This window comes from Medicago truncatula, chromosome 7 (assembly GCF_003473485.1).
Source record: "Medicago truncatula cultivar Jemalong A17 chromosome 7, MtrunA17r5.0-ANR, whole genome shotgun sequence".
In the NCBI taxonomy this organism is placed as follows: Eukaryota; Viridiplantae; Streptophyta; class Magnoliopsida; order Fabales; family Fabaceae; genus Medicago; species Medicago truncatula.
In genome coordinates, this window is record NC_053048.1 from 3,613,436 (window position 1) to 3,675,892 (window position 62,457).

Sequence of the window (62,457 nt, forward strand, 5' to 3'; positions counted from 1 at the left end):
CTCCAATTGAGGCGTCAGCGCTGCGACTGGTACAAAAGGCCATGTTGGGTCTTAGGAATGCATCAAAATCATCCAAAAACCACTTAATTTGATCCACATTGAACTCAAAGTGATTAAAAATACTTTTCAAGGTCAATAAACTTCAATTAAGCACTTATAACACATCCAAACATCAATTTATACATCAACTTTTATGGTTTCTACTCATTTAAACATAAAACTCAAAAATACAACTTCAACACAATTAAATCATGAACTTAACATATCAATACCATGGATTTACAAATAATAACATACACAAATTCACAATGACAAACTAGACCACGAATTCATCATCAATTCATAATAAGAACATGAAATTAAGAAGAAATTGCACAACATTTTTACTACCCATTTCTCATATAACCCATATGTGAATAGAAACTCCCACCTTACCTCAACAATCCACAAATCAAGCCTCTCAAATGAATGGGTCTCACTTCAATCTTCACTTCTAGCCTCCTAAGGTTCTTCTCTCCTAGCTCCCCTCTCGCATCTTCTCCCAAAATGTTCTTATGAGTTATGAGTTCTAACCCTAATTCTCATGAGACTACAATCTATTTATATTCTCTTGTTTGAACTTGGTTTTCTCACATAACTTAATGAAAATTGTAGTTCACACACATAAAAAGGCTGAAACACACATATAAAAGACATAAATACCCCCGGAAGTTAACTACCGATATTAAGTTAACCGACGACAACTAACCAACGATGGAACAAGTGGTAGTTATGTTCCTTGGATTTCATCGGCAGTTAAGTGCCGAGGGTCTCTTATAAGAACATAACAGACCTATGAGTTTCCAAAACTTCATTGTTGCAGATTGAAGTTCAAGAAGTGAAAATTATCCCAATCGTTGCAGATTCAACGCCAATTACGCTCACAAAATCAAGTAAGGTGTTATCATCCTATTGCATTGTTGTTTTGTGATTGAATTGTTAGTTTTTTTTTTTTGGATAAATTGTCTCATAATTAGATTTTGTTGATTTTATGATTTGATGTTAGATTAGAGTTGAATATAATATTGTTGTAGAATTGTTAGAAAATTGTGGTAGAATTTTTAGGATTAGTTTAGGTTTTGATGAATTGTTGTAGAATTGTTAGGATTAGTTTAGGTTTTTTATGAACTGTTGTTGTTATGAATTTGTGATTGAATGGTTAGGATTAGTTTAGGTTTTGATCACCGATTTCTTTATGTAGATATGTCTCAGACTCAGAATTAGGGTGATGTTCAGTTGAACAAAAAAGAGGGTGATGAGAAGAAGCAAGCAAAATCACTTGTGACATGGCACAAAATCGAATGTAATGGTTCCATAAAAAAAAAAATTGAAGGTGCCGATGTATAATTAGTCCAGACTGAGGAGGAGCGGGAGGACATGCTATTTTGGTCCTCAACCAAAAGCAGGTGCCACAAGGACTGTCGAGCACAACCTTTATTGAGATAAGCGACGAGGCAGATCATTAAATAATGTAATGACTTGTAATAATCTTGAATATGCCGCACATTTTGGAACATTTTGTTATTGAATAATCTTGAATAAGCTTGCGTATTGATTAAATTCGAAGCGAAATTGCGTATTTATTCAAATTTAAAATCATCTACGTTACATTACATTCTCCCTAAAGTGTCTTATAAGAATGAAGAGAACACAACACATGTATTCTACAAAATAAACTATATATGTTATCACATCGAATTCCCTCATATAAGACGAGTCATCACATAAAGCATGAGGTGCATTCCGTGACATAACTTATATAGTTGATTCTGCATAATACATGTTGTGTACTCTTAATCTTTTGACTTTTCAAACCAACAAGAATTTAATTTAAATTCCAACAAAATAAAGACACTACCTAATTTTTTGAAAGGAACAATAAAACTTCCGGGTAAATGCTTGAGAGTTGTTGTTTAATAGGTTTGACCTTATCCAATTTCAGAGGTAAGACAATTGTTGTCGTTGGAAGGTGCATTCCCTACCTAATCACGATCTTCTGGCAGAATCAAATTGTTGAGAATATCTTCAGTTGATCTCTACAATGTGATAAACATATCGATAAACGAAACCATGTTGTGTTGCCAAAAAATTGAGAACATGTTCCTCACGTCGTCGTCGTTCTTTAATTCTAGCCGACAGAACGTTATTCTCCCGTCGTCCAACGTTGGACGTTCATACCAAATGTATTTCACTCTCCTTGTGTCTCCGGGGTTGAGTCCTTGTTGATTTCATCCAGTTGATCCTTGAGACCTTTTAACGTCACATTAATGCACCGAACCTTGAACATCTGAGGATTTCCACCATTGAAGCGTATGCAAACACTGAACAAATCAGTCATTGTTTCAAACCTACACCAAAAAAAATTAAACAATCAATGAAAAACTCATTCAAACATTTCATCAAACACTTAGAGTGAAAATTATACATAAACCCTAAAATCATAACTATAACATAAAAATGAAAAAAAAAAAAATTAACAAAATTAATCAACTTATATCTACTTTTAAAATGAATCATATACTCTTACTTGTAATTCTACTCAAACATCAAAATTTAAAATAACCCTAAAAATCATAACTATAACATAAACATCACGCAAACATTTTAATAAAATTAATCAACTTACATCTACTCTAAAAATGAATTATAACATGTAAATCTACTCAAAAACTAAAATAAAATAAATCTACTGAAAAACTCAAAAACTAAAAAAGAAAAATATTTATAACAACTAAAATGTAAGTTAATAGCACTATGATTACTTACTTGTGATTTTGTTGAATAAATTTGATTGGGATTTTTAGAGATATTTTAAGAGAGATTTTGAAATTTTTTGAGATTTGAGAAATTTTGTATTAGGATCGCATAAGCAGTTAACTACCGATGGATCTCGCGGCAGTTAATTGCCGCCGGTTCCATCGACAGTTAACAACTGTCAGTTCTTTACCCATCGGTTATTAATTGCTGCAGGGGTATTTCAATCTTTTTGTGGTGTTTTCAGCCTTAACACATGTGTCATCAACAAATTTCTAACTTAATGAGCTTGGTTCCTATCACGTTTATTCTCTACAAATAAAACACTACTCATTTACTCACTTAAACCTCATATATACTCATACACCTTTATTTCCTTAATTTATCATAAACTCTTATTTTCTAATAATTAACCAAACCATCATTTACTCACTTAGCCTCCTAACTTTTCTAAAGTTGCGATTTTAGTCCCATAAGAAAAAAACTACAAAACCGCCCCCTAAGTTTTGCATATGTGGCAGTTTTGGCCCCAAGGTTAATTTTGACTCGGTGTACGCTGATGTGACACCTCACTTAGGAAGCCAAAACTGCTACAGTTGCAAAACTTAGGAGGCAAATTTGTAGTTTTTTTCTTAAGGGACCAAAATCACAACTTCGTAAAAGTTAGGGGGCAAAAACTGATGTTAAGCCTTTCATTTATTATGATAAAACTATTAGGGTGTTGTAAATGTCAATTCTATCATGTCATGTCTTTGCACTCCAATTTCTACCTTAAAAAAGTACCATATAATAGATAATTTTAAGTTTCTTTAAATCAAGGTGGAACTTAGAACAGCGATGGTCTTAGGGTGATCAGTGTTTTCAAATGCATTACCGATCGAAACGTAATCTATTAGTAGTTTAAATAAATGTTGTATTCGACAATCAAATTTGGAAAAGTCCACATGTCGAATTATTTACATCATCTTCTGGAAAAAAAATTAGTTACATCATATTAAATTTATATCATGTTTGTCGTTGAAAAAACTAGACATTGAAAATGATGGTCATATGAAAAATCATCACAGAGAATAGCAATAGTACATGTACGTCATATTCACATTATCAACGAGGGAAACAATATTATTTTATCTCATCATTTCTTGATCACCATCAAATAAGTGGTGCTTTTATCTCGGTTATATTTTTATATCATTTGATTTAGATTAAATTGAATATTTGGTCCTTAAATTGCTTGCATATTAACTTCATACTCTTTTTTTAGAGGACTCTATGTTATTAGTAATTTTTTTTAATGCCTATGTTATTAAATTAACTTGAGTGTGTTTTTAGGAGTTACTAGTTACAAACACATGCTTCGCACGTGTTAAATTACGTGTTCGGCAGAAAAAAAATGTTCCAAAGGAAACATGCACAAATTAAGGGAGTAGTTGCATTTTTATAATAGGTTGTTATTTGTGTCTTTGTAAAATATTTATCAAACCATTTAAAAAATATATATTTTGTTTATGAGATCATGAATTCAACATAATACTTAAGATTAAAATAATTGGAACAAATGAAGGAACCAATAATAAAGTGTTTATTTCCTTGGATTCATCATAAAACAACAATTAGTCTAAGAGCAGAACATGCCAACTACCTAGTGAATATTGCAGTTATAACATTACATGGAACTTTTAAAATGAATTGATTCTAAATTTGGCAATCTAGGTTATGTCTATCATTGATTTAGTTCAAAATGCATCATAATTTTATCTCAATTCAAAAGAGCTTTTTCTATAATATATATCTAGAGAAAACATCTTTTAAAATGAGTCAGCAAGCTAGTGCTATAAGAGTCCACAAACAACATTGCAACCGCAATTGCGACTACATTTTCCCCCATTTTCTCGGACCATAGTTGGGGATAAATGAGAAGAAAATATATAAGAAATTATATAAAGTCCAATTTCAATTTTGAAATAGCCAGGGCCAAATCATTTGGACAACATAAATAAAACCAAAAATAAGATAAAGAGCATAAATGAATACTCAAAAAATCATTGTACCATTGCACAACTAAAAATTCATTAAAAAATAGAGGATTTTTAAAAAAAAAATAGAGGACATTATTTTAAATAATGTGGATATATATTTATCCATATATATGGATAAATATTATGAGAATAATGTGAAAATTATAAATGAAAGTGAGATATTTATAGAGTTGATTTTGTAAAGTGTCCGTTATTGTTACCGTTGATTCTACCGTTGTTTAATGATTATGAAATATTTATAAAAAAATAAATAAATAAATTTTTTTACTATTCATTAGCATTGGTTAACTCGTAATAGATTAATTCTACTGTTCGTTAGAGTTGATTATACTTTTATTGTTTATTATCCTTGAATAATGAGGAAAATATCTCCAAAAAAAAAAAAAAACTGCCTCTTATTTCATTGGGTGTTTTTCACCACATAATATCAAATAAATATTAAATACAGGGTTAATTATAGTACACTACATATATTTTTGGTCACAATTTCTATGGTTAATTATATACATAACATATTATGACAAAACACAAATGTCTCCACAGTTCAAAAAAAAATAAAAAAAATAGTAACTCTCAAAACTTTATCATACAAAATACATCAACTTCTCACTACTTTGACCATTTAAACCAACCCCAAAACTTGTACTAAACATATATATACTTCGATTTGGCTATTGTCTTCATCCCCTCAATGTCATTATCATTCTCAAGCACCCATTATAGCTTTTGGATCTAAGGAATGAAAGTTCTCATCATACACTTTGAATCTACCTAGTATTTTAAAACAATAAAACAAAAGTTCATTACATAGTCCTCTAGGATAAACTGATTGGCACATAAATTAAAAGAAGAGTCCATCATTCATTACTTGTCTATTGGTTTTAGCAAGATAAATACAGAAAAATCTATATAAAGTTTAAAAAAATCATTTTAAGCTTTAGCAAGACATGAGGCCAGCCCTACCACTGTTTGTGGTTGTCTTTGAAAACAATCATTCACATGCACCATTCATAAGAATCAGTCATGCACCATTCATAAGCAGCAAAACATTGGCCAGGCTTTAACACTATAAATCTCTTTGTAGCATCCATACTATGCATAATACAAAAAAAAAACAGTGTTAGATAAATGTTTAGTTATGCCAAGATTTTAAATAGTGGATGCAATTGCACCACAATATTTAATATTGCGGTCAAGTGTGAAGTCCTAATTCAGGCTGTAGAGACATCAAAAACCTGGACCACCAAGAATCACAGTCTTGATCCAAAATAATTGACAATACATGGGTGCATGTGTAGATAGAAACCTATAGTATGGAAAAAAGAAGTAGGGATGTGAAACTAAATAGAGTTAGAAATATTTCACATACAGCATCTGGTGCATGGCAGGTGGCTTCAATAGCATACACTGCATCAAAACTATTGTCTTCGAATGGCATCTTCATGAAATCAGCCTGAAGAATGCATCTGTCAGGTCATCACTATAAATAACATCAGCAGCCAGGAGCGAGGAAGCATTTTCTGCATCTTCAATTTCTCTAGAAGTCCAAGAATACCTGGATGACACCAAAAAGTGATTGATTCCCACAGTCTGCCATCAAATAAGCATCACGAAAAATAAGAAATCAAACAGAGCTCCATGAAACCATAAATCAAGATACAATAGATCATCTAGAAAACTTGTAATAAACACAAAGAAAAAAGCTTCTTATCATATCGATATTCGACATGCTATAAGCCATTCTTAACAATTTATTAACAAACATATCGACATAAACACAAAACATATTTACCTTCATATATTTAAAGTTAAAATCCCCAGTCATTAAATGACTTCTCCTATACAGTATGAAGTGACAAAAAAGAGTGAAAGTGTATAATAACTGATCCTAACATTTTATTATTATTAGAGATTAAAGTGAAAGCAAAAGTAAGAAAGGAATAAGAAAAATAATGGACCTAAAAGAACTGTTATATACAGTTTATTAATATTCGATCAAAGACTTACTCTCATACTTGTAGGCTCTGTAACACTCCGTTTTCCCAACATAAAAATTTCATAAAAATAATCAGAGTATTCACATAAACGGAATGTCACATTCTTTTCTTAAAATCCTAGACTGAATAAATAACTATTTATCCTTTAAAATTCAATAACAAAATCTTTAATACTTCGCAGCGGAATTTATTCAAAAACAGTCTTTGGCACGAAGGCCTCTTCATAAATGTCTCATAAAAATCCAATCTAAAAATATAGTCATAAATCTTCAAAAACAATACGTAAGGAATAGAAAAGCAATAACAAAGTTCTCATCCCGTTACGTATCAGAGCACCTAAGACACACGAGAGAGCTAATCCACTCACGACAGCAATCTAACAGCAACTTAAACTCGATCACCTGCAAATTACTCATATGAAGAGCAACATTTTCAAGCAGAAGGGGTGAGATTTCACAAAACAATAATAGTAAGCATATAATTCAACAATTATATTTAATCAACATCCAATCATCTTAACATTCATTATAGATAATAATATATCATTAAACACTTCAATCATAGTTTGTACACTTCACAATTTATCAACATAAACATCATTGACTCGACAATACGACTCTAACTCGACTATGCAACTTAGACCTCTTATATACATGTGATACTAATACGGAGCATCAAGCCCCTATCGCTATTTAAGTATTAATATACTCCAGAGCATCAAGCCCCTATCGCTATTTAAGTATTAATATACTCCAGAGCATCAAGCCCCCAACAAAGAATGCTAATGCATGAACTCGACTTCTTAAACATCTTAAATCGACAACTCTTGTATAATCCAATAATTTGGAACTTCATCATCTTAATCAACTTAGACCGACTCATGCAGCTTAGTTAAATAACAACAGCAACACAATAGTATACAAAAACAGCATGACATGATAATATCAAATGCAAGTCAACAACGTCTCAATTATTCACATATAATTCAAGTAATACATATACAATTATATCACAATATAACATCATCAAAACACATCATCAAATAACACATCTTTAGATAACACATCTTTATATGACACATCTTTATATAGCACATCTCTATATCAACAAATCTTTAAAGCACACTTCTTCAAATAGCACATTAATACACATCACTAAATCATATGAGATTAAAATCAGGAAAATAAATATATTAAACTAATACACATGAAACATAATAGATACAAAATAGCAATTTGAAGGGATTGACACGACATAGTGTTAAATTTCTAGAATGGAAATTCAATCAAAATTGCAGTTTAATTATACTAATCAATTAGCAATAAGAATTCAATCATATAATGGTCAATGTACAAATATAACCACAGCAGAAAGTTTTGTTCTTTGCAAAGCCAAAATAAACTAACTAAATTCAACATAAAGTTTAAGTATCACGTATAACATACTAAAACAAAATATAAATTAATATAATTGATAAACACTATGATTTCTCAATTTTTATCATACTTTATTTTGATATGGCTTATCAATTGAATCGAAAAGTAGTAACCAATGAAACAAGGCATATGCACGGCACAAAATCATATTCCAGTACATGATGCAATAATTAATCAATACGAGTCGATTGACAATAAAACAAATCAAAATTTGAAGCACAAAACAGCACACATGAATATAACCTCAATCAACTACCAATTTAGCACGCAAAAATAGTGAATTTAGAGACAAGAATATACCTAAAATCACAACTGTAAACTATAGCATGAATTTAACATTAATTTATTAAAAGAATAAGGAAATAATCAAATTTAACAACCCTTCACTACCCACATGAGTACACAACCCTTATGATGAATAAATAGTGAATTTAGAGACAAGAATATACCTACTCTTTCAACATCAATCTAACAATTTTTCATCAATTCCTCACTCTAACCCTAATTCTCAAATCCTCCAAAACTAATCCCACCCTTGTTAAATTTAATCATCAGAATTACGGACTTAATAAGATTGAATGTTAGTCTCACCCTTACCTTATAAGATGAAATCGCAGCCCCTCTAGCTCTTCTTCCTTCTCTTGGCTTTTCTCCCTTTTCTCCAAATGATTGTACATTATGTTTTTCTAAACTAGGCCTTTCCTATTTATATCTCCACCATCCATCTTATCTTATTTCTCTTTCTCCCCCAAACTCTCTAAAATCTCATAACAACCCCTAAACCCAATATTATTTTATTTTCAAATCTTATTCTATTAAATAATATAATAAGCCACTTAATAAATTACATAATCATATAAATATATTCTAAACTCTTCTTAATAAATTCTAGACTCAATTAAATAATTAAATAAAACAAATAATTCAAAGAGGGCGTTACAGGCTCCATATTGTCATATTAAAACATCATCATCTAAATCTAAGATTCCTTCATTCTCTTAGTCCTTAATTCTTAAACCAGATATCCAGATCATGGTCTACTTGCATTTCATGCATCTGCATTACCATTGAGTCTTGTGTCTTTGTCAAAAGAAGAAAAAAAACATTGAGTTTGTGTTTATTTTTATCTTACATTTTGGAGCGGATACTATTCTAAATGAAAAACACATGGTTTATAATGATTCCTTGATGATGATTGTATATTTTTATTTGATGTCTTAAATTATTATTGATTTTATTGCATGGGTGTTGAAGACTAACCCTTACAACCAACATTTTAGGTACCAAAGAAGTTATGATATGTGCTTGTATTTTGTTTGAAGCGCGTTTGCGGGGAAATAAATTTGGGTTTTTCTGAGTTGTAATTTAAAATATTTTTTGAAGTTTATTAGTGTCATAGTTAACTCGACTTAAAATGTTAGGTTTGTAATTAAATCATTGTTTACTATTTTTGTTAAGTTCTAGTTTGGAATTTAATATGCTTGACTATTGTTAAAAAAAAAGTCCTATTTTTCTAAAAATAAAGAATTAGACGTAATGTCTTGCATGAAAAATCCAGAGCGTTACGGTTTATATTATGGTATTTATTTTTAATACCCGGTAATGAATTAAAATGTTGATTATTTTTTAAATTCGTGCAAATCTTTTCCCACATTTTAACTTACGTTATTCATGATATATAAGATCGAGTCTCCAACATATTTTACTATCTTTTATTCATTCATAGCCATTCAGTTTATTTTCTCCACTTTTGCAGGTTAGCTTCTTTTTGACCTTATCCGAAAGAGTCATTAAACCGATCAAACTGCTCTTGGAATTTTAGCTAAATTCAGTTATGATGTCCGTAAATAAATGACTCAACTTCATAAATCACAATAAAGAGTATTCCTGAGTTATCAATAACTTTTTCTCACTTCTCCTCTTTCTACTCAATGAATTTCCAACTCATTGATCTCCTTTTACTATGTTGCTTTTGGATTATAAATGTTCTTAAGACTATAGTCGTCCCTTCAAAAATCTTAAAAATCAAGGAGAATGTGAGTAACAAAAATCTTAAAGAAAAGTGCACGCCATATTTCCAATAACAATCAATTGAAGAAATCAACTCTTTTTAATCAACATGATATATTGAAACGATCCCCGACACAAGAAGTGCTAAACGGGAATTAAAGCGATTTATTTCAGTAAAACTCCATCACAATATAATAAAATGTAACAAAAATCTTGAAACCTAGAAAGTTTAAAATACATGGCAACATTTATATGACATATTACAATCGATGTGTGACTTATTTATTTGTAAAGTTCCATCACTCCAAGGATGGAGAAAGCACGACAAACAACTTGGAATTTAGAAAATCCAGAATGTTTACCCAAACTTTCAAATTCTTTTGAAGTTCTTTCCTTACCACCAGCTGTGATAAACATCATGTTATCAACAATTGAAATCATCTTAGATGCATTTGTTGATTCTAGATCTTCTGGAGATATGAAATCCACAATAATGACCTTACCATTTGAAGGCAAAGCTTTGTGACAATTGATTAAAGTTTCTAAGCATTTTTCATCCGACCAATTATGGAACACAAGCTACAATAACATAAGCCATGTGTACAAAGTTAGAATCAATGATATTAGCAAGAATTTATAATTAATTAGATAAAATAAATATTTTATATTTATATTTCTTTGGGTTAATAGTGTTTTACCACTTGTAATATAGGTCATTTCTGGATTTACCCTCCTGTATTTTTTTTTATTTACCTCCCTGTAATTTTTTTTTTTTTCAGAATACCCCATAATAGGCCATTCAAAAACCAAAATTTTTAAAGAAAAAAATTTCGTTTTTTAATGGTCTATTAGGGGGGTTTTAGGAAAAAAAAAATTACAAGGGTAAATAAAAAAAAAAATTACATAAGGTAAACCCGGAAATGACTTATATTACATGGGCTAAAGCCCTATTTTATTTAATGGCATATATATATATAAAAGAAGATGATTAATTTTTTTTCTTCATATTTATGTATGTATACCACCAACCTTAATCATTATAGCATCTCCTTGTGGAACACATTCAAACATATTTCCTCCAACATGTTCGATCCCTAAATAAAATTTGACAATATTTCATAACTATAGGGAAAGCTTTTCAAAAACAAATAATCTTGGGAAAGTGGTCACTAAATATAAAATTTGAGATGTGATCAAATAATAACCTGGAAAGGGTGGTGCATGTTCAATCACTTGTGGGAGATCAAAATTGATTGCCTTTATTGATGGATATTTGGATATAATCATTTTGAGACATTGTCCATTTCCACCTCCTACATCAACCAGTGTTGATATTCCTTCATATCCTTTGTATATTTCAAGGATTATTTTCATGTGAATTGCACATGTTTGAGTCATTGCTTTGTTAAATAAGTTGTTTATTTGTTGATCTTTCTCAAAGTATTCATAGATAGGTATTCCATGAACTTTCTCGAATACGTTTATCTCTGGTTCTATAATTGCTTCCTTCAAATTCGACCTATATCACAAAAATTATTTTTGTTTTTAACAACACAAACGATTATTTTTTGTGACTATCGAATTTTTAGCTATCGAATTTCAAGGAAGAAACGCTTACCACACTCCTAGGAAAGCTGGGTGATTCAAATATGATGTGAATGCGTCCATATAATTATCCTCATTTTCATGATGGACAAAGTGTTTACCGGCAGGTGTGATTGCATAAACTCTCACAATGCTACCATCATCGTTGGTCCGAGTGGAAATGGACAGGAGACCGTGGCTAGCAAGTAAGCGCAGCATACGGTCAAGCCTATTTGGTAAGTCGGAGTATTGAGTTATTGGTAACTTTGAGGCAATTTCGAAAGCCGACACAAATCCAACACTACTTTCATGTGATATTTCCTTAGCAATGATATCAAACAAGTTGAGTTCAATTGCAGCTTTAAAAACTGCAGGAAACACCATATTGGAACCTATAATCATGGCTAAGAGGGTACCACTATCATCTATTTGTGGGGTGAGAGTTTCCACTACATGGTTCTCTTTATCATTGGTATAGGAACCCATGTTTTTTTTCTTTCTTTGTTGGGTGAGTCTATGCAAATTGTGATGGTTGTGTATTTACTTCTTTCAAGTTCTCTATTTTATAGCCAGATTTGGCACTAAACATTCAATTTCTTGTTAATTTATGTCACTATCTCATTTTGATGTGACACTTAAAAATTCTATAATTAGAACGTTAATTAATAACGTTATACTAATTAAATGCTTTCAACGAAATCCTAGTTAACATATAACCCTAGAATAGACTTGTTCCTGCTTCAAAAGTAATTATAATACGTCAAAGTTAACTTATGACTTGCACTTTTGATTACATCTTTTAACTCATATCGTATGAGACCTCAATAGATATATTGCTTTTCTTGACTTCAAAAGATAACTTGGAAACACCAAAATACATATACATATTTGTGACATTTGTATCTCCACTCTAAAACTTTGATACTCCATAAATACGTATTTTTAACATATAATGTATAAACTCTATAATCAAAATAAAGTTGTTTGATAATGTCATTCTCTCTTGAGCTTATAAGATTTTTATGGATTTATAACATATTTTGAGATATTATTTCAAATAGCATTTGAACTTATTTTCTCTCTCAATTTCACCCTCGATATCTTAATTAAAATATTAAATATCCATTTATATAAAGTAAACCCTTCAAAAAAAATTAAGGATATTTTAATTTATATATAAATTAATTAGACAATTTATTAATATTTGTGCAAACATCAGGACGTATCAAAATCAAAAATATATAAATTACACTTCTCTTCCCTAAGAGAAGTTTGAATTACATTTCACTCCCCTCTTATGTTAAAATATACACTCCCCTCCCTTAAAAAGTAAAATTTATACTCCCCTCCCCTATGAGATGCTTGAATTACAACACCCTCCCTTAATAAATATGCACTACACTTTAATCTATTTTAACATAAATAAATATTTTTATAATATATGATAATTAAATTTAAATATTTTGTTATTAATTTAAATATTTTAACAGGATTAAATTGCATAATTTTTGTACAAAAAAATAGCATAAACTTTTCATGAAAAGAAAGTCATCATAAGAAATATTAAATAACATAAACAATAGATCAAACAAATTCAATAAGAGACCAAAATATTAAATAGCATAACCAAAGTCTACAAAAACGCGTGGTTTGCGAGAAGAATAGTTCATGAAACGAATAAATTTTCAAAATAGATGCCAACAAGTGTGCATATATCAATTGAAATCTAATTTTAATTACTATAAGTAGCATAGCCTGCCAAATATTTATTTCTAGAACAAAATAAAATTATGTGTGACGTTGTAAACAAGAGAAAGTCAGCTGATGTTTGTTTTTAGTTAGTAAGTCAGCTGATGTTTATTGTTAAAATAATGATATAAGAACGATAAGTGAGAGAAAGACATCTTATATGTAATGTTGTTCTTATTTTAAGGTGGTAAAAAATAAAAGGTTCCCCGTGAGCTTAACTCAGTTGATATGGATATTGCATATTATATGTAGGGGTCGGGGTTCGAACCCCAGACACCCCACTTCTTCGTAATTAAATTGTGTGAGCTCTAATCACTAGGCTACTTAACAAAAAAAAAAAAGGAAGGAAAACAACTCGGTCCATAAAAATAACATTCTTAAAGCATCAACTAATAAGGTTGAAGATAAACTATTACTCATTGACCACAATTAAAGAATCTGATCAAGTAGTTTTAATTTTTGTTAAAATATCCATGCTAAGCATTTCATTTATGAAAAATATGTGGAGGAATACAGGAGATCCTTTTAGCATGAATTCTCGAATAATCTCTTAACATATTATCATATTGGTGGGTATTCGTATATGATATATTCCAACAGCTTTGAAGTTCATATACTTCAAAATAGATGATGAACCGTATCCCTTACTTATCATGCACCGTTACATGTTCGATATTTCCCGATACGTGTTAAGAGTCTCACATCGGATAGGTGATGGCCTGACAATGTGTTTATAAGTGGGGAAAATTCTCACCTCACAAGCCGATTTTGTGGGGTTGTGTTAGGCCCAACCACCATTTCTAGAATATGTTGAAGAGTATCCGAAGATTAAATTTTATTTAAAAAAAAAAACAATTATCCGATATTTTCCAGATACATCTGGGATACGAAGGATAGACGGTGGAAAATCGATATGTGCGAGTTATCTGATGTTTCTATTATATTTGGTATATATGTAATTGACTAAGTAATGATGTTCTTTTATTTAGGATATATTATATATGTAATTGACTAATTGTCGCTTTCTTTATTATCAATCTTACTTACATTTATATTTCTATTGTTGCCGCCGTCTGTTTTGTGTCTCTTTGTTTGTTTGAGAACGATGCTATTGTTGATTGTTGTGAGAATGCAATTTCATTGTTGTGCCTTATCGTTTTTATATGTTTGTTTGGTCTAAGTTTTGCGTCAATTTTTTTGCTTTTGAGTTTTAGTCCATATTTTGTATTTTGAGTTTTAATATGTAGTTTAAATTTCATTTTTTTTGTTGAAGTATCACAGCCGTATCGTATCCTGAATTTTAAAAATTTTCTGTATTGGTGCCGTATCGTATCGATATCGTATCATGTATATGGGCTTCATAGCCCAACAATAACCAATTATACCCCATGTAACTGTTAGATTTAATTCAAGTTTAGATGATTATTGTCTTAATCGAGGTTTGTTTGGTTAAAACACAAAAGTAATCAAGTTGGTTATTAGTTTTTCACCCTTTAGCTTGTTTTTAGCGAAGTTAGTTAGGGTTTGTGAGATAACTTGTTTCACAATCCAAGTAACTAATCATGTATATAATCATCATTGTATGTGTAATTCAATTTTAATGAATTTAGAATTTATACAAAAACTTCTCTTTCTCTTTTCTTCTTAATTCTCTCTAAATTCCTAAAACAAAACCCTAGCTTGCTTTGCAAGCAATTTTGCTGCGCTAACAGTAACAATGTATTTATCTTCTTTGATTAGCACTAATATCTGAAAAATTGGAAATTTTTACTCTTATAAATTGGAAATTGATCTATTAAATAATAATTTTTACTTCATCAGTTGGATTGATGAAAGTTAATGATTATAATGACTTATCAAGTGAGTAACTGTATGTAGAGTTACTCCTGAAATAAGTTGAATTTCCTTCTTATTTATTTATTTATATTATATACACAAATTGTAATATTGGGATTTCACAAACAAACAAAAACTTATGTTGGAGTCTGTCATAGTTTTTTAGTGAGAGAAATTCCAACTTTCCACTAAGTTCTCTTTCTTTTTCACTCTTTGAGGAGTGGTGGTTTTACGTCATTTTTGGACATATAATCACCTATTTGTATCTTTTTCCCCTTTCTTTCGATCTAAATAAGTGATTTTCACGTATATGAAGTTTTTTCTTGTGTTTTCTTCGTGATTTCATCGTCTGAGTGCGGTGTTGTGTTGTTCGTCGTCTTGTGTGGTGTTGTTTGATTTCGTGTGTCTTCTTGCGGTGTTTGTTTAGATCATATTGAATGATCAACTTCAGTCAATCACATATTCAATCAATGATTTCTACGTCGATGTTGTAGATCCGAAAGCATGCTACTACTAGAAAAAGCTGAAATACCGACGGAATTTAGAGACGGAATTAATTTTGTCTCTATTAGAGACGAAATTGGAGACGGAAAAAAGCACTGAGAGACGAAAATTATAATTTATGTGCTTGTGACGGTTTTAGAGACGGAAATATCCGTGTCAAAATTGTTCTGTCTCTAAATCCGTCTCTACATAGCTTGATTTATCATTAATGCTATTAAAGGACATTTAGAGACGGAATTTAGAGACAATCTATTTCCGTATCTAATGTATTCCGTCTCTGTTTCCATCTCTAAATGGTCGATAGTTATAGAAATAGTCAAACTTCTGTTAGAGACGGAAAGTTTCCGTCTTTGATCAATTCCGTCTCGAATGAAAAGTTAATTTTTCCACCAAATTATTTCATTGCCCGCCTAATTTTTTGAAAGGTGCCGCCCAGCTCATCAAAATTTTGGTTTGCTCTTTTTAATTTTTCTTTAATAATATAATAATAATAAGAATAATATAGGTTATGTCTCTCTCTCCCACTCACATTTCACTTCTACTACTCTTTTACACTTCACGTTCTCTCTTCTCCTCTTTGCTCTTTCACTCTCACCACCATCTCACCTCTATCAATTCCTCCTATACCCAATTCCAAACCCTATTACCAACAGCCCCATTTCATCCTTCTCCTCAATTACCAACAGCTCACCTCCATCAATTTCTCTTATTCCCAATTCCAAACCCTAATTCCAATTACGGGATACAAAGACAAACCAAATACCAAGTGAAGATTCTTTGTTAAAAATCTTAGGTAATTTCATCTTTATCAATTTCAACTTTTTTCTTCATGTTCTTTGTTGCTTAGTTTCTTATGTGAAGTTTGTAATTTAGATTTTTTTCACCTCTCCAGTTTATAAATTTGTAAATAGGGGTATGTAAATTGGAGTTGAGAACCCAATTGATAAATTGGAGTTGTAAAAAAATTGGGGTTTTTTTTGTTACAAAAAAAAAAGGGTTTATACGTGAGAAAAAAATTGGTGAACTTCAGTTTCTTTATCATTTCTATATGTATGTGTGTCTGTTGTGCATTCTGTTCCTATTATTCATTAATTATGCATTGTTCTATCTAAGTTTAGTGTTTCATTGCTAAGGTTATTTGACTATAATTTTACTACTTACTTGCTTAGTTATAATATATGGTCTAACTGTGCTATCTCTATGCAATGGGGCAGTGATTTTTAATATGACCCATAGGTGAAAAAGTGTTAAATTTAGCATGTTCAGCTTATTCCCCAAGTGAAAAAGCGTTTAACTTAATCATTATTATTATTATTTAGTGAGTTTTGGTTGATTTTGAATTTGAATATCAATGATTGGGTTTGAATTTGAGTAGTGATGCATTTGATATTACTCTTTTATCTCTTTTTCTCTGTTTGTTGTAATGCTTAAGTTTTAGCCAAGTTTTAGGTTTTAAGACTTCATATTTACATGATTCCACTTATAGGCCAATGTAGTTTAGTTGGAGTCAATTAGATTGAAACATTTTCTATTTCATAGGCTGATGTAGTCCACTTATTTTTGATCATTTACATTTCAAGAAAGAGGAAGAGAAATAAGAAGCAAAAGAGGTTAGTATATGTTTTCATCATTTTGCTCTTAGAATTTATTTATGATACTGATTGAGTTTGAATATTATTTCCTAAAATTTGAAAAACACAATGCATCGAAATGTGAAATAAATAAAAAGGAAGAACTAATATTCTTAGACTGATCTAGAAGATAACATGATACTGTGATTCAAACCTCTGTTGTGGGTGCTTTTATATGCAGTCTTTGGTAGTGATAAGCCAGTAAACCTTTAAAAGGGTCAGCCTACAATATTCATTTATTTGAAAACATTTCCAATGTATGTTTAGTGTCCTACCTAGCTGATGGCTCGTTGCATATCATGTACATATAGTTTTTAATATATTATCATCATATCAATTTCTTATAGTGTTTCATTTTTGTATATCCTCTAGTATTATTCCATACATTCTCCATCACTATTTTTCAATTACAAAATGAAAGCAAAAAAAAAAAAAACAGAACAACCTAGAAAAAAAAAAAAGGCCTTTATGGTTGTCAAATAGTTAATTACTTGATAGTCTATATCTCTTGCAAAGTAACACATGCATGGGTTATTATTATATTATTACACACTAGAAAAATTCAGAACAACCTAACTCTCCGCACCAAAGAATATAGAATTACTATATCTACACATGAAAAATATATACCACCTAATCAAGTATTTGTGCTCATTGTTGTTTGCTTGTTTTCTTGATTTTGTTTTTGGCAGGTATTGGAAATGGCATTCCTCTTGATGTTGTTACTACTCCTAAGATTGCAAAGGTTTTGACTCACAGATATTACTTTAACTTTGGTGGAAATCCTGTTTGTATAGATGTAGAATTGGCTGTTTTGAAAGTAATAATAGAAAAGAGTGAGGTCCCATTTGAAAGAGGGACTTAACGCACTCAAAGACAAATATAAATGTAAGGTTTCTATTCCTTTTTCCATCTAAGATTAATGCATAAGAAAGCATTCATGAATTCATTCTAGGGAGAGTAACATAAAAGAATCATAATTTGTTTTTCTCTCTTTATGTCTCTAATAAACTTGTTTTTTTATTCTATTATAATTGCTGATGTGAGGAAAAGGTTTGATGCTTAGAGTTGAACTTGTCACTGGCTGTGAACTTAAAATGCCAGCCAAAGATGAAACACGAAAGGTGATGGGCCAAATAAAAGGTAAAGTCTTGATCCTTATAGGCTAAGTTTTTCCGCATTTTCAGCAGTCAGGGATTCCATGCATTCTTATAAGTTTAGGGTCTCAGATTTGGAGCAAGTTATATAACTACTTTTGAACCAGATTTAGAGCTTGAAATCTGATCTAAATCAGCCATTTAAGCCATATTTTTAACAATTTTCAATGTCACTAATCAGCTTTTCTGTTACCATTTAAAAAGGTTCTGGAATTGTATTCAGAAATCAGCTCCCTTATCTTTTACCAAAGATGTAAGTTACATTAGTCTCTAATTCTCTCCTTTGTTAAAATTTCATTAATAAATAGTATTAGTCTTAGTCTTTATTATTTAGAGCTTACTAATTTTCTTGGGTGCAGGTTTCCTAATGGATGCTATGAAGTGCACATTATCTAGAATTTGACCTGTGAAGCTTAAATAAGATGCAAGTGTAAATAAATGACAACTTATTTTATGATAAGTTAAACTCTATTAGAATATTATGTATTCACTCAAGCAAGTAAAGTTTATAAATTTTAAATGCTTGCTTAGACCAATATAATTTAAAATTTCTATTGTGAATTTGATTTCAGAGGCATTTTTTTTTTTTTTTTAAAAAAACATTATATTTAGAGACGGAATTTATGTTTCCGTCTCTGTAGAGACGGAATTATATACCTTAGAGACGGATTTATATTCATCAGTTTCATCTTTGAGTGACGGTTTTTTTATTGTTAGTGACGGAATTTTTCTGTCTCCAATCAGAGACGGAATTGTTTATGTCTCCAGTCAGAGACGGAAATATTAATTCCGTCTCGAACAAGCTTAGAGACGACGAAATTAACAACGGAACTTGATCCGTCTCTGATTCCGTCTCTAACAGGATTAGTGACGGAAATTTTGCAATTTAGAGACAGATATCTCCTGTCTCTATATGAAATTTTTCTAGTACAGTCTAGTGATTTAGATTTTATCATATTATTTTTAGGCATTTTACCGTTGTATGTTATTAACTTGGATGATGTGTCTCTCAACAAAAAAAAAACTTGGATGATGTGAGTTTGTTCGCAAATTCATCTTTTATATTTTTAGTGATGTTGATCAAGAATATCAATTTAAATGAATGAATATCATTTTATTTTTGTCAACCCAAAAAATAAAAAAATAAAAATGTAATATTGGGCTTATTTTTTTATTTTTTATCTCAATATATTATGCTTATTTTAAGCTGGTGAAAACTTTATCAAAAATTCAATTTTGGTCTATCTTCTTTTTTATTAGTACTATTATTTATGAAAACTTTACTCAAATTTGAGTTATACTTCTCACAAATCTCCTGAAACCCATTTCGCCTCAACACTTTTGAAAAAAAATAAAAATAATGTAAAGTCCTTGCAAATTTAAACTTGTGTTAGTTGATGGAATGATTTTTAAAATTGACTTATGACTTGTTTAAAAGTAATGATAAGTTGTGTCATTAGTTTACCTATTAGAAATTTAAAAGAAGAAATATTCTCTTAAATTTTATTCATTAAAAAGTTAAAATTAAATTTAATACACACAATGCAATAAACTATTTTTATATTTGATTTATTAACTTGTGTCTTCATGATACATTTACTATTGTTTAATTCCATGCGAAATGTTAGCAAGACTCACTCTCCTATATGGTGAAACTCATGTGGGTCTCACCACTTTATGTAAGATTTATTTTCAATGTGTGTTATATACCCACATGAATTTCACTCAATAAGAAAATGGATCTTAAAGATAAGGGTCATGCTAACTTGTAACCTTAGGGCATAAGTTAAGGAGCTTGAAATAAAATTAAAAAATAAAGAAAAATACTAACTTGAGACACAAGATAAGGATCTAAAAATAGAAATGAAAAATAAATATTGCATTGAAAACATAAGTTTTTAAACTTTTAAGATTTGAATGCAAAATTTCTAAGATTAAGTTTCTACGTATTGTTTTTTATCTTGTGCCCTTAGGGCACAAGTTAAAAAGATCCAAAAATAAATTTTATATTGAAAAGATAACTTTTGAAATTTTTAATACAATAAATGCAAAATTTCCAACAAAAAACTTTTATATTTAATTTCTTAACTTATGTCCAAAGACACAAGTTAGCATTTCCCTAAAGATATATATATATATATATTTATAAGCAAGGAGAGAGGATAGACATCAAAAGGCAACATCGACTTACCAACTAGGTTGGCACCCCGAGAAACCTTCATCCTATGCCGTCAAACTCTAGAGATTTTATTAAAAAAAAGGGGAAAAATAATTACAAAGGAGTGGGACTAGGCCAAAACCCTAAAAAAAAAAAAACATAAAAGGTGTCCATGATCGTCCTCTATTAATTATATCGCAGTTCGCAAGACTGGTGTCATTAAAGAGACTAAAAGAGCTTAATGGTGTTAAAAACGGTACCTAACTATGTCTTTTAGCACCAATCAAATTCTAACTTTAGTTTTCAAATTAAACAATGTTTAATTTAGGATAATAGTCATTTTAGTCCTTGAATGTTTAACAATTAGTCAAATTACTCCTTTAATGTATCGAAATTTGAAAATAATCTCTGATTGTGAATTATGTGAGTCAAAATAGTCTCTTGCGCTAAAATGTTTCATTAACATTGTTATATAATTCTCCTAGTATATTTGTTTATCGTCATATCAACCCCTATAACTACTTATTTACGGTCATACAGTCCCTATATGAACAGGTTATTGTCGGCATTAAAGGACTATTTTAACGTATGGTACCATTTTGACTAACGAAGTGCACACTATTTTGAAATTTCAATACATTGAAGGACTATTGTGGCTACTCGACTCGTTAAAATCACTCTCTGCTTGTGTTTCCAAGATGGATCAGTGGAAAAAACCCAGTTTTCTTCTCTTAAACCCTAAGTAGTCATATGCTATAAATAGAGACTCTTGCACGCATTCTTATTCATTTAGAAATCTAACGGTTCAAGGCGAGGGTCAAGCATTAAAGTCCAAGTCCAAGGCAGATGATCTTGATTCTCCTTGTTTTCTCTAGGGTATGTTTTTATATTGTTTTGTTATGATTTTTATTGCCATGTGCAACTAAACCTCTTTGATTAAGGTTCTAAGATGAACCCCTTCTTATTTCTTGGATTCGATTAGTAAAGTTTTTATTTTGTTTTTTTTTTTTCTTGTACCCGATCTAATTTGTTCTTGCATGTGCTTAACGCTTTTTCGATTGAGAATCCATATTGGTAATCTTGAAAATTGATCCGTATATATTAGTAAGATTGACAACTCGAAATTCTTCTTCTGTTTATGGAAGTTCTAATTGCTAATTTTTTGAATTCTAGTTAATTAAAATAATTATTAAACCTTATGTTTTCTAATTCTTCCTTCCGGGAATGCCGTAATTTTAACTAGGCTAACTTACCGCACATGTTGTCGTTACGGTTAATAGAAGTTCTAAAACTGATTTCTTAAATCATAATTAGACACCACATAACTGATGTTTTGCTAAGTTAATTCCGACAAAGACGAATGGGGATTCAACGATTCCCTAATCGCCGTTAAATATTTGAATCACAAACCTAATCTCGCATTGGGCATAGCAATTAAACCATGCAACCTTTTTCTTAATCTCTTTTCAATTCACACTTTAAAAATAGGTTTTTCTAATTGCTAAGTTGAACGACAATTCATATGGAGACGATAAAATTACTACTTTATTACTTGTTACGATTTTGTGCACTTGTCAATTTCGTCTATCAATGCATCATTATTGAATTCTTAAAAATTTCATGAAGAATAAAAATTGAGTTCTTTAGGAACTGTATATAATCAAATTAATTCCTTATCATTTCTTCAGGGATGCATCACTATAGAATTATTCAAGAATTCATGGAGAATAAAAATTAGTTTTTTAAGTTCTTCTAGAACTATCCAACATATTTAAACAAAAAAATGAGACTTTTAAATTCTTCATGAATTCATATTCATAGAAAGCAAAATTTAGACCTTTGAATTCTTCTCGAATTCATAGAGAATAAAATTGAGACTTTCTTTTATTTTTTTAGTTCTTCTGTTACTATATAATATAGATCTTTATAATATAATTAATTAAGGTTGTATCAATGTTGAATTCTTGAGTAATTTATAGGGAAATCAATTAACACAAATTGAATATGATTTGCAGAGTAATATATCTATAAGGCACTGATTTTAATTGATGGAATTTTAAATGTGTGTAGTCAATAATCATCGATTAAAAAGTAAAACTTATATACATGTTAAAATAGATTGAGAATCATACATACTCAATTGGTAAAATCTTTATGCTTATAACGTGTTATGAAACTCTTTGAATAAGAACAAATATAAGAAGAAGTTGAGAACGAAAGAGGTAGAGAGAGGAGAAAGACAATTATATTATGGGTTAATAGTGCTTTACCCCTCTGTAATATAGGTCATTTTCGGTTTTCCACCCTGTAAAATTTTTTGTTTGGTTTTCGTCCTTGTAATTTGAAGATTTTTGGTTTTGGACCTTCATGAATTTTGACAGTACAAAATCGACGATATGTCAGGGGGCTAAACCGAAATTCACTCAAATTAACAGGGGGGTAAACAAAAATTTGCTCAAATTTTTGGGGCATAAACCGAAATTTTCTCAAATTACAAGGGGCGAAATTTTCCATGAAGTTCTAAAACCAAAAAATCTTCAAATTACAAGGACGAAAACTAAACCAAAAATTTTACAGGGTGGAAAATCGAAAATGACCTATATTACAGAGGGGTAAAGCACTATTAACCCTTATATTATTCTCTTTAGTGGACATTTATATTACATGTGAACTCTATTTATAAAAGAAATCCAATGATATGATATGAGCTAATAGTATAACCAAATAACCCAATAGCTTATATATGGACATTCACTTATGGTCTTGGTACATATAACAAAAAAATAAAGTACAAGCAACTTGGAATCTTCACAATTTAAAGTACGTGCATGACTAAATTTATTACATGTGAGACAATTCATATGTAAAGATTTTTTATTTTTAGGAATTCATATGTAAAGATCACTCTCCACATTTATACTCCATATTTCAATTGATATTTCACTAAGTTATTTATAAAGTTCCATCACTCCGAGGATGGAGAAAGCACGACAAACAACTTTGACTTTAGAAAATCCAGATTGTTTACCCAAAATCTCAAATTCTTTTGAAGTTCTTTCCTTACCACCAGCTGTGATAAACATCATGTTATCAACAATTGAAATCATCTTAGATGCATTTGTTGATTCTAGATCTTCTGGAGATATGAAATCCACAATAATGACCTTACCATTTGAAGGCAAAGCTTTGTGACAATTGATTAAAGTTTCTAAGCATTTTTCATCCGACCAATTATGGCACACAAGCTACAACAATATAAGCCATGTGTACAACAAAATTAGAATAGAAAATATTAGCAAGAATTCATAATTTATAATCAATTAGATAATATAAATGTTTATATATATATATATATATATACCAACCTTAAGCATTATAGCATCTCCTTGTGGCACACATTCAAACATATTTCCTCCAACATGTTCGATCCCTGATAAAATTTTACAATTTTTCAATATTTCATAACCATGGGAAGTCTTTCAATACAAAAAAAATAAAAAATAGGTTAAACTGCACTTTTCGACCCCCTGAGTTTTAAAATGTTGCGATTTTGACCCCCTATTAAAAAATTACAATTTTGGCCCCTTTCGTCCCAAAATTCCTGAGGAGACGCCACATGTCCCAAAAAAGTGGTCATAATCGCAAGTTTTTGAGAACATAAGGGATCAAAAGATCATATTTCCCTTATGTTAGGGGGTCAAAAGAGCATATTTTCCTATACATGAGGGGTCACTTTTGTCATTTTTTTTATAGGGGGTCAAAATCGCAACTTTTAAAACTTAAGAGGTGAAAATTGCCCTTTAGCCAATAAATTATCTTGGGAAAGTGGCAACTAAATATAAACTTTCAGATGCGATCAAGCATTTACCTGGAGAGGGTGGTGCATGTTCAATCACTTGTGGGAGATCAAAATTGATTGCCTTTATTGATGGATATTTGGATATAATCATTTTGAGACATTGTCCATTTCCACCTCCTACATCAACCAGTGTTGATATTCCTTCATATCCTTTGTATATTTCAAGGATTATTTTCATGTGAATTGCACATGTTTGAGTCATTGCTTTGTTAAATAAGTTGTTTATTTGTTGATCTTTCTCAAAGTATTCATAGATAGGTATTCCATGAACTTTCTCGAATACGTTTATCTCTGGCTCTATAATTGCTTCCTTCAAATTCGACCTAATATTACAAAATAAAATAAAATATTTGTTATTTCAATTAAGCATTTGTAACATATCTATAAGGCTTTTAACATCGTAAACCCTAACTTATATAAAAAGTAAAATATTAATATGGATGGAGTTAGAAGGGGGACCAACAGAGGCCATAGTCCTCCGTAGATTTTTACTATAAATTATTTTTATATAAATATGTTATTATATTTTTTGTCAGTAAACTTATTTTCATTGAACTTTATATGATATTGTACAATGAACTTTTATTTTGACAAAATTTGCTTAACCTTGAAAATTCAAGTTTCTAAGCTTAATTACGCTAACTATTATTTATAATGCATAACAATGAAAAATAAAGTAAAATTTTGTTTGCAATTTACAATAGTTAGCGTATTTTTCATTGTAAAATTTGCTTAATTTAAAATACGATAAAAACTTTTACACCGTCGACGTATACATATTACTGGTCAAAATAAAAGTGCATTGACGGAATGTCAACTAGTTTTGATTTGAATACAATTTTATATAAGTTTGGCCTATATTATAATTTGAATTATTCACAAATTCCTCAACTTCACATCATATATGGAATTGTATACTATTTGATGCAAGTGTCAAAGCTAAACATCTAGTATACTATTTGATCTTTTTGTTTGGTCCAATAAGCTAGTGACGGATCACACACATCAACTGTGAATATATCTGGAAAATTGTGGATTTATAATAGGGACATTAGTCACTTTAGTCCTTGAATAGAAAAGAAATCGTCATTTTAGTACCTAAACGCAGATAAATTGCAAAGTAGTCCATGAATGTACACTCTGTTAGTCAATTTAGTCCCTAAATGCAGCTCTGTTAGTCAATTTAGTCCCTGAGTGTAGTTCCATTAGTCACTTTAGTTTCTGATATTGACTAACCGAGTCTACATTCAAGGACTATTTTGCAATTTCTCTGCATTCAGGGCCTAAAGTGACTACTCTTTTTCCATTTAGGAACTAAAGTGACTAATACCCCATTTAAAATATATCAAGAAAAATGAGACAGGATCTTTGCTTATGCAGTTCACTCATTTGTGCCTATTTATGTCACCATAAAGAAGTTATAGTTCCGCATATCTGTTATTTTTTTAGATGAATTAGGGTTTATACAGTATTAGAAACACTTACCACACCCCCAAGAAAGCTGGGTGATTCAAGTATGATGTGAATGAGTCCATGCGATTATCCTCGTTTTCATGGTGAACAAAGTATTTACCAGAAGGTGTAATACCATAAACTCTGACCATGCTACCATCATCATTGGTCCGAGTGGAACTAGACAGAAGACCGTGGCTAGCAAGCAAGCGTAGCATACGGTCCAGCCTATTTGGTAAGTCGGAGTATTGAGTTATTGGTAACTTTGAAGCAATTTCGAAAGATGACACAAATCCATCACTGTTTTCATGTGATGTTTCCTTATCAATGATATCAAACAAGTTGAGTTCAATTGCAGCTTTAAAAACTGCAGGAAACACCATATTGGCACCTAGAATCATGGCTAAGAGGGTATCACTATCATCTATTTGTAGGGTGACAGTTTTGACTGCATGGTTTTCTTTCTCATTGAAATAGGAACCCATGTTTGCTTTATTTAGCTTATTGGGTTTGTAATGGTGGAGTGGTACTGGTGAGGGAAAGTTTGCTTCCTCAAGTTCTGTATTTATAGCCAGACTTAGCACAACATAATCAATTTCTTGTCAATATGTCACTATCTAGTTTAACGGGTTTTATAGACTACTAATAAATTTTATAAACTACTATCCCTACAAGGAGAAAAGAGATACATAACAATGGTGGATTCTATCATTAAATATGTCATATAATTATTAATTATTTTCAAATTTTATTGTGATTTTATCTCTTCAAATAAAAGAAATGGAGAACATCCTAAATAGAGAGGATCCTAACTCCCCTACAACCTAACGTCATACAACTCATACATGTTTTGCTACAATCATAAAATAAATAATGTTCCTTGTAGTAATAGGATACGTTATTATATGCAATCAAATTAAACATTAATGATAATATTATATCTTATTTAAACTACTTCTATGATTTTTATGCTACGGCCACTTGTCAAGTCAAGTTCCTTCAATGGAGAGAGAAAATAAGGAACAAGTTCATATCCTTATATAAAGTTCATTTAGATATTATCATTGGAGATGTTCAAATAGCTTTATAATCATTCTAATAATCATAAAAAATTCTGTAATAACAAATATTATTAGTTAATATGTCAGATCAATATTTACCTCTTCGTTCAAGTTTGAACTTGAAAACTCAAACTCTTTTTTTTTTTTTTTTTAATTTAATATTAGTTGAACTATCCAACCTAGAGATGAGAATAGGTTAGGCTACTCGCCAAGCGCCTACGGTCTGGCCTACTGAAAACCTGGTCTGATCTAACTCATTTAATAAATAGGTTAAGCATGAGCTTTTTAAAAAACCTATTAATTTAAATAGCTTAGGCTTAGGCATATAAAAAATCCTATCAGGCCGACCCATATATAAGTATATTACATTTCCCCATATTTATTATTTACATAGTAATACAAAAAAAAAAAATATCAGTTCCTTCAAATTATTATATTTAGTTGGTGATTTTTTTTTATCACATTGAAGATCTTGTGCATTTTTTTCCTACTTAAGTGCTAATTTTGTTTTAAGTTTCTTACTGTTTGAAAGCTTTTTAAGTTATTTTATTAAATTATTTACAATATTATATAAATATGTGTATGCAGGTTGCTGGGCTGGATAGTATAGTATCCTTACATGTATCCTTACCCTTTTAAATTTGTTGGTAATACCCGGACCCATGAAAGCAGGGTTTTACCCTACCCATTGCGGGTACCCATCGGGTCTGGGTCCAATTTCCATCCCTACATGTGTTCATAATGTTTTCCTAAAAACCACATCCAAGAGGTGAATTTGACCATATCCATCAACTGAAGAATGTGCATCTCCTGTCCTATAAAATGTAAACATTTTGGGATCTTCACAAGGATCACACAAAAATTTGTCAGACTCATAAGAAACTTAACATATCTTTCTCCCACATAAATCTAATAGAATACTAAGAAGACTCACTAAATCTTAAGGTAAAACATACTTTCATCCCAAACACATAAGCATTTGATACAAGATCAATAGATCTAACATAAGAAAAGCACATCTAAAAAAAATGTGACAAGACAACTCTACAGACACATTATACTAAAACACAAGAAATACACCATAATTAACTATAATCCCCCTTAAAAGGAGATTATGTCAAGTTAAAATTCTATCATAAAGCAAAGAAGACCTAATTTACCCCTCTATTTCTGCTATTGTGTGTGTGAATTTGCTAGAAGACATCCACTAATTTTTAAGAATGTATATTTTAGCAACACACACTTCAAGGTGTATTTATTCACTTTTTAGTTATAACTTGCTAAAAGACAGCTTCATAAAAACTAGTGAGGGACTTTTACCTAGGGGTGTTCATGGGTTGGGTCAACCCAAAAAAATCGTCAAATTAAACCCATCCAAAAAACCTAAAATGTTTTAAAAAAATGGATGATTGGGTGGATATGGTTTTAAAAAATGATAAACCCATAAAAAATATCGGGTTTGGGGTAAAACCAGACCCAGACCCAATAAACCCACTTATCGAATAATTTTCATATTTTTATTTTCATTTTCATTTTCATAGGGAGGAAGGAGAATAACAAACGTTTTGGTTATAATCTTTCTTTAAAAATAATGGTTATAAATCAAGTCTAATTTCAAAAATTGACACAACAAATCCTCTATATTGAAAATCAAAGTCTAATTTCTAAAATTGACACAACACATCCTCTATATTGAAAATCAAAACGTGTTATAGTTACAAATTATGATGTTGCACTTTTTAGTTTTTTTTATGTTAAAGCAATTTTACGTCATTCAACTTTAGTTTGTTGCAAGTATTTTGTGATGAAATTTGTTATTTAATATTATAACTTATTATTTTATAACGCTAAAATGTAGTGAAATAAGTTACACCATTTTTTTTAAGAAAATAAAAAAGTTAAGTAATTTTTTTGAGAAAAAAATACGAGCACGCGTTATTTAGTCATTTAATATTAGCAAAAAAAAAAATAATAATAATTTGGGTAGCCCATAACCCAACCCAAACCAAACCGGAAACTAGTGGATTTGTTTAAACCCATCCATTAATATAAAGGGTGGACGTTTTACTACACCCAAACCTGAGTATCCTATATGGTTCGGGTCTTGGGTTTGGTCAAACCCAGCCCAAACCCACCCACGAACGCCCCGAGTTTTACCAAATGTTTATATGAGTTGCTAGAAAACACTGGTTTTTCTGAACGAGTGTTATATATTTATGGGTCTTGCTAACCATTGCTCTCAGGACAATGGTTAAGGTAGCCAAAATTAGTAGCTTTACATTGGAAACAACAATTTATTAACTTTTTACAAGTTGACTTGACTACTTTTTATCATTTTTCAACACAAAATTTCTATTTTTGTTCTTTTATTCAATGTCCCAAGAGCAATGGTTAGCATTTTTCTATATTTATATATGGTCATTGAATTCAATCGTGAAAGTTATGCTATAACTTTTAAATCTTACAGATGCTGTAAACAGGGAGTTCAAAATCATAATGGTTTGAATCAAGTGCCTGCTGATTATATTTTATTTCATTGTGACTAAACGAAATAAAAATAATAAAGTGAGCATCAAATAATCTTTCAAAAACTAAAAGTAGGCATCAAATCAAATGAAATAATAATAAAAGCTGACGTTTATAGCGCGGATTGGTTGTAGATATAGTGATTTGATCATTTTTATTTCTATTTTTTGACTCTATGGAAGACCGTAAGAATTTCAAGTTATTCAAACTTAATCCCTCAAAAAAACAAAAATTATTCAAACTTAATTTCAAGTGCTGGTGGCATTATTTATCATAGGGGTAGATTAGTATTACTTGAGTCTATGAATGACCGTAAGAATTTTATATGGAAATGGTAGAATTTTGAAGGCAGTCGGCATTATTTATCTTTGTGTGCAACTACTAGTAAAAGACGTGCTTTAGCAATTCTCTATCTTTGGTTTACTAATAAGCTTTAGCAAGTGATAATTTAGCTTAGTTATTAGGAATATTGCATATTATATTTAAAGATTGGAGTTTGAATTTCGGACATCTCACTTCTCTATATTTAAAATGTGTGACTACTAGTTACTAGTCTAATTGACCAAAAAAAAAAAACTTTTGCAAGCCTCTAGTTTGTAGTTGACATATAAAATCGATATTATGAAATAAAAGACCGTTTAGATGCTATAGTGTTGCCTAAAGGGCCGCTTGCTGATGCGTTAGTGTGGCCTCACACTTCAGATGGAAAGTTAAATTTGAGGCATGCTTTTTCTTTTCTCCGTCCGAGGGCCCCTTTGCTGCCTTGGGCGGTTCTCATATGGAGTTCTTCTATTCCACCTTCTCACTCTTGTATTTATTGGAGGCTTCATCATGGTAAGATGCCCACGGATGATAATCTTAGAAGTCGTGGCTGCATTGTTGTGTCGATTTGTAATTTATGCTTGAAAATTGATGAAACTTCTGAGCACCTTTTTAGCACCTTTTTCTTAGATGCCAATTTTCCAAGCAGCTTTGGGACTGGATAGGTGTTAAGCTCAATCGAGTTATTGATTGCTCTACAGTAGACTCGCTCATCTCTTGTAGGCCGGTTAGGTGCTCATTCCCAAGTGTCAGACATTTTTTTGGCATCAATCTTGCACAGGTTGCACACTATTTGGTGGGTTAGGAATTCATTGCGGTTTACAACAGTGACGCCAACTTTGCATTCAGCCAAAGTCCGTATTCATTCCTTGATTGCAATGTCTGGTAATATCTCTAAGGGTAAGTGTTTACAGTCTGATCTCGCTTTCCTTAATTCTTTGGCGCTTTCCCCTCATTGTCGTAGAGTCAAGGATATTATTATGGTTTTGTGGAAGGCCCCCACCGCTCCGTGGTTGAAGGTCAAAACGGATGGTTCGATGATTGGTGGATTTGCGGCATGTGGGGGGCTGTTTCGTGACCACCTAGGCATGTTCCTTAGTGCTTTTTCTTGCAACGTTGGCTTACAGTCTGTTTATTATGCGGAGGTTCTTGGTATTATTCTAGCCATTGAGTTTGCTGCCCGGAAAGGGTGGAGGAACATTTGGATTGAGAGCGACTCCACAAGTGCTCTTATGATTTTTTCAAACCATCTTTTGGTGCCTATTATGTTACGTAACAAATGGCATAATGCTCGCATTCTTGGAATTCAGGTTATTTCTTCTCACATTTTCCGTGAAGGTAACTGTTGTGCAGACAAATTAGCTAATTTCGGTCACTCCATGGTTGGTGAGATATGGCTAGACACCCTTCCTGATGAGATGAAGACTGATTTCTTTAGGGACAGATGCGGTTTACCTAACTATAGATTTCCATAATCTGTTTTCGGTTGTTTTGGTGTTTTTTCTGTTTCTTTTTATTTGTTTACTTTTGAGGGTTTTTGTCTAGTCCCCCTACTTTTGTATTTTTTTCCCTTTTTTTAATAAAATTTTGTGGAGTTTAGCAACACAGGATGGAGATATCTCGGGATGCCAATCTAGTTGGGATGTCGATGATGTCTGTATAATGCCTGTTCTTTCTCCTTGCTTATATAAAAAAAAAAAAAAAAAAAAAAGTATCATATAAAATTCATGCTTTTTTTTTAAGGGAAATAAAATTCATGCTAACATTTTCTATAAGAACACATTTATGGTTTCCACAAATAGTAAATATGAATTGAGAAAAAGTAATTATCAAAAGTTTAATAAATAAATTGACATTTTCTTAATAATTCCTTGGAGAAAACATTTCCTTAATAATGATAACAGAAATCAAAAACAGTTTTTTTCTACATTATCCCTTGTGCTGAAGAAGCGACTACGTTGTTAATATATATTTCATTTTACCTGTTAAAAAAAATTAAGCCTTCTTTATTTATCTAAGGCTAGTTTAGAAAAATATTTGTTTCGCGTGTGAAAATAAAATAACAAATTTTAATCCAATAATAATAACGAGAGGCCAAAAATATGATTTCCGTCAACCTAAGTCACTCACATAATTGTTCTATTTATTTATGACGAGAACAAAATTTGATTTATAAAAAATTATTAAATTAGAGATATCGTTTTGCTTTCACAAACCGTTATTCTAGTGTGTAATTGTCTGCTTTCGTAGTGCTTAACTACACATCTAAAATTCTCATTTAAAATTCAATAAATTCTTAATCTATTAGAAAAAGTGTTTTCGCCACTTATTTAATTAATAACCTGAATTTTCTAAGTCTAATATCGTTCCTCTTCTTTCGACGCGTAAACGATATTTCAATGTTCTTACTTTCGTAGCGAACCTTTAAATTAAAAACATAATTTTTAGATCAACAAATTCATTCTCGTCATAATCAAAAAGCACGTAAATTACATGAAATCCGTCAATATGATGGTCATCTCATTTTGAACTCAATTAAAACTACACAAACATGATAAAATAATACTTCTTCCGGTCTTATTTACAAGAGACAATTTACTTTTTAGATACATTAAATAATTTATGTATTTGGTTTAGGTTCTTGACTAGGTACATACATTATTCAATGTATCTAAAAAGTCAAATTTCTCTTATAAATAGGATCGGAGGGAGTATTATTTAAATTTATCCTTGTTAAATTCATACTAAAGGGCAGACAGACAACAAAAGAAACCAAACCGTTAATGATGAAACTTTAAATCAAAAAAGTAGCCACAGCAACACGTAAATTAATACGAACAACATCCGCAAGCAGTTGGGATTGAATCAAAATAATACTCGCAAGATAAACGACCAAAGTTTTTTAATTAGGTCGAACGTTATATGACAAAAACATAAAACAGAAATCTAATTGAAAAACTTTTGACCAAAATAAAGATCAATTTAAAATATCAATAGAGTCGAAGATTAATTTGAAAATAATTTATAAAGATAAAAGTAATCTAACCAAAATTACCGCTAATAAACATATGTTAAGAAGAAAGAGCAAGTGGAAATTGGGAGCACATGTGGTCTTTTTTTTTTTTTTTTTTTTGTGGTAAGTGGGGTTTAAACCTTAAACCTTGCATAAATTATGTATTGATCTACCAACTAAGTTAAGTTCGCTACCAACTAAGTTAAGTTCGTGAGGACGAGTATGAGTGGTCTGAATACACAGTATGTGAACGTCCCTACCTCTTTCATTAATTACCCTCAACGTACTTACAACTCATAGCAAGTCTTGTGGGTTTCGTCTATCGCGCGTGGGTACAGGGCCGTTTCTGAGATTTTGTGGTCTAGGACGAACCTGCAATTTGGGTTCTAACAAATAAATATATATAAACATCAAACCTGATACAAAAAAAACTAAACAATTTTTTAGTGCCTATTAGACCCCTAAAAAGAAATTTTGGGGCCCAAATTCTGTACTTATTTTTTGGAACCTAGGACGGTCGCCCTCTTCGCCCTGCCTCAGATACGGCCCTGCGTGGGTAGCATGCAGGTTAGTGATATGTTTTGCTTTGTACTATTCACACGTGTTTTATTGCTAGCTCTTTGTTGTGTTCCTTTGAGATGTAGCATGCAGAACTACTAATTGAAACGGTCATATAGAAACCGCCCACCTCCATGTATCAAAAGTGAACACTGATGGCTCCTTCTTGATCGTTAATGCCTTGTGAGGATATTTTTTGATATCATAGTGGGGCATTTTTGGACTGATTCTTGTCCAATTTAAGTGATTACTCGGTTCTCAAATCAGAGTTGTTATGTAAAAAGACAAAATTTTCTCAAAGTGCTTAAAATTTAGAACTGAGGGAGTTTCACCGTTTTTTTTTCTAGATTACCCTCTCTTATTTAGAGGGTATTTTACCCTCTTATGATATCAACCAATCAAAATATAATATACATTGGCAACATTAAATGTCATAAATGAGTCAATTTTTTTCTAAAAAAAAGAATCAATTATAATCATAAGGTAACGTTTAATTTATTTAATTATAGACATGATTACATTAAAGATCTTTTATCTTATTTATTTGTTACACTTGGGTCCTTTATCTTTATTTTTTTCCGCTTAGGTCTTTTATCTCTTACAAAAGCACATATACATCCTTTTTCTCATTTTTTTATTAAAAAAATACATAATTTTATTTTTTAAAATATCTTTTTATTAAAAATGAAACAAATCCAGAAATATGATGAAGATGTTCATCATCTTCATCTTCTTCTTTTGAATCTTCATCATCTTCATTGAATCAAAAAAATTTCTACACAAATATATCTCCAAATATCATGAAATAATGTTATATTCACCTCAAATCTTCTTTTAAACACAAAAATCAAACCCCTATAGAGAAAGAGATTTAGTTTCATCACAAAAAAAATTAGTTATATAAATTGTCACGCTGATGTTATTATTATTATTATTTTCTAACTCAATATTCAAGCCCGACATAAAAATAACCCCAAAATTGATAGCAACTTTGCACATCAATTTTGTTGTTTCCAGAACAATCTTAACTTTCGTAAAGCCTAATCTTTCCGCCAGTGATTAAGCCTCCACCATCTGCCTTGCAACATTTATGAAATTAAAGTTTTGATTTTTTTTTGTTAAAAATAAGATTTGAGGTGAATATAACATTAATTCACGATATTTGGAGATATATTTTATTAGAATTTTTTTGGCTTATTAGATCGTTTGGTCCTCTAAATAATTTCGTGTTTTCATTTTGGTCCTACAATTAATAAAAATGGCGTTTTAGTCCCTCACCTTTTACTCTGTTTGCCAAATAAATCCCTAACTGTTAAGTTTAACTTCAGATGTCTATGGTGGATCAATCTTAAGAGTTGTCCACCATAGACTTCATTAATTTTTTAAATTTTAACCGTTTGATCTGTTTGCTAAAAAGATCATCATTGAATTATGCGTGTCTGTTGTAACTTACGGTGTACCAACAACACCTAATTTTTTTTCTTTCTTTCTTCCTTCATCTTCTATCTTACTAATCTTCATCATCTTCAACTCCCATTCATCAACATTCATAAGAAAAATTCAGAAATAACAATTATCAACAACAACACATGATCTAATCTCCAAAATTCATATATTAATGTTCACTATCAACAATTCTTAGAACAATTACAACATCAACAAATCAATTAATCAACAACAACAACATCTTTTTTTTGTCGGCAAAGGAATTTCATTAATAGAAAAAATGAATGTAGAAAATTGAGGGGTTGCAATAATGAATGTAAAAAATGAGTGTAGAAAATTTCATTAACAGTATTATCTAACCTTGCAATAATTAATTTTTATGCAGTGTGTGATTAACTCATCAATTGCAACAGGTTTTGCAGCACCATACACACACCTAACTACTGTTTCAGCATCCATGATCTATGATTAGGTTCTTGAGTTGTTGTTGTTCAACTCGCAGCAAGCACTATCGTAGTCCCATAACATTTCATTTCAATATCCTCACAGCAAGCACCATCACAGCAAGCAGCATCCATTACTAATGGGGGAACTTCAATATCCTCACATTTCATTTCAGCAAATAACACAGATCCATAATAGTTTTGAACAATCAACCCCGATCCTGTTTGACCGTTGGAGAAGCAGCTTGTTCATCCAATGCTTTAGCAACCCAAATCAAGGTTGCTGGGTTTAATTCACAGATCTGAATCGAATGCAACCCAAATCCAATGCTTCAGCAGATCTGAATTGAAACAATCTCAATCTTTCAATGCCCACGAAAATTGATTCAAGTTTTGAAGGTTCTGAAAGAGAAAGAGAAGGACATTCCGACAGAGAGAGATAGGAAATTGGAAAGGGTAGGAAAGTGTTTTGTTTGATGATTTTTTTTTTTTTTCTGGATTTTTTCTCATGAATTCTATATATGATGAAGAACACAATGAAAGAATCCTATTTTCTGGGTTTTCTTTGCCACGTGGGCTCACTAACGGAAGTGTTAATTATTTGACAGAAAGGATTTATTTGGCAAATGGAGGAAAAAGTGAAGGACTAAAACGCCATTTTTATTAATTATGGGACCAAAATGAAAACATGAAATTATTTAGGGGACTAAACGTTCTAATAAGCCAATTTTTTTATTTATTTAAAGAAGATGATGTAGATTCAAAGGAAGAAGAGGAAGATGATGAACATCTTCATCATATTTTTGGATTTTTTTTCAGTTTTAATAAAAAATATATTTTTAAAAATAAAATTATGTATTTTTTAATAAAATAAATACGAAAAAGATGTGTATGTGCTTTTAAGAGAGATAAATGACCTAAACGGGAAAAAATAAAGACAATGGATCAAAGTGTTGCAAATAAATAAGATAAATGACCCATAATGTAATATTGCCTTAATTATATTTAGGTGTTCAATCTTAATTAATTTACACTACAAGACTGGCTGAACAATTAAAATTTCACATCAAATTTCTTTCATCTGAATGTCCTTAAATTTATCAGTTATATTCATAAAATTTATTCCTCCCATTTTGATTGTTCAATTTTGTTGTTCCCAACTGCCGCATTTTTCAATTTTCGTGATAATCGTCGTGATTTCAAATATCGTGAAAATTGCCGTTATTTTCAGTACAACATCAGGTATGATGACTTGATTTTTCTTTTTGATTTGATTTTTCTTGGTTGTGAGGTACTTAATTATAACAATTGAGTAAATCATCCGTTGTACTTTGAGGGCTGCTAGCAGGTGTTGCCGCTGTGATGTTGTGGGAGTTTGCTAGCATTTTTTTGGTTGCTGCTGAAATGGTTATGTGATGAGGCTTTTGTTCTTTTATTTGGACTTAAAAGCTTTTGTTGATAGTGAGACAGGTCTATGCGTGTTAACATATTTTATTAGGTTGGCTACTTAAATAAAAAAATAATAAGTCACGATGTCTGACGCGGTTCTAGAAACAACGACAATTTTCACGATAATTGGAAATTGCGGCAATTTGGAACGACAAAATTGAACAATCAAAATGGAAAGAAGAATGAAAAAGAAACAAAATTTGATCAATATGGAAGAATAAAGAAGAATACATTTGAAAGAAGGAGATGTTTTTGTTCTCACGTTCGGGGTTCTGGAATGGAAGAAATTTTATGAAAGTAAATGATGAATTTAAGGACATCCAGATGAAAGAAATTTGATGTAAAATTTTATTTTTTATAAGTCTTGTAGTGTAAATTAATTAAGATTGAACACCTTAATATAGAAAAAAAAATTAAATCATTTGTTGTTTCAAAAAAAATTAAAAATTTTAAAAGTTATCTTATGATTAAGATTAACCGTCCTTCAAAAAAAAAAAATTAAGATTAACTCTTTTATTTTTAGAAAAAATCTACTCATTTATTTGACATTTAATGTTACCTATGTATATTACATTTTATTAGTTGATATCATGAGAGGGTAACGTAGGTCTCACCGAGTTTCACCGATAAACACTTGTAAGAAGGAGCAAGAAGGAAGTCCCTCAATAATTGCCCTCATAAAGTCTCGCAGAAAAGTTATGTGCATTGTGCCTCGTGGGTCTCGCTAAGATAGAAAGGTAGTTACAATAATAATAATATATAATGAAACAATGTTGAACTATATATCACAAAACTAAGTTGAACTTCAAAAGAGAGAGATAGAAACAAGATAGTAACGTGAATAGTGATGAATACTTCAGCAATGGTAGGTGTTGAAGTAGAACGACCACTGAAAATTCACTTCATTCCTTATCTTGCATCTAGCCATATGATCCCTCTTTCTGATATAGCAGCTATGTTTGCATCCCATGGCCAACATGTCACAATCATCACCACTCCCTCCAATGCCAAATTTCTTACAAAATCTCTTTCTTATGCCGCTCCCTTCTTCCTCCGCCTTCACACCGTCGACTTTCCCTTTCAACAAATGGACCTCCCTGAAGGCATTGAATCTATATCCTCCACCACCGACCTCGTCACCACTTGGAAGATCAACAATGGCGCAATGCTCCTCCATCGACCCATTGAGGATTTCATTAAAAACGATCCACCAGATTGTATCATCTCCGACTCTGCATACCCATGGGTTAATGACTTGGCCCAGAAGCTTCAAATCCCTAATTTCACATACAATGTTTTGTCCGTTTTTCCAGTCTTGCTCATGGAATCCCTTAGAACAAATAATTTACTTTTTACGGATTCTGATTCGGATTCAAGTTCCTATATCGTTCCAAACTTTCCTCTTCCTATCACCATGTGCAGTAAACCACCAAAGGTTCTCAGTAAATTCATAGGACTGATGCTTGACACAGTGTTCAAAAGTAATGGCTTTATCGTCAACAACTTCATTGAACTTGATGGAGAAGAGTGTATTCAACACTATGAGAAAACCGTAGGTCACAAGGCTTGGCATCTTGGTCCATCTTCTATTTGGAGAACCACTCTAGAGAAATCAGGTGGGGGAAACGAGGGTGCTGAGAGTGAGCATGAGTGCCTGCGTTGGCTCAACTCACAACAAGTTAACTCAGTGTTGTACATATGTTTTGGAAGCTTAAACTATTTCTCTGATAAACAACTATATGAGATTGCATACGCAATAGAAGCATCGGGTCACCCATTCATATGGGTTGTTCTTGAGAAGAAAGGAAAAGAAGATGAGAACGAAGAAGAGAAAGAAAAGTGGTTGCCGAAGGGATTTGAGGAGAGAAACATTGGAAAGAAGGGTTTGATCGTTAGGGGTTGGGCCCCACAGGTTCAGATATTGAGCCACCCTGCGGTAGGGGGATTTATGACACATTGTGGGGGGAACTCATTTGTTGAGGCTGTTGGTGCAGGAGTTCCAATGATAACGTGGCCGGGTCATGGAGATCAATTGTTCAATGAGAAACTAATAACACAAGTCCGAGGAATTGGAGTGGAAGTAGGTGCAACAGAATGGCGTGCACATGGTATTGGGGAGAGAAAGAAGTTGGTGAGCAGAGATGACATAGAGAAGGCAATGAGGAGATTGATGGACAGTAGTGATGAGGCTGAAGGTATGAGACTACGTGCTCGAGAGCTTGGAGAGAAGGCTAAACGAGCTATTCAAGAAGGTGGTTCCTCACATCATAATTTGTTAACTTTGATCGACGAACTTAAAAAGTTGAGAGACTGCAAGCCACTTGATTAATTAAAGGAAAATTAATCAGAAATGTGAATGTCATGGTTTTGGTCGATGAATTTCTAGTGGATAATGACATGAAGAGGTTTTGCTGTTTTCAGGATTTTAATTCTGCAATATTTGCCGCTCAAATCAAAGTAGTAACAACATAGCTACTTTCATGGTGATAATTCAACATAATTGAGTTGTATGACACACCAAGCAGTAATAAATGTATCTTCTTTGGGAAACAATAATTCTTTGAAGCAGTGATTTGCAAATCATGTCTAAATATGCAACTTATTCAATCATATATCACATGAATGTTTTTGTTTTATCAATAACAATTGTAACCTTTTTTTTTTTGAAGGAAATAACAATTGTACCTAATATCGTCTAAAAATAATAATTAAATATATAAATTGAACAAAATGGTTTAAAGTTTACAATGGTACGTCAATATATTGCACATCAACGGCTTGTACTATATTAATATATAATGTTTTCAAGCAAAATTAGAAGTGTTATTGCTCCAATATGGTACATTGAAATCACAACCATATTGACACAATTTTAAACCACTAACAACACCACGAAAAATATTATTTGTAATGAAAATGAAAACAAGGGTGGAAGACATAAACCAATATTATTTGTAATGAAAACGAAAACAAGGGTGCAAGACATAAACCAAACCCACCAAAAAATTTTAACATAAACAATATTTAAGCAAGTCAAAAATATATATAAAAGAAGTTTCTTATGCAATAAGTAAGGATATTCAACCACATTAAGGCATCTACGAAGACACCTACATTGGTAACTCTATCAACACATTTATTCCCTCATTGTAAATGTGAGAATTTATAAATATAAAGTTTGTTTAATTACGGTGTTGGTCTCCATATTTTCACTTATCAACGGAATTGGTCTCCCAATTTAAAATCACGTAGCTTAGAATTGGTGATGTGAGATATTTTAAATGGTGTGTCATACAACTCAATTATGTTGAATTATCACCATGAAATTACCATAAAACCACCTAAAACTTTAATTTAAATATTATTTTTTTAATCGACAAATATTATTAAACGTCATCCCCGCAAGACGCAAGGTATGGACGAAACAAGATACAAACGTTGCCGCATAGACGGTACACCATAACCACCTAAAAACACTCCTGAAGATAAACTCACCAAAACACAACACCACCTAAAACAGAATCCAAAAAAACAAGCATTGTAAACATGATATCCACCACCGTTCATCATCACTACTCACTCACAAAAAACACCCTTAAAATAAAACTCCCAAACCCCAACACCCAAGTTAAGCCACAATTCGAATTAAACGCCATCCCCGCAAGACGCAAGGTATGGACGAAACAAGATACAAACGTTGCCGCATAGACGGTACACCATAACCACCTAAAAACACTCCTGAAGATAAACTCACCAAAACACAACACCACCTAAAACAGAATCCAAAAAAACAAGCATTGTAAACATGATATCCACCACCGTTCATCATCACTACTCACTCACAAAAAACACCCTTAAAATAAAACTCCCAAACCCCAACACCCAAGTTAAGCCACAATTCGAATTAAACGCCATCCCCGCAAGACGCAAGGTATGGACGAAACAAGATACAAACGTTGCCGCATAGACGGTACACCATAACCACCTAAAAACACTCCTGAAGATAAACTCACCAAAACACAACACCACCTAAAACAGAATCCAAAAAAACAAACATTGTAAACATGATATCCACCACCGTTCATCGTCACTACTCACTCACAAAGAACACCCTTAAAATAAAACTCCCAAACCCCAACACCCAAGTTAAGCCACAATTCGAAGCGCACCTAACCGAAGGATCAAGCAGCTATCACAAACCTTGTGACCTCTGATCCACCGAAAGAGCACAGAAACAAAGCCCAAAAACCAACTTGAGTCAAAGAGCTGACTCCCGATCTCGAATCAAAAGTGATCAGCCCACCACACTTTAGTACCAAATTAACAGGGCACCCCTCGCCCCCGGTATACCAGAGAAAAACCAAATCAAGTCAAACAAAGATTGCAGCTAGACCCCGACTCCCGATCTCGAAGCCAAATGAACCGGCTCGCCGAAAACCAGCACACAATATGTAAGACGAAAGACATGGCATGTGAAGTTTAAACAACAAACAAATCAAAAGGAAAGGGCTCAACACAAACGTGACACGCACCCTCCAAACTCCGTAAACACCTAAACCACCCAAAAAGCACAAACAAGAGCTAGTGACAACGAACATGGACCCGTGTAACAGAGGTTGCTTCCAAAGAAAATCACCCCAACAAGCACCCGAAACACCACCACACATCATCACCCCCACCACACTTCACCACCACCATGCATCACCACCCCCACCACAACTGAATAACCTCCACCACCACTGCATCACCACCACTGTCACTGCATCACTACGTCGCCAAAACATCCTCACCAAGAAACAAGCAACAACACATGCATAAATTTAGAGGAAGACGAAACCAAACAACAAAACACGAGCAGCGACGCCGGTTCGAAGCGGAACCACAACCTAGATCATAAAAAGGCGGTCTCCTGTAACAGGGAGAATGCGTTCGTCGCCGTAGTAAAAGACAGCCGCCGGTGACAAGGAAAAGGCACCACCACCACCACATCACTGCGCATGACCACCACTACGCATCTCTACTACCACCACCAGATGCGGCTAGAGGACGAAACGTGACATCGGCAACAAACCACCTATTCAGAGTTATATAACACCCATTTAAACTCCTGCATCGAAACCAAAACCTAAAAAAGCCAGATCCGAAACCCAAAAACTGAAGAATCAGATCGAGCTACAACACCAATGTTCCAAAAAAAAAACAACGGTGGTTGGAAACCCAACTAACTGAGCAAAACGCATCCTCTGCTCTCTGACAACTAACCTTCGAAGAAGCCAAAAACACATAGAACAAGCGGGTAGAGAACAATCACTACCGTGAAGACCCAACACCACCACCACCGTGACGGACGGACAAAGAACCTAACAAAAAACCACCACCCACAACGGCGAACAACACCTAAACACCACGAAAACTCGAATGTGAAGATGGTTGTGAGAGAGTAGTGGAAACCACCCAAAAGGGTGAGCGACGACAAGGAGGAGGGACCTCGTCGCACCGTCCCACCGTGAACCTACATCGGAGCAAGGAAGGTTGGATTTGTGGGGAAGATGGAGCATCAGATCTAGTTTCTTAGAGAGATAGTTTTCGTGGTGTTTAGGCGTTGTTCGCTGTTGTGGGTGGTGGTTTTTGTGTTGGGTTCTTTGTCCGTCTGTCACAGTGGTGGTGGTGTTGGGTCTTCACGGTAGTGACTGTTCTCTGCCCGCTTGTTCTATGTGTTTTTGGCTTCTTCGAAGGTCGTTTGTCGGAGGGCAGAGGATGCATTTTGCTCCGTTAGTTGGGTTTCCAACCGCCGTTGTTTTGTTTTCGAACATTGGTATTGTAGCTCGATCTGATTCTTCAGTTTTTGGATGATATATCCCCATTTTAAAGTTTAAAAATCCAAAAAATGACTAAAATTATATGATTTTAAAATTTAGGGACCAATTACGTGAGAGAGAATATGAGGATCAAAACAGTAAATAAGATTATAAGTTTTTTAATTCTATGTAGACAATTCTTCCACTTGTCTTAAAGCTTCGAAGGAACAAGATAAATCTTTGAGAAAGCTCGAATAGTTAAAGTGAATCACATTCAAGTGTAAACTGTTCCAACCTATAGAATGAGCAATTTTAGTGCAGTAAATCTCAAAGTTTTAATATTAGTTGAAAAATACCAAAGTTCCAAGATGACATCTAAAAATGCCTCCATAGGTAGTGTTCCGGTTGGGCCAAGGCTCAATCCGTGTTAGGATTCTGATCGAATTGAAATCCAATGCATGGCGCACCCATACCATGGACATGCCCTACATGCCATTGGATTGCGGTCCAGTCTAGAAAAAATGTTGTGACCACTCCTAAATCATTACACGCGTCCCTTTAGGATATTTGTCTAGGTCAAGGCTGAAATACCATAAACCATACCCATTCTCTATAAATATTAATGCACAATATTCGGTTAGGTATCTCACTCTTTATCTTAATATTTGCCTCACTCTCTTGACCACTCACTGCCTTGAGAGTTGAAGCACGTGAATGTACACCCTATTCAAAGGAGAAGGACTCACGATATACCACTATCGACCAACATCAGATTCCTCTCTCTTCACAACAACCATCGACCTTCATACCATCTTCCTTAGGTCCGAAAGGATTACTAGAGACTTCATTGGGGAACATACCCTATAAATAATCTATTCTCACAAACAAGATGGTTAACACAAACAACAACGAAATCTAGATCCAGGAAACAGACAGTAACATATTGTTGTAATCCCCTTTCCCCGAACCTAACCAAAGAGGCATGTCGCGCCATTTTTCGGACGTCAAGGCCATTTGATTGACTTTGACTCACTTTTTATATCACGACCGAACAAATTTTTTTTAAGGGGAAAACGTTCCAAACAACCCATTTTGAAGAGATTCAGGGTTCGGGGGTTGGTTATACTTAGGGAAGGTATTAGCACCCTAAATATTCGTAGTACTCTACGAGAACCTCCTGATTTTATTTAACTTTTTGTGCTTAAACTTGCTTGCTTTTAAAGAGATGAAAATGGAATTGAATGACGAGTTGATAAAGAAAAGAAAATTGATTTTAATTGAAGAGAAAAAGAAAAATGTTTTTTAGTTCATAATTGAAAAGAGAAAAAAAGAAAATTGTTTTTTAATTGATTTGAAAAGAGAAAAAAAAAAGAAAATTGTTTTTTAATTGATTTGGAAGGACAAGCGTCCTCTGCCTACGTACCCGTGAGGGATCAAAACCTCGTAGTTCGGGGTAGAAATTGACGTTTGATTTGTTTGGTGTTTTTTTATATGTTCTGAAAGAGGTTTTGAAATAAAAAGCCAAATGGCAAATGAGAATTGATTTGTGTTTTTTAGATTGAAAGAAATAGACTTGAAGTTGAATTAGAATTGATTTGAAATTTGATTAAGAAAAAGAAAAAGACGGTCACTTGATTTAAGATCAAGGTTTACTGTGAAAAGTTCTTTTTATGAATTTTTGATATTTGAATGTTTTTGTTGTTTTTGAATAAAGATATGAAAATTATATAAGCAGAATGAGAAAAATGAAGTTAAGCTAAATTGTGAAATTATTTTAACATGGACCAGAATATTCTGGAGAATAACTAAGTTAAACAAAAATAAATAAATATTAACATTTAAGTTTGGATCAGAGCACTCTGGATTAACAAAAATATAATATTAACAGTTAATTTAGGACCAGAGCACTCTGGATTAATTTAATTGACAAAGACCAGATTGTTCTGGAGAGTAATTAAATTAAACAAAAATATAATATTAATAGTTAATATAGGACCAGAGCACTCTGGATTAATTTAATTAACAAGGACCAGATTGTTCTGGAGAGTAATTAAATTAAACAAAAATATAATATTAATAGTTAATATAGGACCAGAGCACTCTGGATTAATTTAATTAACAAGGACCAGATTGTTCTGGAGAATAACTAAATTAAGCAAGAATATCATATTAAGTTAATTTTGGACCAGAGCACTCTGGATTAATTTAATTATTAAGGACCAGATTGTTCTGGAGAATAATTATAATATTAACAGTTAACTGGGGACCAGAGCACTCTGGATTAACAGATAGAGCGAGAATTAAAATGCATGAAAAAGAAATTAGAAAAATGAGATGCTGGGGGTGTGTGAGCAGTAAAAGGGGGGTGCAGAAAAATAAAACGAAAAGGATTTGGGTCTTGGGTAAGGCCAGGCGCGTGTGGGCCTGGAATAGGCCGGTTCAGACCGGTTCCAAGATTGAACCGGTTCAGTCTAGCATTATAAATAGGTAGGCACCGGTTTTTTTATTCATTTTCACTTCAAACTTCTCTCTCTTCTTTTGTTTCTAGAGAGAGAGGCTCTGCCTTCTCTCTAGAATCCTCCTCCAACGCCACCTTCTTCTCCGGTGGCTGGCGCGGTGGCCGGCCGGCCAAGATGGCCGCGCCGCCGCGCCGGAGTGGTTGTGTACTCTCTTTTTATATTTTTTTTCGTCCTCTCTCCTTCTTTTCTCTCCTTCTTTCCGATTTTTAACTCAAAAATGTTCAAAACCCAACGGTTTGACCTAGATCTAAAAGGAAAGAAATACTACTTTTTGAGTCTGGATGTTTGTGGATCCAGTTTAAGGCGTTGTGTTTCTGTAACGCGGTTTTGAAAGTCTGATGTGTGGTTTGTGGGTTGAAATAATGTGATTTATGATCGAGATTTGTGGCTGGATTTGATTGTTGTGTGCGTGATTGATGTTTGGTTAATGCGTTTGGGTTTTTGTGAAGATTTGAATCGAAAGAGGTTGAATGAAAATTGTTTTGTTGGAAAGTTGATTAGGGTTGAAATTTGTTAGTTGGTAGCGTGTGTTTTTGCTGGAAAATTGTTCTCTGTATTTTTAGTTTATTGCCATTTTTGCTGTTGGGCCCCCCTTTTTCTTGGCTGCTTGCGTGTTGCCTTTATAGAGTTTGAAATGAAAATTTTGTTGCTTGGAGAGGAGACATTACAGGCTGTTTTTAGCTGTGTGAATGAGCTGTGTGTTTGGATATTATCGGACCAAATTTTGACTTATTTTTGGACATTAAAAAATGAAATAAAAGGACTAAGGATAAATAAAACAAAAATAAGATAAAATAAAGGTTAAAAAAAATGAATTTAAAGTTAATAAAAGATGGAAATTAAAATTAAATGAAAATTGAGAGAAGAGGGCCCGACTCGGAATTAACTATGAGGTATTTTAAAATACCTCCCTGCCGAATTTTTGCTCGAAAGGCTGAGACCGGTCGGAGTTAAATGACACGTGTCAGTGCTGTCTTAGGTCAAAAATTGGGGTATGACAGATGCCCCTATTTAAGTTTCTTCGTCCGGAGATTCGAAGATGGAATCTTTGAATTGACAGGTCGAAGAGACTTAAATACAGAGTACACCATTTTTTGACCTAAGATGCTATGAATGCATTTGATGCAAGAATGAGTGCATGATGACATAGGTGACTCGACTGGAATGAGAAACAACAATGGGATACCCAAAACTCGCTAGAGAAAGGGATCCTGACTCCGCTAGGGGAATGTAGTTTCACTGGGGAAAATGATTGTCTACTACCTATATGATAGGTGATTGAAATTAACTAGTGACATCACTGGCACAGCTTCACGCCAGGGATGGCACTTTGAAATTGATTAGTGACATCACTAGCACGGCTTTACGCCGGGGACGACACTTTGAAATTGATTAGTGACATCACTAGCACGGCTTTACGCCGGGGACGACACTTTTGAAATTGAAATTGAAATGGAAATTGACTAGTGTCATGACTAGAATGGCTTCACGCCGGGGATGACACTTTTGAAATTGATTAGTGACATCACTAGCACGGCTTTACGCCGGGGATGACACTTTTGAAATTGAAATTGAAATTGAAATTGATTAGTGACATGGCTAGCACAGCTTTACGCCGGGCATGACACTTTTGAAATTGAAATTGATTGGAAATAGATTCAAGCTGTCCTTTTGCCGGAAACTAGCCGCTTGAAATTGATTGAAAATAGATTCAAGTTGTCCCTTTATCAGAAACTTGCCGCTTGAAAGTGATTGAAAATAGATTCAAGTTGTTCCTTTATCAGAAACTTGCCGCTTGAAAGTGACTGAAAATAGATTCAAGTTGTCCCTTTATCAGAAACTTGCCACTTGAAAGTGATTGAAAATAGATTCAAGTTGTCCCTTTATCAGAAACTTGCCGCTTGAAAGTGATTGAAAATAGATTCAAGTTGTCCCTTTATCAGAAACTTGCCGCTTGAAAGTGATTGAAAATAGATTCAAGTTGTCCCTTTATCAGAAACTTGCCGCTTGAAATTGATAAGTTAAGACCGAACTTAAGAGACATGACTGAAACGATATTATGGATGACTGATGTAATTATGGGTGGATCGATGTTGTGCATATGTTGTGTACACGTAAACGTATGAATATGTGAAAATATTGATGAATGCATGATTGTATGAATGTATTGATGTATGAATGTGTGAATGGATGTATGATTGTATAGACTCGATGGAATGAGACAGGATTGGTAAGGTGGGAGGCGGACTGACATCGCAGTACAAACACTCGGCAAACTTCCTTGGAGATGATATTATTGTTAACAAATCAAACCGTTGACGGTGTAAGAACCTGGCACAAGGTAGCAACCGATGCCTCTTGGGGGTAAAACCCATTGTTGATAGAAAGTCTAGAAGAAGTCGCCAGTTGTAAGACGACACAGGGTGTTCCTCCCCTTGCATTATTCAACAGTCGTGCTTTTTTGAAATCCTTAACTTTTGCCTGGACTGCCCTTTCGGGTTTTCAGTCCACCGGGAGTATATTCTTTTTTGTGCCCCTAATTTTTGCCTGGACCGCCCTTTCGGGTTTTCAGTCCACCGGGACGCTCTCTATTGCCTAAGCTGCCTTTTCAGGTTTTCAGCTTAGCGAGCTTTGATTTTTTTTTGTATTTTGGGCTGTGACAGCATCTTGCTCAAGGCAGAGGTCCTTTTCATAGTGCTTAGCCCTGTTTCCCTTTCGGAGTGTAACCGTTCTCGAGGCGAATGTTGATGTACGCTTCACCTACTTATGAGTTCAAAGAGAGTGTGTTTGTTGTTCACACTTTTCAAAAGATGTAAAAAATGTTTTGTATTTTGAAAAATTTTTGCTTTAAGTATTGCCATCAAAAATAGAAGAAATTTTGCAATTAGAATAAATGAGAGTTCCAAATAAATGGGCACAGGCTCAAATTTGATGAATTGAGTGGCGACCTGCCTATGGCATGGCTCCATGGATCTTTGAAAAATTTGAAAAATGGTAAATATAGTGGGAAGGGTACCTTGAACACAATAACCGTTATTCTCCCTAACAACTTTGAATGCCCCTGTTCTGGGTCTTTGACTTGTAGATGCTTCGAGTCGGAAGTTTTTTTTTTTTTGATAGTTTGGATGCCCCAAGTGTATGGTGCCTGACTGATGCAGTTACTTTGTCTTTTGATCCTTGACTTTTGCATAGATCGCCCTTTCGGGTTTTCAATCCATCAGGATAATCATTTTTGTTCATGTCTCTATTTTTGCCTGGACCGCCCTTTCGGGTTTTCAGACCACCAAGACGCTCATTTTTGCCTAAGCCGCCTTTTCAGGTTTGCGACTTATCGGGCTTTCATTTTTTGACAAAGTATTTCTTGACTGCATTGGCATCCATAGGAAGTGTGAGTTTATCACCATTTGTAGGCGCACGAGTCAGTGCACATGGGCTTTCATAGTTAGGCGTCCACTTGCCCCTGGAATCTGGTTTAAAGGTAGTACCTCCTTGGGCACAAAGTCTCCTTGAAATTTATGAAGACGAACCTTCTTGTTAGAAGTTTGTTTCAACCTCTTTTGACATGGTTGTACAAGGTCGTCATGTATTTTAAGTTCAATCAAGCTTGGACTTCGGTAGAACTCCTATTGTCGGGACTTCGACCTCCACGGGCCGCACAAACTTCATGTTGTATACTGAGGGATGGAGGGGGGTTTGCCCCTGTTGAAATGTGCATTGAAGTACTATACTCATGAAGTGCGGATGGTAGCATCTTGTGCCCGTCTTTGTAAATGAAAGCCATCTTCCGGGCAATCTTCTTGATATTTTTGTTTGTAGATTCGACGGCTAAGATGCCCCAGTAAGCAAGAGATCTCATCGGGAGTCTCCTCATTTTCCTCTTCTTCATCTTCGGACATAGAGAACTCAAAGTTGGAAGAGAGTACATGGTTACTGTGTTCAACGGGTTTATTAATGCATGATTCGATTATTGATTTTGACATGTAAATGAAAGTTATGATTATGCAGATATTTGAAAATGATTAAAAGATTTATTTATTTATTTATTTATTTTTTTTTGGGTTTTTTGTATTACCATTTTTCCAGAAAAAGCAAAAAATAAAAAGCAAAGTCGGGATCGAAGCGACTTTTTTATTAATGATGACAATTCTTAAAGCAAAAAGCCCTACACCAGTTCACTTTCATCTCGGGCGGGACGAAAGGATGTTTTTTTTGAAAAGGTAGTAAACCAACAAACATATCGCTGGAAGAAAATCGAGTAGCAGAAGAAAACATAAACGTTGACCCAATTGCAGCTACATACTCAGATTCAAATTTTTGAAAGGCAAGACATCGTCGTCAATCAGCTTCTGGACTTCAATCTTCAAGGAGAAACAATGCTCAATGTCATGACTTTGTGCTCCTTGATGGAAAGCACAACAGAGGTCAGGTCTCCATTGAGCCAGCAATTTCTTCGGCACTGGAGGAGGTGCCCTAGTTTGGATTAAGTTCTTCTTAAGCAGGTAAGGAAACAGTTCTGCGTACTTCATAGGAATCGGATCAAACTGCAGTGCTCTTGGAGCCTGTTGTTGAAGTTGTGGCTGGTAAACCGGCTTTTGAGATCTTTGTTGGACAAGTAGCTGACCCTCAGGGGACAGAGTGTTAGCTTGGATTAACTTCTGGACTACAGTCCTAAAAGCAAAGCATTGCTCGATATCGTGACCTGATGCCCCTTGATGGAAAGCACAAGAAAGGTCAGCTTTATGCCCCATTGGCAACCTTTTTGGTACCGGGAGAGGTGGTCTAGTTTGGATCAGATTTTCCTTAAGAAGTGTGGGAAACAGCTCTGCATATTTCACAGGGATCAGATCAAACCGTGGTGCTCCCTTAGCTTGATCTTGAGCAATAAACTGCTGAAGAGCTTGTTGTCGAGGCTGTTGTGGGCATAGCGGCTGATCCTGCGTAGCCAATAGTGAAGATACCAAGTTAGTTAACTTCTCTACCTCGGCCCGAAGTACAGTTACTTCTTCACGAAGCTCGTGGACCTCTTCTCTAAGTCGATCCATTTTTTGTGTTTGCACGAGTGTTTGCATGTGTGAGCTGAAGTTGAATGAAGACATGAGACCCTTCTTTGACCTTTGGTGGAAAAGAAAAAAAAAAAAAAATTGTGAGACTTGTATTTGAAACTATGAAATGCGGGATGATGCATGATGTTATGCAAAAAGATAGACATATTTTATTTATCGAAGGACTTATAAAAGCAATTTTGGTAAACATCATAACTGAAAGTTTCCTTGGACAAGATAATTCCCTTTCTAAAACAAAGTCAAGGGATAGTCCTACAAATAGAAACAAGTTAATTCCCTTTTTAACAAATTGAGCCAAGGGATAGACTCCAAAGTACATAATGGAAAGCATAAAGGATAAAACAAACGGGGAGTTCTTGAGCTCTTGAAGTAGACTACTCCTCGAAATCTGAATGTGCACCATCAAACAAATCCATGAAGTCCATGCGTTGCTTCTTAGTGATATGCTTTCCAAGCAACCTGTCCTTCTCCTGGAGTAGATCGTCTCTCTCGATCATTTGTTGCCTCATCTTGCTGAGCTCATGATCTTTCTGTTCTACTTGTCCCTTTAGAGTCCCAATCTTGTTCTCGGCTTCCATATATCTCATTCTCCATATGTCCTTTTCTCGTGTCATCTCGGTTAACAGGTATTGAGCTTCCTCTTTGGTTTTAGAAGTCATGGGTAAGGATGGATATGGGGTAGTTGAAGATAGGTATCTTGGGAGGTGATAGGGTAGGACCAGACTTGAAGCTCTATTAATGACCCATTGAGTGTGAGATCCTTGTGAAAAGTCTGATCTCTTCGCCAATTGGCTTCTGCTAAGTCTGCGAATAGCACGCCAAGCCTGAACAAATTTTCCTCTCTTGTTTGTGGGATCTTCATGGTTAAAGTAGAATTCACCCTCTAAGTAGATGCTATCCGGTTTAGTTTCCATTGGGCATCCAAACTGACGTTTGGCAAGGATAGGGTTGTAACTGATTCCTCCTTGCATACCGAGAAGGGGTACGTTTGAGTATTCTCCACAACTGACAATGACGTTTCTGAAGTTATGGGTGGCGTGGTACCAGGCTATGTCAGATGGAGTGAGGGACATGATTCTTTTAGACCAAGAGAGATTTCTTGGATTGGCTTGAAAGGAATGGGTTTGGGGTAAATGAGAGGTAAACCATTTGTATAGTAAAGGTGCACAACCGAGGATAGCCCCACGACCTACCTGGTTCCGATCGTGTATGGAATGGTACATATCGGCTAACAATGTGGGGACAAGGTTCTTTGTGAGGAAGATTTGAATGGCATGGATGTCAACACAATCATCAACATTTGGGAACAGTACAAGGCCGTAAATGAGTAAGGCTAGGATGGAGTAAAAGGCGTTGACATTGTTTACTTCCGCGAAATCAGAGGCTTGCTGGTAAAGGAATTTGGCGGGTAGGCTTGGAAGATTTCCTTTGATGGTGAGTTTTGTTTTTATGAGAGAGGTTTCAAGATGGAGAGCATCTGCTATAGTGGCGGCTTTTGGAATGGGTTCAAGGCCGGTAAATGGTACTTCGTCAAGCACTGGTAGGCCAACTAAGTAGGAGTATTCCTCGAGGGTGGGAGCAAGTTGGTAGTCAGGGAAAGTAAAACAATGGTAAGCAGGGTCATAGAATTGGACCAAGGTCTCCAAACATCCTTTCTCAACATTTGTCCAAAGGATACCAAGCAGCCTCCCATGACGATCATGAAAGTCTTCCGGACTGGCTACCTTAACTGCAAGATCCCTTAAGTTCATCAAATCCAATTTCTTGAAAGTGAACTTCCTAGTGTTTCTTCTCTCCATCCCTTTGATATTTACAAAAAAAACTATATAAGCCCTTCGATATTTTGATGAAAGAAGTTTTTATGGATGAATGCATGTATGCATGATTATGCTGCACAAATGGTGAAAACATGGTGAGGTTTTAGGTCCACAATGATGGAGTCAAAGGGTAAACACGCCATTTGGTAAGGACTATGGTCTCATTTGTACCTGTATCACGGGTTCTACCAAGTTCCCAGAGTCTTTAACCGCTTCCGAATGTCATCGGGTTACGGAAATACTTCCGGTCCAACAACGTTCGTAAGAAAGTCTCGTCTGAGTGTAGTATCGCGTATCAACTAGACCAAGACTACTCTTGATTAGCCACCGCACTACGTCCTAAAAGGCCAAGATGGGTAATGGTAACTAAAGGTCCTCAACTTCGACGGTCACTTGAAAATACAATGCCAACACGACTACTCATGCCAACATAAATTATTTCCAAGATTCCTCCATTGAGCGGGGTTATACCACATGAACCAAAACACGAGACTTGACTCTCGGAATGGCACTTTGGTTATACCACCATCCTATCTTATGTTTCCCTCAAGCCTGGGTGTAGGACTTATCTCACCACTCACGTTAAGGAAAAAAGAAAGAAGAAAAGAGAACATATATACCAGTATTTCCATCCTTTATTTTTTTTTTTGTTTTGTAAGCAAGTTATGGCACAAAGAATTAAATAAAGCCAAGTTAGGCTTAACCCTCTTAAGGGTTCCCCAGTGAAGTCGCCATTTCTGTCGCGCCATTTTTCGGACGTCAAGGCCATTTGATTGACTTTGACTCACTTTTTATATCACGACCGAACAAATTTTTTTTAAGGGGAAAACGTTCCAAACAACCCATTTTGAAGAGATTCAGGGTTCGGGGGTTGGTTATACTTAGGGAAGGTATTAGCACCCTAAATATTCGTAGTACTCTACGAGAACCTCCTGATTTTATTTAACTTTTTGTGCTTAAACTTGCTTGCTTTTAAAGAGATGAAAATGGAATTGAATGACGAGTTGATAAAGAAAAGAAAATTGATTTTAATTGAAGAGAAAAAAGAAAAATGTTTTTTAGTTCATAATTGAAAAGAGAAAAAAAGAAAATTGTTTTTTAATTGATTTGAAAAGAGAAAAAAAAAAAAGAAAATTGTTTTTTAATTGATTTGGAAGGACAAGCGTCCTCTGCCTACGTACCCGTGAGGGATCAAAACCTCGTAGTTCGGGGTAGAAATTGACGTTTGATTTGTTTGGTGTTTTTTTATATGTTCTGAAAGAGGTTTTGAAATAAAAAGCCAAATGGCAAATGAGAATTGATTTGTGTTTTTTAGATTGAAAGAAATAGACTTGAAGTTGAATTAGAATTGATTTGAAATTTGATTAAGAAAAAGAAAAAGACGGTCACTTGATTTAAGATCAAGGTTTACTGTGAAAAGTTCTTTTTATGAATTTTTGATATTTGAATGTTTTTGTTGTTTTTGAATAAAGATATGAAAATTATATAAGCAGAATGAGAAAAATGAAGTTAAGCTAAATTGTGAAATTATTTTAACATGGACCAGAATATTCTGGAGAATAACTAAGTTAAACAAAAATAAATAAATATTAACATTTAAGTTTGGATCAGAGCACTCTGGATTAACAAAAATATAATATTAACAGTTAATTTAGGACCAGAGCACTCTGGATTAATTTAATTGACAAAGACCAGATTGTTCTGGAGAGTAATTAAATTAAACAAAAATATAATATTAATAGTTAATATAGGACCAGAGCACTCTGGATTAATTTAATTAACAAGGACCAGATTGTTCTGGAGAGTAATTAAATTAAACAAAAATATAATATTAATAGTTAATATAGGACCAGAGCACTCTGGATTAATTTAATTAACAAGGACCAGATTGTTCTGGAGAATAACTAAATTAAGCAAGAATATCATATTAAGTTAATTTTGGACCAGAGCACTCTGGATTAATTTAATTATTAAGGACCAGATTGTTCTGGAGAATAATTATAATATTAACAGTTAACTGGGGACCAGAGCACTCTGGATTAACAGATAGAGCGAGAATTAAAATGCATGAAAAAGAAATTAGAAAAATGAGATGCTGGGGGTGTGTGAGCAGTAAAAGGGGGGGTGCAGAAAAATAAAACGAAAAGGATTTGGGTCTTGGGTAAGGCCAGGCGCGTGTGGGCCTGGAATAGGCCGGTTCAGACCGGTTCCAAGATTGAACCGGTTCAGTCTAGCATTATAAATAGGTAGGCACCGGTTTTTTTATTCATTTTCACTTCAAACTTCTCTCTCTTCTTTTGTTTCTAGAGAGAGAGGCTCTGCCTTCTCTCTAGAATCCTCCTCCAACGCCACCTTCTTCTCCGGTGGCTGGCGCGGTGGCCGGCCGGCCAAGATGGCCGCGCCGCCGCGCCGGAGTGGTTGTGTACTCTCTTTTTATATTTTTTTTCGTCCTCTCTCCTTCTTTTCTCTCCTTCTTTCCGATTTTTAACTCAAAAATGTTCAAAACCCAACGGTTTGACCTAGATCTAAAAGGAAAGAAATACTACTTTTTGAGTCTGGATGTTTGTGGATCCAGTTTAAGGCGTTGTGTTTCTGTAACGCGGTTTTGAAAGTCTGATGTGTGGTTTGTGGGTTGAAATAATGTGATTTATGATCGAGATTTGTGGCTGGATTTGATTGTTGTGTGCGTGATTGATGTTTGGTTAATGCGTTTGGGTTTTTGTGAAGATTTGAATCGAAAGAGGTTGAATGAAAATTGTTTTGTTGGAAAGTTGATTAGGGTTGAAATTTGTTAGTTGGTAGCGTGTGTTTTTGCTGGAAAATTGTTCTCTGTATTTTTAGTTTATTGCCATTTTTGCTGTTGGGCCCCCCTTTTTCTTGGCTGCTTGCGTGTTGCCTTTATAGAGTTTGAAATGAAAATTTTGTTGCTTGGAGAGGAGACATTACAGGCTGTTTTTAGCTGTGTGAATGAGCTGTGTGTTTGGATATTATCGGACCAAATTTTGACTTATTTTTGGACATTAAAAAATGAAATAAAAGGACTAAGGATAAATAAAACAAAAATAAGATAAAATAAAGGTTAAAAAAAATGAATTTAAAGTTAATAAAAGATGGAAATTAAAATTAAATGAAAATTGAGAGAAGAGGGTCCGACTCGGAATTAACTATGAGGTATTTTAAAATACCTCCCTGCCGAATTTTTGCTCGAAAGGCTGAGACCGGTCGGAGTTAAATGACACGTGTCAGTGCTGTCTTAGGTCAAAAATTGGGGTATGACAAGGCACATGTCCGGTCATTTTCCCCATTGTTCCTGACCTCGACAACAAATCTGGTTCCAATCCATTCAAGGAACGATGAATCTACTTCCTGCACCAAACAACTCGAGTAATGCCCCCAAAATGTCCTGATCCACTAGAATCCACCAATGGATGAAGTCCCACATATGGACAATCTACTCCAAGTTCTCAAAGTGAGTGTACATCACCACGAAGAACCAAACCCTGATCAAGGCACAACCTTCTCTATTTAGATAATTTCATAAGCGCCACCACTCTTACGTCAGCGTGAAGACAACTTTGTTCATCTCGGGATAATTCCAGGAGAAATTAGGGAGAAAGATAGAAGAAAGGTAGAGAATGGGAACATAACCCTCTTAAAACGATAATGGGTGGGAGTGAATTCAAGATAAAAAAATAAAAAGTGAAATAAACACTATATGAGTATATGTCCAGTTTTTTCCTTTATCATTTAAAAAGTGTAACAAATTAAATGATTATATTTATACTTACTGTATAAAGAAAATATGAGATTTTGAGTTGGCTTTTCACTATCTCAATTACACTCATATACAATTTGTTTATAATAATGATTGTTGGTGTCATTACAAAGATAAGAATTTAGATTATATTTTTCCTCTTATATTGTTGGTGTCATTAAAAAGTTAAAAATTCAAATTATATTTTTTTTGTTATATTGTTAGTGTCATTTAAATAGATAAACATTTCTTAGTTTGGTTTGTTGTAAGTCGAAAGCAACAAACATTTGTATTTTTACTTTTAATCTAAATCAAAATTTCATAAAAAAAATACGGTTCATAATTTTCAAAAGTTAGTACAATAAAAAGAGTTGAAAGACGGTCATGAAAGTGCCTATCTTTTTGCTAGTAGATACAAAGAAAATAGAGTGTTTAATTTTGCGCTGACTTTTCCTCCTTCTAATTATACTCTTAAGCAAATTTGACTATAAGAATGTTATTTTGTTAGGGTCATTCAAATGATAAGAATTTATATTATATTTGTTATATTTTTTGAAAGATATTATTTATTATATTGTTGATATCATTGAAAAAAATGAGAATAATTCAAAATATCTTTACTATACTTTTAATCAAAATAAAAAAGACTTCCAAAAGGAAAATAAAATTTCATAAAACTCATAATTCATACTTTATTCACTAGTTATTATAAAAAAAAAAAAAAAAAGTCGTTTAAATATATATATTTGGGATAATGAAAAAACCATCTCAAAATCTCTTATTTTCTTTATTATATATAGAATAGATCCTTTACAAAACAAAAGGTATATAGTATAATCTTTCAAAAAAAAAAGTATATAGTATAAATAGTTAAAAAAAAATTATAAAAATACAACATTTGTTAATAAAAATTTATAAATTAACTTAATTTTAGTTAAATAATCTAGTCGTTAGAGCTCACACATCTCAGATACGCAGAAATAAAATGTCTGGATTTCAACGTTAACCTTACATATAGAGTAATGATACATAGACATCCTTAGGTGGCAATACACCCTTTGACACCCACACAAAAAACTGACACGTAGTCACGTGGATCCCGCACAAGCACACTTTCTCTTTTCTCTCTTCCTAATGCATGGGGTGTACAAGGCTGTATGGGAATAAAGGGTGTCTATGTATCATTACTCAAAAAGAGTAAAATTATAATATGCAATATCTCTGAAAAAAAAAAAAAAAAAAAGATCATATATGTTTGGGTGAATAGTGTTTTTCCCCTCGTAATATATGCCATTTCCAGTTTTCACCCTTATGAAATTTTTGGTCTGATTTGTGTCCTTGTAAAAAAAATTTTTTCCGGCTCACCACCCTCCACCCTCCAACTCACTAAATGAGCTTATGTGGCGCTGACATGGATTTTTCTTTTAATATTTATTTATTTTTTCACTTGCCACGTTTGAAAATTGGTTTTTTTTTTTTCAATTTTAATTTAAATTTGTTAACTTTTATTTTTGTTTTTTTAAAACTCAATATTAATAATAATAATTCATAAAACCTCAAAATTACAATTATAAAATTGGAATGGAAAGGAAATCATCCCACTTTCTCCTTCATCCTCTTCTTCTCCTTCGTACCTGCTCTTCTTCACCATTATCACCCTATTTCGATTTCTTCATGTCCTTAAACCCAATCCTAGAAATTTGAAAAATTTCTTCCTCTTATTTGTATTCGTATTCCTCATCTTTGTCTTACTATTAGGGTTTTTGAAATGGGAGGAAGCAAAGCTTCAGATGTTGGCTACCCAGTTGGACGAAATCTACCGAAGTGTGGCTGTAATCAGGTGATGAAATTGTGGGTATCAAATACTGATGAAAATCTAAAGAGAAAATTTTGGAGATGTCGAAACTTTTGGGAGGTAAGTGATTTGAAATCTGATTTGTATGTAATTGGTAAAAAAAAATCGAAAAAATATATTCTAATGTAAGAAATTTGATTTGTTTTTTGTGTAGAATGATTACCATTGCAAATTGTTCATATGGGATGATGAGCTTCATTCACCTAGAGTTAAAGCCATGCTTAAAAAACTGGCTGCAAAGAACAGTGAAGGTGATGGTGGATTGAGCAACATTGGTTCTAGTAGCTTTCAAAATGTGTCCTCAAAGAATGATTGTTCCTCAAATAATGATGTAGTTGGGTGTCAAAATTGTTTAGTGATATCTGATTACTTAAAGCAATTTGGGAAAGAAATTGGGAAGGAAATTGGAATTGAATTTGGAAATGAATTGGGCAAGGATTATATGAAGGAAAGTGTCTCTAGCAAGCATGTCAAAACTAAGCAGAAGTTACATAATGAAAGAAAGAAAACTTCTATCCTCGAGTTTGCACTTGTGTTGTCATGGATTTTTTTGGTTGTTGTATTGAAGTTTATTTGAGACATAAACTAAACTTTAGTTTATGTTGTACGTTTTAGTTTATGTAAGTTTTTCAAGTGTATCAGTTGATGTAATTTGCTCTAATTTATTAGTTCATGTAACATATTGTAGTTGTTGTATTGTTCCATGAATTTATCAGTTGATTTCAATTACATAGCACAAAATTCACACTTCAATTAAACTGATAATAGATAGCACATAATAGTGAGGATATATTACATAATCATGCACATAAAGTGCTTCAAGTCATTACAACATAGTACCAAAAGATTGCACATTAAGTGCATAAACTTGTAAAAGTCAGAAACCAAAAGAGTGCACATTAAGTGCATAAACTTCTAATTGTCAGAAGCCAAAAGATTGCACATAAAAGTGCAGGTCTTCTAAAAGACATAAACCAAAATAAGAGCTTCAAGTCATTACAACATAGTACCATAAAGTGCTAACAGTCATTAGAAACAAAATGCAAAATTTAGATTGCAGTCAATTTCCAGTCAATTCTTCTTTTCCTGAGGTAGTACATTCCCATCCTTGGAAGTAACTACACTATCCTCTTGTGTAAGCACTCCTTCTTCAGTTTCATCCAATACAAATGGCTCATCAACACTAGCACCTGGACCAATAATTGCTTTTGTCTTCAACTTCCTTAACCTGTTACTGCTTCTCTTCTTCAACTTAGGTTCATCATTCAGCTTAGGTCCATTAACCATTCTTGGTCCATTAATCATCCGTGGTCCACCCATCATTCTTGGTCCATTCATCATCCTTGGTCTATTTGCAACATCAACATTGACATTCTCAACTTGAATTTGTTCTGCCACTTCATTTTGTTGTGCTAATTCAGTTTCAGTGGGCTGGATTTCAGGCATAGAAGCAAAAACCTCATCTGGTATATCACCAAACAGGTTTTGGTCAATTTCAGAAGGTTGTCCTTGTTGACCTGTGTTGACAGTTTCAATATTGTCATCAGTTTGAGTGTTCCCTGCCTCTCTAGACTCACTGTTAACTACATGTCCATCATGACTAGTGCTTGCACCACCACTATTCTTCTTGGAAGGTTTCCCCTGAAACATTAAATCCATAATTAGATTAAATACATGAAATAGACTGACAACACTTACCTTCTGCTGATCTGATATGAATACATATCTTTTATCTTTCCCAATGTCATCCAACAGCAACTCCATGAACCACTTCCAGCTTGCCCTGCACTCAGTTTCAACAATGCCAAATGCAAGAGGAAAGTACTGGTCATTTGGGTCTCTACCAACAGCAATGAGCAGTTGACCACCATACTTTGTCTTTAGATGACAGCCATCAACCCCAATAAATGGCCTACATCCATTTGTAAACCCTTTTTTGCATCCATCAAAACAAAAGTAAAAAGATCCAAACCTGGGTTGTAATCCTGGATCTGGCCTATCAACATTGATACTCACACTGTTTCCAGGACACACTCTTTTAAGTTCAGCAGCATATCTCCTTATCATTGAGTATTGACAATCAGCATCACCCTCAACAATTTTCTGAGCTATCTGTTTTGCTTTCCACGCCCTACCCACTGCATGATTCGTCCTCATGTCATCGATGATGTCCTCTATGGTTACCTTCTTATTTGTTTGCAGCTTCTTAACCACAGCAAAGTTAGCCACCCACCTAGAACAAGCATATTTGTTTTTTGTTTTCCTTGCACAAGTGTGGTCTCTATCCAAAGACTTTATTTGATAAGTGTGACTGGTCCCCACTCTAGAGCAAAAGACCATATAACCACATTGTTGTTTGCAAATTACCCTTACCCTACCAGGTTCATTTTTTGGCATCTTTATTTCATGCCCATTCAACACATTTCACTCAATTATTGCATCCTTGAATTCTCTGAGTGAATTAAACTCCATACCTAACTTAAACTCATACTTTTCATTTAATTGCTCCTTTCTAAACTTTGCATATTTGGGCCCATTCTCATGGTCAGAGTTATCAGGGTCTGAGCTATATAGTTCATCACTATGGTATTCTTCTGCTTCATCATCAACTTTCTTCCCTTTATGTGTAAGTATCTTCACTTTCATTTTTTTCTTAGGAGTATTGCTCTTCAATGGTGATTTTGAAGCACAAGTCTTAATCCTCAAAGACTTCCCACCAACATCTACTCTATTACTTCCACTCACAGGTGCATCCACTTCAACATAGGCAAACCCATCATTAAGTGCAGTAGCCCTCTCATCCTCACTGTCATCAAACTTCAAACCTTTGGCACCACTGTTATACCCTGTTTTTGGACCTAAAAATACTGGGCCCAATTTCATTTCAAACTTTGTCAATTATCAAATTTCAACTGCACAGTTCAAATTGTCTCTGCCTCGCAGTATTTTCAATCACAATTTCACCTATGTTTTTCTTGCATAAAACCTTTTGAAGTGTCTTTACTTGTCTTATAAGTCATTCAAAAGTGTCTCTGAATCATTGCATTGCTTTTTCTACAGTTTATTTCAAAATTTGCAAAAAGTCATACAGAAGGGTATTTTGGTCATTTCCTGCAGTGGGACCCATTTTCATCCTTGTGACTGTCTCTGAGTCTTTTCAAATTGTTTTTTTTCATTTCATCAGTAAATTTTGTTAATTTCGTTTCAAACTTGCGTCTGAGTCAGTGTCGAGTCAATTTGAATCTGTTTAGGTCAATTTTAGCCCTAGGGGCATTTTGGTCATTTCACACGAAATTTTGGCATGGGGAGGTTACTTTGAAGTACCTCATTTAGGCCATTGGTTCGTTTTAGTCCGTTTTGTCAATTTTATTTTTGTTTCGCTTTACGTTTGGTCAAATTACGTTTTTTATTCAATTTTATTTTTAATTGCATTTTGGTCCCTCAATTGAGGTCCCAAAATTGCATTTCAGTCCCTTTTTCTTTCCAATTTGCATTTCAGTCCTTTTTTTTATTACAGTTTAGTCCTTAAGTTTTTGTTTTTGCAGAAAAGTCCCAAATTCATTTCAAGTCCAAGCCGTGCCATTTTCATACAAATCCAGGTGTCACCTTTTCATTGGATTTCAAGTACACATGTCAGATTATAAATAGTGCACAGTGCCACTCAAAGCCATTAATCACACGCCAACTCATAAACACAATTCCAACTTTCTCTCTCTCAGCAATTGAATCAAAACAGAAATTTCTCAGATTCATCAAGAACACCAAGAACAAAAACCCTAACCGTTTTTTTTAGAATCACCAGAATCACTGAATCATCAACAAATTCATCAAATTCTCTGCAATTCTCAGAGATTCAATACTGAATCTTCATCATTGAATCACCTCCTTCACAATACAAGTGCGAGTCCATTACTGTTAGCAACGGACTCAAGCACGATCACGAAGAAGACAGTGAGAAGAAGAGGGGAAGAAAACGAAGAATCTGGACCGGTGGAGAAAAGGAAGAATCACTGATTTATTTTCAGTTTCAAAGCCGGAAATCAACACAGAAAGCACAGAATCTCCATCAAAAATTTCAGGTAAAAACTCAGAACCTCTTTACAAAATAAAATCATAGTTTAAACCTGCAAAATCACGCAAGCAGTAAACTTAACAATTTTCCAGAATCACAAAAAGAACCAGAACCGTAACCGTAACCATAAACGCGTGAATCTCGTTTTTCTCTTTTCAAAAAGCATCAACGCAAGCGAATCGTTACAGATCAAGAAGGATAGAAGAGGATTTGATCCAAGAAAGTTTCAAAGAAAAAAAGATTCTCAAAACCGTGACACAAAAACATAGATCTACAACGATTCAGACCTTGCATGCGAAATCTAATGCCATATTCTTGTTTAGAACGAAAAAGGATGTCTTAATCTGTAAAAAAATTTTGAAAACGGTGGAGTTTCTCGCCTCCGGTGCGGCGGCGCCGCCCTGTTGGGCCGGCAAGCCACCACACCGGAGCGGTGAAGCTCACCGGAGAAGACAACCGGAGAGAGGAGAGAGGTGAGAGCTTCTCTCACTAGGTTTAGGGTTAGAGAGAGAGAGGAGAAGGAAAAATGGACTGGACCGGTCCTGTAATCCTTTTAT

General features: G+C 33.4%; 3 protein-coding genes and 1 long non-coding RNA gene across 7 annotated transcripts; 2 read left to right on the forward strand and 2 right to left on the reverse strand.

Annotated features, from left to right (window-relative positions):
* Nucleotides 1-10,372: 10,372 nt before the first annotated feature.
* Nucleotides 10,373-12,392, reverse strand: LOC11408538 (isoliquiritigenin 2'-O-methyltransferase). Its single transcript, XM_003621292.4, has 4 exons — nt 11,894-12,392; nt 11,481-11,794; nt 11,305-11,369; nt 10,373-10,854 (listed from the first exon to the last, which is right to left on the reverse strand). Exons 1-4 carry the CDS (start codon nt 12,343-12,345, stop codon nt 10,558-10,560), a joined length of 1,128 nt encoding a protein of 375 aa, XP_003621340.1. The 5' UTR covers nt 12,346-12,392; the 3' UTR covers nt 10,373-10,557.
* Nucleotides 12,393-16,470: 4,078 nt separating this feature from the next.
* On the forward strand, nt 16,471-19,307 carry LOC11414187 (uncharacterized). Of its 4 annotated transcripts, XR_003006733.2 has the most exons (6): nt 16,471-16,741; nt 17,488-17,558; nt 18,272-18,467; nt 18,633-18,722; nt 18,941-18,989; nt 19,096-19,307. It is a non-coding gene; the product is annotated as an uncharacterized lncRNA (long non-coding RNA). The 4 variants fall into 4 exon arrangements; XR_003006732.2 differs by having other exon boundaries at nt 18,272-18,722; XR_005642873.1 differs by having other exon boundaries at nt 17,529-17,558; nt 18,272-18,722.
* A 4,494-nt stretch (nt 19,308-23,801) lies between these two features.
* On the reverse strand, nt 23,802-26,723 carry LOC11419449 (isoliquiritigenin 2'-O-methyltransferase). Its single transcript, XM_003621295.3, has 4 exons — nt 26,239-26,723; nt 24,763-25,076; nt 24,260-24,324; nt 23,802-24,139 (listed from the first exon to the last, which is right to left on the reverse strand). Exons 1-4 carry the CDS (start codon nt 26,688-26,690, stop codon nt 23,843-23,845), a joined length of 1,128 nt encoding a protein of 375 aa, XP_003621343.1. The 5' UTR covers nt 26,691-26,723; the 3' UTR covers nt 23,802-23,842.
* An 11,061-nt stretch (nt 26,724-37,784) lies between these two features.
* LOC11421015 (UDP-glucose flavonoid 3-O-glucosyltransferase 7) lies at nt 37,785-39,602 on the forward strand. Its single transcript, XM_003621297.4, has one exon. It carries the CDS (start codon nt 37,870-37,872, stop codon nt 39,349-39,351), a length of 1,482 nt encoding a protein of 493 aa, XP_003621345.1. The 5' UTR covers nt 37,785-37,869; the 3' UTR covers nt 39,352-39,602.
* Nucleotides 39,603-62,457: the final 22,855 nt, after the last annotated feature.

Coding starts and splice junctions, on each gene's coding strand:
- LOC11408538 (XM_003621292.4), bottom strand. CDS start 12,345: ATGGGTTCCTATACCAATGATAAAGAGAACCATGTAGTGGAAACTCTC. Junction 11,795..11,893: donor CCAGCTTTCCTAGGAGTGTG/GTAAGCGTTTCT, acceptor TTTGTGATATAG/GTCGAATTTGAAGGAAGCAA. Junction 11,370..11,480: donor ACATGCACCACCCTTTCCAG/GTTATTATTTGA, acceptor AATTTTATTTAG/GGATCGAACATGTTGGAGGA.
- LOC11419449 (XM_003621295.3), bottom strand. CDS start 26,690: ATGGGTTCCTATTTCAATGAGAAAGAAAACCATGCAGTCAAAACTGTC. Junction 25,077..26,238: donor CCAGCTTTCTTGGGGGTGTG/GTAAGTGTTTCT, acceptor TTGTAATATTAG/GTCGAATTTGAAGGAAGCAA. Junction 24,140..24,259: donor GAGATGCTATAATGCTTAAG/GTTGGTATATAT, acceptor ATATTGTTGTAG/CTTGTGTGCCATAATTGGTC.
- LOC11421015 (XM_003621297.4), top strand. CDS start 37,870: ATGAATACTTCAGCAATGGTAGGTGTTGAAGTAGAACGACCACTGAAA.